This window comes from Rhopalosiphum padi, chromosome 3 (assembly GCF_020882245.1).
Source record: "Rhopalosiphum padi isolate XX-2018 chromosome 3, ASM2088224v1, whole genome shotgun sequence".
In the NCBI taxonomy this organism is placed as follows: domain Eukaryota; kingdom Metazoa; phylum Arthropoda; class Insecta; order Hemiptera; family Aphididae; genus Rhopalosiphum; species Rhopalosiphum padi.
In genome coordinates, this window is record NC_083599.1 from 77,590,602 (window position 1) to 77,662,690 (window position 72,089).

The 72,089-nt window shown below is 32.5% G+C and overlaps 8 protein-coding genes and 1 pseudogene across 8 annotated transcripts; 6 read left to right on the forward strand and 3 right to left on the reverse strand.

The window, feature by feature from the left end:
* Positions 1-7,857: 7,857 nt before the first annotated feature.
* Positions 7,858-10,195, reverse strand: LOC132927973 (uncharacterized). The gene is made up of 2 exons (XM_060992528.1): positions 10,125-10,195; positions 7,858-10,091 (listed from the first exon to the last, which is right to left on the reverse strand). The coding sequence occupies exon 2, from the start codon at positions 9,555-9,557 to the stop codon at positions 8,196-8,198; it is 1,362 nt and encodes a 453-aa protein (XP_060848511.1). The 5' UTR covers positions 9,558-10,091; positions 10,125-10,195; the 3' UTR covers positions 7,858-8,195.
* A 5,344-nt stretch (positions 10,196-15,539) lies between these two features.
* Positions 15,540-16,196, forward strand: LOC132925781 (uncharacterized). Its single transcript, XM_060990146.1, has one exon. It carries the CDS (start codon positions 15,540-15,542, stop codon positions 16,194-16,196), a length of 657 nt encoding a protein of 218 aa, XP_060846129.1.
* Positions 16,197-17,986: 1,790 nt separating this feature from the next.
* On the forward strand, positions 17,987-18,733 carry LOC132924533 (uncharacterized). The gene has a single exon (XM_060988900.1). It carries the CDS (start codon positions 17,987-17,989, stop codon positions 18,731-18,733), a length of 747 nt encoding a protein of 248 aa, XP_060844883.1.
* A 36-nt stretch (positions 18,734-18,769) lies between these two features.
* Positions 18,770-19,513, forward strand: LOC132924093 (uncharacterized). Its single transcript, XM_060988187.1, has one exon. It carries the CDS (start codon positions 18,770-18,772, stop codon positions 19,511-19,513), a length of 744 nt encoding a protein of 247 aa, XP_060844170.1.
* Positions 19,514-22,584: 3,071 nt separating this feature from the next.
* On the forward strand, positions 22,585-23,651 carry LOC132925783 (uncharacterized; annotated as a pseudogene).
* Positions 23,652-39,672: 16,021 nt separating this feature from the next.
* Positions 39,673-41,686, forward strand: LOC132925784 (uncharacterized). Its single transcript, XM_060990147.1, has 7 exons — positions 39,673-39,723; positions 39,805-39,966; positions 40,040-40,126; positions 40,475-40,630; positions 40,719-40,851; positions 41,059-41,267; positions 41,321-41,686. The coding sequence occupies exons 1-7, from the start codon at positions 39,673-39,675 to the stop codon at positions 41,684-41,686; spliced, it is 1,164 nt and encodes a 387-aa protein (XP_060846130.1).
* Positions 41,687-43,436: 1,750 nt separating this feature from the next.
* On the reverse strand, positions 43,437-46,487 carry LOC132925785 (uncharacterized). The gene has a single exon (XM_060990149.1). The coding sequence runs from the start codon at positions 46,485-46,487 to the stop codon at positions 43,437-43,439; it is 3,051 nt and encodes a 1,016-aa protein (XP_060846132.1).
* An 8,494-nt stretch (positions 46,488-54,981) lies between these two features.
* LOC132925786 (uncharacterized) lies at positions 54,982-66,558 on the forward strand. The gene is made up of 3 exons (XM_060990150.1): positions 54,982-60,252; positions 66,317-66,429; positions 66,522-66,558. The coding sequence occupies exons 1-3, from the start codon at positions 54,982-54,984 to the stop codon at positions 66,556-66,558; spliced, it is 5,421 nt and encodes a 1,806-aa protein (XP_060846133.1).
* Positions 66,559-69,994: 3,436 nt separating this feature from the next.
* LOC132925787 (uncharacterized) lies at positions 69,995-71,236 on the reverse strand. The gene is made up of 2 exons (XM_060990151.1): positions 71,162-71,236; positions 69,995-70,990 (listed from the first exon to the last, which is right to left on the reverse strand). Exons 1-2 carry the CDS (start codon positions 71,234-71,236, stop codon positions 69,995-69,997), a joined length of 1,071 nt encoding a protein of 356 aa, XP_060846134.1.
* Between the last annotated feature and the right edge of the window lie 853 nt (positions 71,237-72,089).

Consider the following 72,089-nt stretch of genomic DNA (forward strand, 5'->3'; position numbering starts at 1 on the left):
TTTAGATTTTTCTAAAAATAATTTTACCTTATTATATGATATGTATACATCATTTCAAGAATCATACTACGAAAAAAATATTCGGAACCCAATATTAAGTCCTTCTACTTTTCTAACAAACGCCCCAATTGTAGTCATCGATACTTCGAAACAGAATGATTCAGCAACAGCTTCATCAGTAGATGTTCAACTAGAAATTGAATCATCAGAACCTCTTACAGGTGTAACTGCTTATTGTTTATTAATTCATGATCGTATTGTAGAATATGTACCTTTCACTAGAGAAGTAAGAAAACTAGTATAAATAATTTAGAATTAAGGATGTATAATATTTGATGAAAAAACATATTATTAAATTATTTTTTTTATTTTAATCAAACAGTGTTCTTATTCAATAAAAAAAACAATTATTTTTTTAAAAAAAAGTGTGTAAAAATCAATTTTAGATGTGTTTTTCGTGTTACAGGGAAAAAAAAATGGCTTGAGCGGGATAGTCCCCCTTAAACTTTTAAAATCTCCCTGCCCAAAAGTGCTCAGAACATACAAATACATACTACTGAGGAAGATTTCATAACACCAGAAGATACCGATCCGGATATGATGTACATGACGGAAATTGAAGCAAGAAATAGGCAGTTAGAATTGGAAAATATTTCAAGTTAGATATTTAATATACATTAAGCATATATACTTGTTTAGATATACATATTTGGATATCAGTATAATATGTATTCATAAATGTATAATCGATATCATTTAAAAAATATCTTATGAATATTCTATTGAAACAATTTTTGAAATATTTCAAGTTTTATATGTCAGGAATATAAAAAAATTATATTAAATTGAACATACATTTTGGTTTATCATATTAACAATCAAAGGATATATAAAATTGAATATCTTAGAATCTACATGATCTAGATATCAACCGAATATTAATATCGTATATTTGCTATGTGGGATTCAACCATTGCTAAAGCGTTCGATAAAGCCATGTTTACATTATGGCTTGAAGGAATAAAACATGATAATATCCTCATTTTTCACTGAAAATGATTTTTGTATCTGATGCTGCCCCATATATGGTGAATGGAGGAAGAGCCATTTGCACTCTGTATTAAAAAATGGTGCACGTAACCTGTATAGCGCATGCAATTCATATAATTGCGGAAGAAATAAGATCAAATTTTCTAAATGTCAATAAACTTAAAAGTTTCGTAAAAAATATTTTTAAAATCACCATATTGTTTACAAATTTTTAAAACTCTTGCTCTAGGAATTCCATTGCCACCCGAACCCGTAATCACGCGATGGGGAACCTGGCTAAATCCTGTAAATTACTATTGTGAGCATTTTTCTTATGTAAAAAAAGTTTTGCTTAAATTAAATCATGATGATTCGGCTAATATAAAAAAAGCATAAGAGCTTATATATAAATCAAGTTTAGATGGATCTAATTTATACAAAATCTAATTTTGGTTTCATTCCTTCAGAAATAAAAAAGCTGGAGGTTTAATATTTATTTTAAAAATAATCTTTTTTTGCTTATCCGAGTACATTTTTTAGGTCATTTTTGTATTTTTGTGTACGCGTTCACTTGTTTGTATATTAGTATATTACAGATAGCCGTTTTCACCTATTTTTTTAGTTTTTTATATTTTACATATTGTGAACATAAAAAAATTACTCACAATATGTCAATATATTATCAAGTCAAAATACGAGAAGAATGGACTTGTTAGACGGTGACGAACTGGAACTAAATTTATGTAAGTTACTAAAAACTATCAAGTTGTGCTGTTTGTTTGAAGTCATTGTAATTATTATTATTATTATAGTAGGATTGTCAATGAGTCACTGCAATGCTCGTACATTGTACTTGCTATAATTGCAGACCATGTCAAGCTGTTTCTTACAACTTTCAGCAATATTTGTCTGGAAATTCTTTTATTATTATTTAGACGATTATTATTTAAAAATAAAGAAACCAAAATTAGTTTATTTGTTGAATTTTTAATATTTTAATATTTAATATTCATTATTTTAGGTATTGACTTATAATGTTCTTTATAGACGGATGAAGGCTTAGGTGTTATCCATAAGCTTTTTCTTCTTAATATAGGCGATTCTACCAATATGATTCTATTACATAAATGTCTTTCTAAAGATTTAGGCATTTCGATAGATTTATTAGTTGGAGTTTGATCATCCTTATCTATTATTTGTATTTCAGTTAAAGCAGTCGGCATTTCTTCTGAAATTTCTTGTTCAGGAACCTTTAGAGTCTCCTGAGGCGGTTTGATTTTAGTAATTTCTAGATCTGACGACTGTATTTTAGGTAACTGACAGTTTTTTGTTTTTATATCTTGATACATAGGTCTTGTATTTACTGCACAAAATTCTTTTTCTGTGGAATCTTGATATTTTGGTTCTTTGATCAAAAAAGAAGTTACTGACTTTGTAAATTGTCGATAAATTTTTATTATTGTCAAGTTTGTTAACATTTTAAAAAGTGTAATATTTTTTCTTTTTCTATATTTATTTAATTGATTATTTTTGCTTTAACAAAATATGATATACGAATCTGATTTAATTTAATTTGTTTCTAGGTGAATGTATTTTAGGTATTATATTAATAGCCAACTATTATAATTTAAGAGTTTATAATTTAAAAAATTCAGAAATTTGTGTTATAGTGTAAGAGTGTGACTTTTCGGCCAGGTTAGACCGATAATGTTATTGACACATGGGCAAATGCAAAATATCTCAAATAATATATAAAATTTTGGAAGATTATCAGGATAAATTTTGATATAATTATAAGAAAAGGGAAAACCGTCCACACCCAGTGGCGGATCCAAGGGAGGGGTAAAAGGGTAAATACCCCCCTTGAGCTTATTATATTTAAATTTTATAAATTTATTAAAAAAAAAATGTTGGTTGAATTTTTTTGTTTTGATAAAAGAAATTGTAGGAAATGTTGATAAACATGTGATACGGGTTGTCAGAATCAAACCAAAACATAATATTTAGGTTATATTCAGCGTTACGTATCATTGCATATCGGTATGAACCGCTAGATTTTATTCCTCTGTTATCTATTTACATTGTTCCACTGTGTCTTACCTATACATTTATTAATAGCTTATAACGGTTATAACGATAATAACGTACCCGCTACTCAAATGAATTACGATAAACTGTCAATCGGGACTTGATATGACGGTTTACTACATGATAACTACACTTGTTAAAACAACAGGTACACTAATAAATAATAATAAAATGCTATCTTATCTTTTTATATGTATATCTACGATATAATAGCTTATGGACTGTCGTCTTTAGATTTCCAGATTAGTTGTGTCCTACGCATCAAAGTGTATAGTGCGTGATGTGTATTATTATATTTCCATTCCGTATTTTAAATTTAATTTTGTCACGTAAAAATGTCCAAACGAAAGTCTAATCCTACTCTAGAAATGTTTAATAAAAAATAAAAAATAAAGGAAAATGATATTGATCACCTTCTAGCCTCACACTCGCCTGTGAAATCAGTAATAGATCAAGGTATTAATGAATTACTAAATCCGTCAAAAAAATATATTGTTTATTAACTTATATTTGATATTAAAACTGTTAATAGAACTGCAATCATAAGAAATTATAATTGAGTGTAAATGTGATGAAGAAGAATTAAATGTAAGTCATTTATTACAACTTCATTCTGACAGTCCTGACTCCTGAGAGTGTGAATAATGAATGTAATGATGTAGGTGTTTAGTTGGAGACAAAAACTATTTTCACTGATACCATATAAAAACACTTGCTTACAAATCCATTTATTCCCCATCAAAATTATCCGCTACCATATCTGTGCGTTTAAAAAAAGGAAATACTGTAAAATATTATTTAAGATTTTATCATTTTCAAAGATTTTCACCATTTAAAAAAGGAATTTATTGTAAATATTGCACCATATTTTCTTTAAATAAACAAGTAGGATCTTATAAATGTAACAGCGATGCAGGCTATTTAGTAAAATATCCTCTTATTTCCTTTTCTATACTGATTGGTAAAGATGGAGCACTTATAAAACATGAAAATGCTATATATCATAAAAATTAAGTTGAAGCTTCAAAAGACTTTTTTTTAAATGTACGATCGGCCAGAACTAGAAATAATTAATAGATTAAAACAAATCAAGGAAAATCGTTCAAGATTATTACCAATCGTTGATACTATTATTACTATGGGTAAACAAAACATACCATTTAAAGGTCATAGAGATGACGGATATTTGCTTGATAAATCTGTAAACTCTAGTATAACGAATGAAGGGAATTTTCGTGCTATTTTGAGAATGCGTGTTAGAGCTGGAGATAACGAGTTAAAAAATCATTTAGGAAACAGTTCACAAACGGCCACTTATATTTCTAAAACCAAATAAAATGAGTTGATTGATATTTGTGGGAAAATCATTTCAAATAAAATATTAAAACAAATTTCTGTTAATAAATTGTATTCAATAATGTTTGATGAAACCACCGACATATCCCACATTTCCCAATTAAGTTTAGTATTAAGATATTTCAACAAAGATTCAGTCAGAGAAGATTTCATTTTCTTTGTTAATGTCCATCAAGTTAATTTTGAAAATAATGATGCTGAACCGAAAATAACTGTCACTTTGTTGGGAAAAACTGTTGTTAAAATAATGAACCAAAATGGATTGAACTTAGATTACTGTATTGGTATTTGTACTGATACTTATAGTGTCATGGCTTCAGAACAAAACAAGCTGGTGCTGTTTCTGAAATAATGAAGCATACAAAGAATGCAGTTAGGGCTCTTTGCCGTATTCATGCATAAAATTTGGTATTATCTAAGTCAGCAAATATTTCAAGTGTTAGAAACTGCTTTGGTGCAAAAGAAATAATTGCTTTTTTCCATAGTTCAGCCAAAAGAAATTTTGTTCTCAAGCAAAAATTAGGTTCTGAGTTGAGTGGCTTATGTGATACAAGATGGGTAGAACGACACGAATCTTTAATGTTTTTTAATGATAATTTATTACAAATACTACAGGCTTTAGAATATATAAGTACATGGGATGATGTGACTTCTTCAAAATCACATTGCTTTATTCGTTGCTTAACATCTACTGACTTTATCGTCTCTGTAAAAATTATTAATTTAATTTTTACAATAACACATTCCCTAAGTAAAACACTCCAAAAACAAAGTTTGAATGTTATTCATTTAAATTAAATCTGTTTTGGATATGATCCATTTTCTTCAGTTTTAGACAAAAGTATATTGAAATGTATGGTGTTTCATTAAATTATATTGTCCTTATTGATATTGTAACCTTTGGTGGTACATTTTTATTTTCATAAAAAATGATAAAATTCAGTGAATTTTAGCACCTAAATATTTAGATTTGTTAATGTGTTTAACATTATTTTACTTATTTTACTTTAATTTCTTGCTCATGAGTAATAATTACATAGAATTCATAAATTTACTTAATAAATTTTATTATATTGTATGGTTTTTTGTAGGTTTGTGTTAATAAAATTTTAGAATTTATAACTTTTATAGTCTTGCAGTTATATTTTATAAGGTTATTCAAACAAAATGTATTATTTTTAGCTTATCATTATTTTCTATTTATTTGTTTAAGCATTGTCGTAATATATATAGCAAAATAGTAAATACCTATATTATGATTTATTATTCGATTGAATGACATGAAACCGCTGGCATGAACCAAAATTCTGTAAGTTAAATTAGTCAATCATGTTAAACATAAATAAACATATAATAAGTAATATTACTTGTAGTTTAATTTAAATATTGCGAGTGTTGTAAATAATTAGTACCTATAAATACATAACTTTTTAAAGACTAACACTTATATTTTATAATGTTATTTACACAGAAGCAACTATTTTTAACTAATTAATTCATATAAATACTTGAACATAATATTTAAAAATTGGTTATTATCACATTTAATAGTGTAATAAATGTAGCTAATTAGTAATTTTAGTTTTGTAAATTTAGTTTACCATACACAGTAGTATGATACATATCTTAATGGGTCGCAGGGTCACTTATTTTATAGTAAAATTTACCTACCTACTTAATGACAACAATAATTTGTCTAGATTACAAAATTGTACATATTTCAAATATCTTCACATCCATTAAAATTAAATTATGAATTTTAAAATTAATAGTCTTTTAAAAATTATCAATTTGCTTTTAAATTTAGTTTACAATACATATCTTAGTCTTAGTGGCTAGATTATTTTAATATATTAAAATCAACCAAATGACAACAATAATTCACTACTCAGAATACAGGGTGATTTTTTTTATCGTGAACCAGTAAATATCTCGGTAAATATTAGAAATTTTAAAATAATTTTTTTTAAACTTTCTAGGTTTTACTATTTTACACTGTGTTACAATTCTGATATAAAAATAAAAACAGTGCAGCATCAAGACCAACTACTTCTAAATTTGTAAAAATTGTTGATGATCACATTAATAGTTAATTGTATGTTTAAATAATTAGGTTAAGTTATTGGTACATAACATAAGTAGGGCTATGGAGTTTTTATTAACCTAAATTGGTAAATTAAAATTTTTTTTTACATCTGAGTGTCATTTTCATGCATTATATTAAAAGATTTTTATATCATAAAATATTAATTAAAAATTAACATAATTTCAAAAATAAGTGTAAAAATGAATAATTTTTTAAAACATCCATAGCCCTAAAAATATGTTGTACTCTATGTATAGAGTAGATAATGTAAAGTATGTTCAACGTTCATTTAATTTGTATTAATTTATCTAGGGTAGTGGACATGTTAAGTGTTAATATTTTTTATTAGGTATGACCTTACCCAAATCCTGCAAAAATTTGCACTACGGAAATTTGTTCATGTTCTAGTAAAATTATTAATAACTAATGTGTTTATTGCCTTTGGTAATTTAGTATTGAATTAATGTCCATTATTTGGTCTATTCACATACAAGATAGTTTTAATATAAAATGCAAATCATACATTATACGAAAAATATATACCAGAATACCTTAAAATTATAAATGGAAAATCGGGTAGGCACGATGTACAACGAGCTCTAGGCCTATAACCTTGTATCAGATTAACAACCCAGGACTCATTTTCTCGATGCACGAACCATTGTAATATCAGTCTGATGTAGGTTATTTGTCATGTCACTTAATTTGTGTAATCAAAATAATTTACCTATTCTATTATTTTTTTTAGTATACATAGATTGATTTGTAATTATTTTTATTTTTAATGAAAAGAAAACCTTTAATGGAAGGGGCATTGTAAAAATGTATAATTAAAAAAAAAGAAGAAATGTGTGAATAGACCTTTAACTACTTTAGTCTTAGCTCTATACCCTGAATCCAAGTACACATGGCAGCCATATACATTTATATCTGCACATTTATGAATTATTTTTCTAAATACATAGAAATTGTTGATTTACTTTGTTTTAAAATGAAAAAATGTTATCTGTTTAATATAATCATTTACTATAGTAATTAAGATACACCAAATTGTTTTTTAAAAAATATTTATTTTGTAATTTACTAGTTATAACTCATCAATCTAATATATAAATATAAATTATATTAAATAAATACATATGTATTTGTATGATTAACAACTAATAAATGATTAAATAAATTAACAAATTACACAACATATCTTCTTAAATATAAAGCATTGGATTTTCTAAATTTATATATTTTTTGTTATCTTTATTACATACCTATTGTATGTTCATACAACCGGGATTGGTAAATTGGGTCCCAAATGACCTTATCTCGGTAAATTGGGTCCCGGAAAATAAAAGGTTGTAGGTAAGTTGAGTCCCAGATAAAAAAAGGTTGTAGGTAAGTTGAGTCCCGGATAAAAAAAATATAAATTATTAAAATATATGTGGTTTTTATAATATTATGTTCTAAATAAATAATAGTGTAAATGATTAATTTAAAAATGTTAATAAGCTAAATAATAAAAGTATGTAAAATTTTACAATATATGGTATAAATAATTAAAAAATTGTGTCTCGGGAAAAAATGTTAATACACTAAATATTATAGTACGTCAAATTTTACAATATATGATATAAAATACATATTATGCTTTAGGTAAAAACTTAAATGATAAACATTTAACAAATTCTAATCGAGTTATTATATTATTAGTATATTTCATCATTTGTTCTCTTAAGTATTTTTCTTTACCGAGCGTGATTTTCTTTTTTTGTATTGTACTTCGTAGTTTAATATGTGTCTCAGACTGTATTTGTAATAGTTCGTCCACAAAATTGAAAATATTAGGATGGGGACTATAAAATCTTCGGTTTAGTACAGCATGATAGGATTCACAACTATTTGTTGTACGCACAGTGGTGGCTGCAAATTCAGACCAAATATATGGGGGAAATGTAGCATCAGGTGAAATGTAGTTATCTAGTACATAATCGCAAAATGTTTTTATTTGTTTGTCATTTGGTTGTATTGCCATTAAATCTTGTGCAAAACATTCGCCAACTTCTTCAGGTCTTAAAAATGGCAAACCAAAAAAACATTTAAAAAAATCGCTTTTTTCTGTGTTTAAAGAGTTGTATGTGTTTACTAAACCAAGAGTTTGAATTTTTTTCCACCAATTTTGTCCTAAATGAAAACGACATCCTTTTATATTGATTTTAGGCCAAACAAGCTTTGCAGCCGTATGTATAGCAATCTCAAAGTCTATAAATACTACATCAGGAGAAAATATTAATTGATATTGTGCACAACTATTTACAGTATGTTCAAATAAACGTACGTATGTTTCTGTTTCTTTATTAGGTAATAAAAAAAATACTAGTGGAATATATGATTCGCCAACAAGGCCGTGAATGGTAAAAAATTGGTAAAAATATTTTGGACAACTTCTAAAAGTGCCATCGACAAGTATTGTACTAATTTCGCATAACACTTCTAAATTACTTTTTGTTGAAAACCCAATTATACCATTATTGAAATCATTAACTAATAAAAATGATTCATTTTTATTAGTAACTAATGTCATTTCATTCATAGCAGTATGCGTTTCTGTTATGTTTTTTGGTATGTTGGGATGAACAGATAAACGTGCATTTCTTATATTTCTTTTTATTAAAGAAGTATCATTTAAAGATAAACTATTTATATCACAGTTTTTTAACTCTCTGCAAATAAGTTTCGATGGCAACACCGATATCTCTTCTACCGCTTTTCTCTTGAGATTATTATTTAATTTTTGCCGGTTGATGTCTTGTTCGCTAGGTTTATTGTGATTGTGATCATTAAAAATCTCAGTATCAACACCATTATAAGTTTTAAAAAAACACTTACATGTACTTTTACAGCAGGTCCATCTCTGTACTTCATTTTTCAACATTTTGTGAAACCTAAACTTATGACCATATTTTATAATAACAGTTTTGTTTTTTTCGCTAGCCATTATTTCCATTTTTAAAATGTATAAAAAAAACAATAACTGTAAAATTGTGTAACTGTATAGCTGTAAGACACGATATAGTCACAAGTTGACGTTCAGCAGGCTACTAAATATATAATGAAATATCCCAGATATCGTACGTATATCTGTATGTAATCATCATAAAAATCGATGATAACTACTAACTAATACAAAAAAAGATAGACGAATAATACTAACACTTGTATACGCTCGTATTTCGTATACTCGTATATATATCTTAATTAGATTTAATCAAAGATACGACATTTCGGTATCTCATTTTTGGATAAAAGTGGCTACGGCCAGTGTAATAAAATCCGCGATAAGAATACCTGTCTATACACACATAAACATCAAAGTAGAATTAATTGATGTCCAGGCGGTGTACCCCTGTATGAAATATGACGTAGTATTGTAACAGAATTATTCAAAAGTATATTATATAAATATGAAATATTAAAGTTTTAAGTTTTTAATATTTTAGACATCATTGGCGCAATGATTTATAGCCGGGACCCAACTTACCTATTACCTTTTCATAGCCGGGACCCAACTTACCTATTACCTTTTCATACCCGGGACTCAACTTACCGCTTTCAAAACGGACCCAAATTATCGCGGACCCAATTCACCTAGCTCCCATACAACATAATTGATTGGAAGATGAACACTATATGTTTCACATAGGTAAAAAAGATAAAGGTATCTATTTCTTACATTTATAGCTATATTTATAGTATTATTGGTTTTTCATATTTGATGAGTTCTCCGCTGAGTTAGCGTCTCTCAGAGTAGTTACTGAAATAAATATTTTATTACAATTTTTAAAAGTTCATAGTAAAAGTTTTGCGGATGTGTCAGAATCACAATTTTATAAAGAGGGCTATTTATCCATCGTCGTACTGTTGGAATCATCGATGCAAGTAAGTTTTATCATTTAAATTTAAAAACAAATTTAATTAGTAGGTCTTATACTAAGAACATTTAAAAAAAATTTAATATACTTAAACATAATTGTGAAAATATTTTATCAGAAGCTACATACATTTGAGTCCAAAAACCAATGTTTGATAGACGAAAATCAAAAGCTGGAGCAAGAAATGGAAACATACATAGAGGATATAGGAAATGCAGAAATAAAATTAGTAAATCATTTTTAAGTTTATTAATATATTTTGTAAGAGCAATTTTTATGTAGTTCAATTAGGATCATGTACCTATTTTAACACGTGAACCACCAAAAAACTGACTGCTGTCATCTATGATTCTAAAATTTTCTATGTTTTTGACCGCTGGTGTCCATTGTTGAATTACATGGGAAAATATATTGCATAGGTGGTCATATGGCGGTTAACATATTAAATATGCATTTAATATTAACTATAAATATGCGTTAAAATCAGTGCCGGTTCTGGTATTAAATTTTGGAGGAGGCAACATGTTGTAATACAGGCTAACTGTACACCCCCCTTACAACAAATATGTAAAATAATTGACTTTTTTTAATTTCAAAATATGTTAATAATAAAAAACATAATATACATTATAATTAAATTATCTACTAAATACTTTAGAACCTATTTTGTTAGTGGACAAACATGTAAGATTAGGAGTTAATTTACCTTGCCTAAGTAAATCATTTTTATCTACCGTATTCCACGCCTATATGGAGTATCGTGTAATAAAACAACTGGATCGTACAAGGGATTCATTTTACCAAGAATACAAATGTTTTTATTTAAAATCCTAAACTCATTCACATATAACTTGATAAGATATAGGTAACTACTACATCGGTACACAACTAAAGAGTATAGAATATAGATAATAGATACAAAATATTTAGTGATAAAAGTAGCATATTATCATTTGATAAATACTAATTATTAACTGATAATAGCAATTAGGAATGATCACTGACTAAAATATAATATTTTTCTAATATTAACTTCAACGGCGATGGATGTCGAGTGACGAGCGCTGCAGTGGAGATTAATAGAATCATTGCCTCCGTTCGAGTGTTGCGCCTGCGCAGCTTCTATTATTTTATGTTTGTGTTATATAATATATATATTTATATGTGTTTGTGTATAAGTATACACGACTGTATTGTCTATATATTCCAGGAGGCAGCGATATTCAATTGTCTCCGTTACAGCGCTAACAGTTACTATTTAATCTATTCTGTGCTTTATTAATTATTATGAATCTTGTACGCGTATGTGTAATCGGTTTGCTGATCAGTTGCCCGTTCGCGTGCGCCGTGCGGCGGGCGACAACGAAAACCAATAAAACAAACCACTATTTTGCCGATGCACTATGCAGCGTTGTTATTTATGTAGTGAATCATTTTTTTTTTATAAAATTTTCAGAATTCAAATTTTTTTTTAAATTAATCTTAATCTAGATTGAATTTAAAATTAATTAGGAACAATAAGTCTACATTTTTTCCCTCAATTTTCACTGCCTCCCTTGCCTCCCCCCCAAAACGTCCAAATTATATTATATTTTAATAGGGCAGTGTTTTTGAAATTATAGAGGCTATACTATAATAATATGTAAATATTTTTATTTACTTTAGAAAGAAATGAAAAAGAAAAATGAGATACTAAGATCTAAATTAGATAATACAGTGTCAGATAATGAGTGTTTAATGCGCAAAATTACTACATTGGTAAGACAAATTTAATATGAGACTATAGTCTATAGGTACCTAGTGTAATAATAAATAATATTACCTACCTACAGGAAGAGGAACATTAAAAAATGATTACCATACAACAAATTGACCAGTTATTAGAAACCAAACTTGCTAAGTTTGAAAATAGAATTGTTAAGAGCTTAACAAATTTTATTGATGACACTGTCGAGCCACAGTCGCCGTAGATAAATACAAATATAAATAGGCCGATTCACGGTCATCACCGACCGACCTGTTACACACACACGCACACAACATATTATTTGTTTTTATTAGTATTAAGTTTATACTTATTGTTTTTATTTTTATATAATTATATAATTGAGTTATATAATATTATAGTACGTAAATTACGACGCCGTGTTATCTGCCGCCGTACCGGTTCTCCGATGCGCGCAGTTTAACACGGCCGCCGTAAATTTTCGCCAGTCTCATCGTACCGTACCTCATTGTATGTTCCGCAACTTTAATTATTAGTTTTGTTGAATAAACGTTATTTTTTATTATATTTATTGGCTAGGCGCGAATCGCCATTTGTTGTTAAAATTATATTTGTGTGCACGAATTGGCACAGTTTTTAGTAGCCTTATACTGTATGCGTGCGCTAATCGCCTTATTTTTCTTTATTATATTATTTTATATTTTATAGGCGCGAATCGCCGTATAATTTATATTGTTTTATTACGTGTTGTAATTTTTATTTATTGTGTTGTGTGTGTAATTATTATATAGCGATACAGGTTGCAGCTGGCCAGCAGTGCACCGACAAAATTGTGAGTTTTTTTATTATTATTTTACGTTAAATATTATTTTACAATATACTTTATTATTAGCTGTATAATATTATCTTAGATAATATTATTATATTATATTTTATATCATATTTACATTGGAGTTACCATTATTTATTATAAGGTTACCTATTCGTTCTAGATTTAAGTATACACACTACATATATACACACTTACACACCACTACACCACATAGCTCACTAGTAATATATATATATATATATATTTGCGCGGCGAACCCAACCAACTCTAAACTCTATCCCAAAAGAGAATAATCAGTCGGCCGACCGGTTTTCGTCCATTTCCGCGCATCTCCCACCAGCTACCCGTAATATTGGTCGTTTTGTACTGTAACTGTGCGCGTGCGTCGTGCGTCAGGCACCGCGCGTAATTTTAAAAAAACGTTAAAAATCAAAGGAAAAAAATCCCTATCCCCCCTCACTCATTTTTTACGCCATGATTTTTTGTTTGTTTTTTTGGCGTGATACGTACAGAGCACATGGCAATTGCTCACTTTTGCTCTGTGTAACCTAGAAGCACTATCCCCGTGTTTGTTATTTTCATCGCGCTTATTATTTTTTTGTGATTACAATTTTTTTTTAAATTTTTTGAACATGGATAACGTTACATCTCCTCGAGTGCTACGGAATCCTAAAGGAAAGTTAAATATACTTCATTTTATTATTATATTATATTATTAAGAAATAAGGACAGTATGAAAAAAAAAATAAAGAAAAAACGTGAATTTTTTATGCAATACACTGATACCAACGATATTGTTTTAGTTTGGCAAATCTCAAAAATAGAAAACCGTAAATACTTGCAAATTTTAACGCGTACATATTTTAGCAATTACTTTATGTTATAAAAATATTTTGATCATTTTTGTACTCCTTAAAGGCTTCTACTCCTTTAATTTTAATTTATTTATTTTTTGAATTATTATCGTTAGCAAATTATTTTCTGTATATGCATTCGTATTGTTGTGAGCGGTTAATGTTAAAATTTTCGAATCTAGGAAAAAAACGACAAGGGTAAAAAACGACATTATAAATAAATATACATTTAAATAAATGCTTTATAATAAATATTACACGACAAAAAACGTTTAATGCAGTTAACTTTAAAATTTCACGTCGAACGATCAAGACGTAACTGACGCCTAATGTTTTACAAAATATAGTAGAGCCTATAGTTTATATCCACAATCTTATCATAACATTCAAAGTTATAATTTAAACTTTTATTATATTTAATAAGAAATAGGTATCTGTTCTCTATATTAAAATTATTATCGTTGCGACTTGCGACTTCACTCATCAAATCTACTTAGGTATACCTAGGTATAAAATACGATTACATTTTTAACCATAAAATTTGGTTTATCGTAACTCATGTATATCATTGTGTAGGTTAGGTTAGGTATACAAATATAACTTTAGGCTAATGGCCTGTGATGTTGAAAAATTATTACTTCTAATATAAATATATATATATATCATACATATTAAAAAAAATAATATAGATGTAAAGTTTATTGCAACAAGCGTGCTTTCGAATTTCTAAGTTATTTAAAAATAATTTTATTCGTGACAATTATTTTAATAACTTTTAACCAAAATTAACGTTTTGTCGTTTTTTTCCGTGTCGTAATTTTCTAAATATTATGACTTTTTTTGAGCTGTTTGCGGAAAATTCAAAATTTCAATTTTTAAAATTTTATTTGGTTGGACAAAAATCTTGAAAATATATATGCACAATTTTTTTATAAGAATTTTAAGTTCGATTTTTTTTATCAAATTCGGACGAAATTACATATTTACCAAGAAATACGATTTAAGTTATTTTGTTGTTATTTTATAATATTAATTCAACTTATCAGCTAACGTACATTAATATTAAGTAATAACAATAGTAATCGATAACATAATGTCTCTGAAAAAAAAATGTTAAATTATACTTTCTAGAATTCTGTAAAAATTAAACTTTTTAATACATTTTCAACAATATCATAAAAAAATCTGATCGTTTAGTTATAAAATTGATTTTACAATGTTTTTTATTATTTTAGTTTGTGTCATCTTCCCAAAGGAAAATGATTATAAACACTTACAAAACCAAAATTGCTCAAAATCCAGAAATTAAAATGCTTCATCTTAAAAAAATTATATCAACTGAACTCGGTATTGGAATGTCTACAATATACCAAACAATTTTAGAGTACAAACGGACGAAAACCATCTCATCACCAAATAAAACAAAAATATTTAAAAGCATAAAAGATAAAGTTGACGAATTCGATAAATATGCTATCAGGCGAAAAATACATCAATTTTGGTTTAGACGTGAGTTACCGACTCTAGATAAAATTTTGTGTGTCATAAATGAAGATGTCGATTTGCCTAATTTTTCACGCTCCTCGCTCCATAGATTATTAGGATTTATGGATTTCGAATTTGTTAAACGTGGTCGAATTGCGCAATGATTGAACGTAATGATATTGTTGTTTGGCGGAGAAAATATTTATTGGATATTCGGAGATATCGTGAGGAGGGTCGGCCAATATACTATTTAGATGAAACTTGGGTAAATGCTGGTGACGTACCGAGTAAAGTTTGGTGCGATAAATCGATCAAATCTGCGAGAGATGCAACAAATAAAGGTCTTTCAACGGGAGCAGTAAATCCTAGTGGAAAGGGGAAACGCCTGATAGTTTGCCATATCGGGTCGGAAGATGGATTTGTTTCTGACAGTCTTCTGTGCTTTGAGTCTAAGAAAAACACCCAAGACTATCACGATGAAATGAACGGTGATTGTTTCCGTGATTGGTTGGAAAGTGTTTTACCTAGACTCAAAGATAACGCAGTAATTGTCATGGACAACGCTCCGTACCATTCGGTGAAACAGGAAAAATGCCCAACGAGAAACACCAGTAAACCTAAAATTATTGAATGGCTCGAGAGCAAAGGAGAGGTTATTAGTAGACCAATGGTTATTCCAGAGCTTCTTTTGATTGTGGACAGGCTGAGACCTTTGTATAATAAATATGTAATTGATGAACTAGTCAAAAAACAAAACAAAACGATTCTTCGACTGCCACCTTACCACTGCGAGTTCAATCCTATTGAGCTCGCATAGTCAAGTGTAAAAAACCATGTGAGGATGAACAACAAAACCTTTAAGCTAAACGACGTAAAACAATTACTAATAGAAGGCGTAGAAAGAGTTAATGCCGACATGTGGAAAAACTTCATTAAGCATACTATAGAAGAGGAGGAAAAGTTTTTGAAAATGGACTTTGTGGTGGATGAATTGATGGCTGAAAAAGAACCATGTGTTTTAAATGTTGAAACTGATGACTCGGACGATTTTGACGACGTTAGACCTTTATCAGAAACTGATGAATAAATGTATAATATTACATTTGTAAATAATGTTATATTTGTATTTTGTATTTGTATATTATAATTTTTTTGTATATAAAATTATAATTTTGTTCATTATTACGAGTGTTATATTCGTATTTTGTATTTGTATATATTAATTTTTTTGTATATAATATTATAATTTTGTTCATTATTATGTTATATTTGTATTTTGTATGTAATATTATGTTTATATTTTTATTTCCTGTACAATATCATACTTTTATTTTGCATATAATATTATAGATTTTTTCGTAAATAATAATTGTTCGTTGTATTTGAATAATAATTAATTTTATTTAAAAAATAGAGTCACATTTTACGAAAAAAAAGAACGTGTACCCCTCTCCATTGTCAATGCATTACTGCGGTCGCACACTCGCTCGTAATAATAATTGTAAATATTAATCGTAAACGGTCGTCAATTGTCTTCGGAATCCGTCGGCTGCTTTAGGTGGGAGAAAGTTGGCCTCGGCGCTACCATAGCGCTCAGTCTACATGCGCGAAAAGTGATTATTCTCTTTTGGGATAGAGTTTAGATAATGCGTTCAACACGTAAGTGGGAATCAGATAAGACTGGCAAAGGTTTCGTAAATTTCCTTATAAATAGTCTCCCGTTTGAAGCCCATGTTCCAAAATATCAGTATTGTGGACCTAGTACGAAATTAAAAAAGAGGTTAGATCGTGGCGATAAAGGAATAAACCCATTGGATACTGCATGTCGTGATCACGATATTGTGTATGAAACTAGCAAAAATTTAGAAGATAGACATAACGCTGATAAGGTATTAGAACTCCGTGCTTGGGAAAGATTTAAAGCAAAAGATACACCTAGAAAAGAGAAAATTGTAGCGTACGCAGTAGCTAACACAATGAAAGCTAAAAGAAAAATAGGTATGGGCTGTAAAGGTAAACGGGGGCGTGTTAATAAAATAAAAAATGGGACACGAGCTGCGATAAAAAAAAAAAAGGTTAAGAAAAATTATAGAGGTGAAAGACTGATTCTAGCACCGGGTCAGACAGGTGGTGCAATTCCCTTAATACCTATTTTCGCAGGATTATCAGCACTTGGTAGTTAAATGTCTGGAAGTGCTAGTGTATATAATGCAATCCAAAATTCAAAAAGAAAAAAAGGTAACGGATTAAAAAATAAAGGATCAAGAAAAAAAAACTGATGAAAACGTTACCTAACAGACCACTTACATCTAGAGATATTATAAAATATGTTACAAAGTTTAATATCAATCAAGATGACTTGCCTAAAAAACCTCATCAGATTGAATGTGGTATATTAAACTTGGACGTATCTTCAGGTGATGGAAGTCATTGGGTAGCGTTTTATAAAAATAAAGATAAAGTTATTTATTTTGATAGCTTCGGTGATTTACCTCCACCAATTGAATTACAAAAATACTTTAAGGGAAACAAAATTATATATAACTATTCAAATTATCAAGATTATAACACATTTAATTGCGGACATTTATGTCTTGATTTTTTACAATGTATGAATCAATCACATTAAGTTTGACAGGTAATGATACTATATTATCTGCAAATTATTTTCCATCTCTAAACGTCAACGAGGACTCGGAAATAGCTTTGATATGTTTACAAACGTTTAATTCATTTCCGAACATAAATTCAACTAATAACAGATTGGAAATAGAAGTTATCGGAGACACAGATAATAGATTTATTGAAGATGCGAAATTTGTATATGAATTTGAAGAAGGTTATTATGACATTGATGATATTAACAATAAAATTGCTAAAGAGTTATTAACCTATAATAAACTAAACAGAACATATTTATCATTCAGTATGATTATGGATCATATAGATTTTAGAACACATATAAGATGTGATGGAAGGCTATATTTTGATATTCCAAACAGTATAGGCTCTGTATTAGGGTTTGAAAAAAAAAAATATTTTTCACGCGATGATCTTCACCGATCAGAAAAAGCTGTAAATTTGAACACAATTAATTGTATAAAAGTATTGTGTAATGTTTCACAAGGTTCATTCAACAATCATCTTCAAAGTCATTCAATTTATGAGTTTTTTCTGACCGGTAGAACAGGAACAAAAGTGACTCAATCACCACTAAACCTTATATATTATAAACTTAACAAAATAAATATCGATTCAATAACTATTCAATTAGTTGATCAGAACAATAAACCGATTGATAATTTCAAGGAGACATTAACAGTTGTTCTACATATTAAACGTCACGGATCTTAAAACTAATTTAAATTTAAAGTTTTTCTAGAAATAAATATGTATGAATCAATCACATTAAGTTTAACTGGGAATGAAACCACACTATCTTCAAATTATTTCCCGTCTCTAAACGTGTACGAAGACTCTGAAATAGCTTTGTTATGTTTACAAACGTTCAATTCGTTTCCAAACATAAATTCTTCTAATAACAAATTTGCGATACAAGTAATAGACGAGTATAATAATAATAATAATGAAAATATATGTTATATTGCATTAAAAACGGGATGTTACGAAATTGCAGATATTAACCGTCAAATTAAGAAGCAAATAAATTCTTACAATGAAGAAAATGGTACAAAAATAACATTCGATATTTCAGTTGACCATAATGATTTTAGATCATACATAAAATGTAATGGTATAATTATGTTTAATATGATTAATGGGATAGCACCCATATTAGGATTTGAAAAACGAGACTATCCTCCGGAGTATGTAACTCATCGATCGGAAAAAGCTGTAAATTTAAACACAATTAATTCTATAAAAGTGATGTGTAATATAGCTCAAGGATCATTCAACAATCACCTTCAAAGTCATACGATTTACGAGTTTTTTCCGAGTGAAAAGACTGGGACAAAAGTTGTTCAATCACCGCCAAATTTAATATATTATAAATTAAATAAAATAAATATTGATTCAATAACTGTACAATTAGTTGATCAGGATTTTAATCAAATCGAAAATTTTGGTGAGACATTAACAGTTGTGTTACATATTAAACGTTACGGTTCTTAAGATGGGATTAAAATTCAATATAAACCCATTACTTCATGTTAATCAAGCTAGTCACACAACTAAAGTGTTACCGATAACATCGACTAAAGTAAAAAAATTAACGGTGAAAAATAAAAAAATTCTAAAGGCTCTTGGTTATAAACTAAATCATAATGCCTGAAAGTGATATTTTAGATATAAGTTCACGGTTCGAAACGGATTCTAAAATTACGAAAATTGAATATCATTCATATACACCGTATACAACTTCATTTAATAATAATGATGAAATACGTATATCAATCCAGCAAACAGATGTTTATCCGTATCTGCATGAAAGTTTTATATTTATAGAAGGTTCAATATCAGATGCTACAAAAGTAAAACTTTCTAATAATGGTTTTTCCTATCTTTTTGAACAAATACGACTTGAAATCAATGGGATAGAAGTAGATAGCACACGTGCACTTGGTATTACAAGCTCATTGAAAGGTTATCTATCAGGTACGCCAGATAACTTTAATTGTTATGAAAATGCGGGTTGGATTTTTAAAAATAATACAAACCCTGTAAATGTTAATGGTGAATTTAGTGCCTGCATTCCGCTGAAATATTGGTTAGGTATATAATATTAGTTAATTCTAGATTAGAACTAATATTAACTCGAAGTCATAGTGATTTAAATGTGCTAAACGTAAAAACTAGTGGAAGTGCTACTTCTGGAAAAGTTGTTTTGAATAAAATTGTTTGGAAGGTACCACATATCACTGTTGATGATGAAGAAAGGTTGAAATTATTAAAACTTATAGAAAAAGAAAAAAGTTTGTTTATCCCGTTCAGATCTTTTGAAACCTTTGAATATCCTGAACTCGGGACCACTAAAAAAGTTGTATGGAACCTGAAAACTGCTTCGAAATTAGAAAAACCTCGTTTCATAATAATTGGGTTACAAAAGTGCTCAGAACATACATTATGGTTTTTGAAAAACAGTGTTTTTTCGTGTTACAGGGAAAAAAAATGGCTTGAGGAGGATAGTCCCCCTTAAACTTTTAAAATCTCCCTGCCCAAAAGTGCTCAGAACATACAAATACATACTACTTAAATCCATGATGATATTAATTGATCTTCTTTAAAATAATTCATTAATTTAATTTTGATTTTTTTCTGATGTTGAATTTTTGAAAAACCATTTTCGAAAATATATAGAGCGCGATCAATGATGCTATTAAAAAATTCAGTATCCGATAATGAATCATTCGTACTTTCAGTTATCGTTACATCATTATCATTATACATTACGTTAGTGTCATCAACAGCATTTTCTTCTTCACAGTTCGTCCCTTTTGATTGACATAACGAAAATATACACGTACTTCTAAAGGAAGTTCTTAATGTTTTCAACGTAGGGTTCTTGTTATAACCTCCTTTCTGACGGATTATTGAAAATAAATTTTCAATTACATCCTGGTTTAAACGGTTTCTTAGTAAAAATATTATATTATTATTCTTTTCTTCCTCAAAACTCAGTACTCCATTTATAGTTTGAATAAATCCATTGAAACACGGCGGCCGAGTTACTTTTCCATTTTTTAATTTAACTAGATTTTTAAAATAATCAGAAGCCTTTGATAAAAAATCTATAACTATACTATTATCTGTTAATGATGACTATTATATGGATTACTGCTATACAAAGTTCTACTGTTAAGACAATCAAAAAGTTTATCTACAAATTCGACGAAATCTGCAGTGTTATTTGCAGTTTCGTTTTTTAATTCTTTTGTAGAAATACAAGTTCGTATAGTTGACGACATTGTATGACTAAATACTTGTGCAGCTAACTTCACGCGCATTTTTTGAAAGGAATTTGGTCTTATATGCGCATCTGTATTTTTTAATAATGCTCTACTTTTATTATTTTTTTTGTCTATATTATAGGTTTGCACAATGTCATTAAATGATATAACAATGTCACCTTTTTTAAAATTACTTTCAATAAAATTATTACGTATGCTTTTTAACAGATGAGGTGTATCAAATAAAGCAAATACTTTATGTTCATTCACGTAAAAAAAGGGTCTATCTACCGAAACATTTAACAATCTCAAAGCACTTTGATTATTTGTTCCTTGGTCACATACTATAATTTTTGGAAATAAATCAATATTTAATAATTCTTGTAAAACATCAATGATAAGTGTTTTTAATATATCGTGTTTAACTGCTGAATGAGCTAAAAAATAGGCAATTGGAATCTTCCATGAAGTATAAACGCCCCTGGCCATAAATAATAAAGTAGTATTAGCAGTTTTACTTGATCTTCCAAGCCTCCCTAAATCTTCAAACCCTTCTATAAAATCAAAATCTTTAGAATATTCAAGAAGTTCTTTAATTGAAATTTCGTCAAAACAAACACTACAGACTTTATCTTTATATGTTTTAAACTCAAAACTTCTTTTTAAATGACCCAAAAATAATTTATTAAAACCTGTTAAGTACTTAGACTGGCCAATCCAACGTCAAACTGTGCTTGGACTTGGAGGAAATGGAAAAGACTTGCTATCTGTCACATCACGCGGTAGTAAATGAAAATAGTTCGACAACTAAGGTGCGGGTGGTATTTGACGCGTCCTGTAAGACGGAATCCGGTAACAGCTTAAATGATACACTATTAAAAGGGCCCGTTTTGCAGGACGAATTGTTACATACTATCTCGTTTCCGTACCTATAAGTACGTACTATCCACTGACATTGCGAAAATTTACCAGCAAATAAAAGTAGCGAAAGAGGATTGTGACTATCAGCGAATATTGTGGCGAGCTGACACAACAATGCCAATACAAATTTATCGTATCACCACATTAACCTACGGTACTGTACCCGCGTCGTTCATAGCCACGGCATGTTTAGAAAAATTAGCCGATACCGGAAATGATTACTTACGTGCACGTGAGTCCATAAAAGCGATTTTTATATGGACAACTATTTAAGCGGCGCGTCAACAAAGGAAGAAGCGATAACGTTAAAACACGAAGTTTTATCAGTGTTAAGGTACGGTTTCCCTACAGCGTCTAACGCCGAGGCCCTAGATTATGCATTTTGTGTATGACTGGTTTCCCTACTCGCGTTTGGTGTCAATTAAAAAATTTTCATTTTCCCCAACAGAGGATGACATTTTGTTATCACTCGTGGAAAATAATAAAATTATTTTTGATAGTGCTCATAAAAAGCACAAAGATAATTTTTTAAAGATAATATTTGGAAAAATATATCTGAAGAAGTAGAAAGATAAAGTATGTATTAAAATTATAATTCTCTAGTATTTATAATTTTTAGTAGTAATTTAAATACAAACTTTATGTTAATATTAATAATATTTATTATTTGTCCTGACTACATCTATTGTGGTCACCTATAGGTGATGATTGTAAAAAACGCTGGAAGAATATTCGAGACACATACATGAAGCAGAAGAAGAAACTTTCGACAGGATCAGTAGCTCCATATAAAAAAAATCATTGTACAATGAATTTATCATTTTTAGACACTGTTGAATACGAAAGAAGGCATGTTCATACTTATATTATATTCTAAAGTTGATTCATAATAATATAGTATATGTATAGCTACCCAAAAAAACTAATTAGTAACAAAAAATAATACACATTTATTATCATACAATTATTGAATTATAAATACATTTTAATTATTTTTACTTTAGTGCAATACAAATATGGACATAACTGATGCCGATACTTCAAATGCATCTACAACGGACGATATTGGACCTGAAGACGAATAAAACATGCAAAAAAATGAAGTGCAAGAACAAACAGAAAATATCATGTTCGATTTGCCACCAAGTTCATACGGAGCGAAGCGGATTCGGTCAAAAGAAGATAAAATTTCTGTTAATTTGGCCAAACGATCAAAGGATACGAAAGATACCATATTAAGCATCCAAGAATAAAATAAATTATTGGCTATAAGTATGAAAAACATGTGTGAAGAGGATGATGTTGATATATTTTTTTAAAGTATTGCAATGACGGTTAAAAAAATGCCACCGCAAGCGATCAAAGAAGCTAAACTTAGGACACTTACTTTGATTACTGAAATAGATGACAAATATTCAACTCGTCAAACACAACCTTATTAAGTACCATCAGATTATAACAATATGTACCACTGTCAACTGAGTTCACCAGCTAATTCACACGGCACCTCAACATAATCACAAGGGTTTTTGCCGTACAATTATGATGACACGTCTAATATTTAAATTCTGTATTTTTTTTTAATTTCAAATTTTTGGTTCTTAACACTATGTATAGGTACCAAGGTTACATGACCAATACTATTAGATATTTAAAATATTAAGACTTATGTTATATTAATTAATTCATTTTAATTCAATTGATTGTTGATTTTATTTAAAAATAATAAATTAACCATAAGACTGGTTTAAATTAAAATATATTTTGTTGTTATTTTCAACAAGTTATATTAATATTAATAGGTATCTATTTATATTGTATAGCTTCTTTTGATAGTTTATTCGTGATCATAATAATATTATTTGAAATAATCAAATATAAATACGTCTAAATATAAAAATGAGAATTAATTTCAAACAAAATAGTATATTTAGACATTTAGTTTATAGTATAATATTATATTACGGTTCTTTTGAACAAAAATAGATACAGAATATATGTTAATAATTAGAATCGTCTTCAATAATAAAACAAATTTTTCGTGGGCAAACACAAAAATATTTATTTTAAGTTTGTAATATAAATTACGTAATATAAGTAATATTACTGTCAAACTATGAAATGATGGAACAAAATATTCTTTAAAAATCTCTCTAACTGGCTTATTCTCAAATCAATCGAAATTGGTTGTCGAAATAATTGATTCGATTGTTATTTTGCGATCTACACTATTCTCAAAAGGTGATTGAAAATTAAAATATCAAACATGTGATTTTCTATCTAGTTTTCTACTATCGAAATGCTATCACTTAGTTGCTTATTATTCCACGAGAAAACGGTGTACGCAACAGCTGATCACGATAAATTGTTTATTAATTACGAGTGACGTTCTTTGTTCCGACGTCCGTATTCACTATACACTAGCTGCAACTGTGTAACAAAAAAATTGTTGTCCACGCTTAAAATTAAATTCCAACTATATTAATTATTCAAAGTATAAGTCTATTTAACATAATATTTAAAAATGTCGAAAAAATTCGAAGGTAAGTTGGTTTCATTTGCTAAGAAGGAAGCATTAATTTCCTTCATGCAATCTCATCTGGAACTTCAAAAAGGAAAAATTAGTTCTACATTCATAAATAAAAATTCCAAATAACTGTGGCAACAAATAAGCGATGAACAGAATTCGATTGTAGGAGCCACTAAAAATCCATCAAAATGGAAAAAAGTAATTAATCCTACTTCTCAATACCTATTCTGCAGGACCGTATTTAAAAATATCCCCTAAACATGGACCTGTCTATTCACTATTGTTATATGTGCTCATTGTACTCTAATGCAAGAGTGCAAGACAGTTTTCTAAACGCATGATGTGATCAATGTAAAAATTTGAATTTTATACTCATAATTAGGAAACGCATTTATATGCTCTAAAAAACAAGAAAAATGTTTTAATACACTCATTTTTAAAAAAAAATACTCATATAATTATTTTTAACATTGGAAAAATTTGTTTTATTATATAAATTTTTATGCTTAGGTACCTATTAATTATTATTCTTATAATTTTCATCATCTACTAGTTCTATGCACATCTGAAATACTTGATACGCCAAAACGTAATAGAATAAATAATAAAATAAACATGCCAAGTCCTGTTTCAAAAAGAAATATTTTCGCTGATACAATTATTGAAACTTCAAGAAAAAAAAATTAAACAAAATAATAAAACAGCAAAAAAAAATATTACACAATAAAATTACACATATTTCTAAATTAAAAAATAATATAAATAAATTCAAGAACCAAAACACTTTAAAAAATTTGATAAACACCCATAAATTTCCATCTCATAATTTGAGAGCGATTGGACCATCGATTGGTAAATTTTTTACCCATTCCATATTCTTGCATAAACTATATGTATGCTTCGCGTAGATGGCTATTATTACGGAGTCTATTCTCGGTCGCCGTTCATCGGCGTCTTGCGATCTGATACGATTTTACTATTGTGGACGCGTTAATTGTATTTTTGAACGGCGAACGGATAATAAAACTCCGTTTTCGTCTGGTTGGACTGTTTCGTCAAAATACTTTTTACACATTTTTTCTTTTAATGTTAGCGATGGGCTCGCCTCCATTTTTTCCAACCGCCAAAGCATTGATATTATCCTTTCCAAATGTGTGTCGTTATCCGTGCATGTCGTGTGCATTATGCTAATTGCACCTTTAGTTTTATTACTGTTTCTTTTTGAGACCGGTCCAGCTACCACCCAGCCGCCAAAACGTGTTTCCCGAAATATTGGTCCGGTAATAATCGGTCTAATCTGGCCCGGACATTATATTTCAAAGAAGTGTTTGTTCCCCAATAACAAATCTATTTTTTGTGTACGTCTAAACTCACTCTAAACGATGGGTCCGCGAGATTTATATCATTGTGAATTATGAAATTTCCTACCTCTTTAGGAGGCATACAATGTGTGATTTTTTGTATGACTAGGCAGGTCAATGTTAAATTAAAACTATTATCTCGCGACGCAATTGAAACATTTACGGTGCGCGAAACCGGTTGTGTTACGCCACCGACACACATTATCGTGTGTTGCACACTGTGCTTTTTTAATGTTACATTTAGTACCATATTTTCCGTAATTGAATTACATTGTGAGCCGGAATCTAACAACATTCGACGTTTTCACCGCGGGTATTCTGTATATGCACCACCGCTGTCGATAACAACACTTGCTTGTTAGTTTGCATGTGCACTTATTGATGACGATACCGTAGACGTATACTCTTCTTTATTTTCAATTGATTGTTTGGTATCTTGTTCTTCTTTTTTATTTAGCGCTAAATGCAACAATGTATTATGCGGCTTCGAACACTTGAAACAATATTTCCCAAAACATTTTTTTATTTTAATATTGGTAAACAAATTTTACACACTGAAAAAAAAGTATTGTTAGAAGAACCGAAATATAATATAAATAACTGTGAAATTTAGTTGCCTCAGTGACAACATTACGTTTAGTTAAGTATACAAATTGATTTTTGTTGATAATATATTGTTGAAGGAATAACATATTAAGCACTTGCAACTAAATACATTAGATTATATGTACAAAATAATTAGTTGTAGTAACATAATTAAATATTTAGCATGACACGCTATTTTGTATTAATTATAGAACATGTTTGTATTGATTCAAGGAATTTTTGTTATACTTACAAATTTACTCTTAATTCACAACTAATAATTTTGTTAATAATACTTAAATTTGTAATTGTTGGTATACAATTTTCAGTTACCGTTACAATATTTATTTTGTTAATATTACTCCCTTAACCGGTTACATATACAGAATATTTTGTTAGTTAAAATTAACTTTTGTTTGTTATAGTTACAACAATTTTAGTTAATTAAATAATCAAAATGCAGATAAATATACTAGAAAAATAATTGTATTTACATATTCATACTTGTCATATATTATATAAAAACTAATATATCAAAATAAGCAAGTACAGCAATATATATATACATAGTATGTTATGTGTTTAAAAATAAAATTCAATTTAATTAAACAAATTTTGTAATACAAATATAAATATTTTATAATTATAATTTATTATACAGATTCCTATTTCAAGTTTAACTTAATAAACCATGATATATAATATATATTAGACTAGACTTAGACATTAGTACAATGTCATAGTTTACAAATTAAAAAACAAACTACAATTTTTTTTTATCATAGAAAATAATATTAATGATAATAATTTATTTTGTAATTTGATATATTTTACGAAATTTATAAGGGATCACGAGCTGTCACATATCTTGTTCCATTTGAAACGACATTTAAAGTGTTTGGTATAGGAGATATTAACGAGTCTTGGAAAATAAAACAATTATTAAATTCATGGATTTTGACTTCATATGCATAAAATCAGTCTTGGCATGTCAGCCGTCCGTGCTACAATCCGTCTATATTCATAGTTAAACTCTATAGTTTTTTTTCATATAAAAACCAAAAAAATTGTCTCTACAAAAGCCAAACAGCAATTAACACCTCAACATAATCCAAAGGAGAAAACCGCTACAAACAAGGAATTGGTAACAATTTTAATTACATATAAATCGGGCGGCGGAACACTTAGTAGTGCCGCCTCCCATCCGCAGCAAACTTATCTAGGTACAAAGTCTACCAAATAAACGAATTTCTCTATCACAATGTCTAAAACGCCAAAAGTATCTCCAATGATAATTACCAAAACACGTATACAGAGCGTGCCAAATAGCAATAACAATTTTCCAACCGATAAAAATAATTCTACTAGTGAAACATGGACAACACAAAAAAATCAAAGGTCACCATTACTCCAATCTCCCGCAACCAAATATCAAAAAACATTCACTACGCCAAACCATTATGCTATATTTAGCACTCAAACCGTTTAAACTGATAATATGGAACATGAACCATCTGAATCACCAGAAAATAATAAGCCATCTGAATCATCAGAAAATAACTACGCCGCCCAAAAATCACCACCCTCTCATCTTCCGCCACCAATATTTATTAAATCTGTAATAAACTTCGACCAACTATGCATCAATATCAAAGAAATAATTAACCCCGAAGATCAATTTATATGTAAAAGCTCCATAAACGGTATTAAACTAACCACCAACACACCAAATGCATACAGAGCAATCATAAAAATCTTACAGGAAAGTAAAGCCGAATTCCATATTTACCAAATTAAACAAGAAAGAGCATTTAGAGTTGTAATAAGAAACCTACACCACTCTACAGATATAAATAACTTTAAAAATGAACTAGAGGATTTGGGCTTCAGAACAAGAAACATAAACAATGTAATACAAAAACAAACGAAACAAAAATTACCACTCTTCTTTATAGACCTTGAACCTACGCCTAACAATCGTGATATATTTAATATCAACTCTATCTGTTACACAAAAATAAAAATAGAAGAACCTCATGTCCGAAAAGATCTGGTGCAATGTCAAAATGTCAAGATTTAGGCCATACCAGAAAATATTGCAACCACACTCCCAAATGTGTTAAATGTGGAAATAACCACTTAAGTGAAAACTGTACAAAGTCTCAAGATCAACCACCAATATGCGCTCTCTGCGGAGGAGAACACACGGCCAACTACAGAGGATTCCCTAAGTACAAAGAACTCCAGCGATCAAACACGCAATACATCAACAAAAAAACTAATCAATCAACAACCAACCACAACAATTCTACAACATCTGTGAACAACACATCTGTGCACAATGTCACCAAGCAAAATCTTAATTCAAGTAATATAAACCATTCATATAAATCTTATGCCCAAATCACAAAAAATTGTCTCTTTCTTAGACGAACTTAAATCCCTAATTAACCCCTTAATCGCCCTACTAACTACGGTTATTAACAAGTTAATCCTTACCAAATGAATAATATTTCCAACCTATCCCAACCACTTTGTATACTCTTCTGGAATGCAAATGGTCTGATTAAACATAAAAATGAACTACAAATATCATTAGATGAAAAAAATATAAGTATCGCACTCATAACTGAAACACAACTAACTAATAATAAAATCTTCACCATCCCTGGGTATACTACCTACGTAACTAACCATCCTGATGGAACAGCTCACGCAGGTACAGGTATACTAATAAAATCAATTATTACTCACTCTATCCTTCCACAACACCAATTTGATTGCCTTCAATCAACTAATATCTCTATAATCATGAACCATATTCCTGTTACAATAGCCTCAGTTTATTCACAACCCAACAAGAAGTTAACCTACCAGGAATTCTCAACATTAATCGAATCGTTTACAAATACATACATAATGGGTGGTGATTTCAATGCCAAACACCCTTTATGGGGGTCAATTACAACTAATAATAGAGGTAGAACCTTACATAAAATAATTATTGACAAAAAATTAAATGGGTATCCCCCCTATCTCCAACCTACTGGCCAACAGATCCAAACAAAAATCGGGATTTACTGGACTTTTTTATTACCAACTTACCTAACCATATCCAATCCCATATTGAAAACTCAAATATTCTCGCATCTGACCACTCTCCAATACTTCTAACAATAAACTCTAAATCAATCTCATTGAAAAAAATTCCCACTCTAACACCTGGCCCAACAAACTGGATTGAAGTCCAACATACACTGGAAATAAAAATTAACCTATCTATATCTCTCAAATCCAGCATAGAAATTGATAATGCAATTGAATCATTCACAAAATTAATCCAAAAAGCGGCATTAGACTCATCTCCAGAACTTTCCACCACTAAGCCATATAAAATTAACCTCCCCCACCACATTCAACAACTCCTCTCGGAAAAAATACAAGTCCGTAACCGATGGCAAAGAACTAGAATGCCGAGTAACAAAAAAACACTTAATCAATTATCTAATTCCCTCAAAAACATTCTAAAAAAATACAACTCAGACAAATATCAGTCATATATTGAGTCTCTCTCAAACAATAAAAACTATCTGGAAAAGTACTAAAAAAATATTAAATCACCGTCAAATTATGCCTCCATTAAGAAATAGTGATAATTCTCTAGCCATAAACAATATTGCTAAGCCAACCTGATAAGTACATATCTAGAGGACAATTTCAAACCACACAACGATATAAACGATAACGAACACTCCCTAACTATAGAAAATATACTAAACCAACCGCTACCGACGTCCTTTCCAGCCAAACACACAACTCCATCAGAGATAACTTTTATTATTAATAAACTACCTTCCAAAAATGCTCCTGGCCATAACCTCATAACCAATCGTATCCTGAAAAACCTATCCAAAAAAGCTATACTATTCTTAACTCATATCTACAACGCTTCACTGAGACTCTCATATTTCCCCTCTTATTGGAAAAAATCAAATATAATCCCAATTCTAAAACCAAACAAACGCACTACATGCTGCACATCATATCGCCCTATTAGCCTTCTACCAACCTTCTCCAAAATACTGGAAAAAATCATCCTTAAACGAATATACCCGATTTTAATTCAAAATAATATTATTCCAAATACTCAATTTGGGTTCGAATACAAACACTCGACCACGCACCAACTACACCGATTCGTCGATGTCATAGCATCAGCCTTAGAAAAAAAACATTACTGTTCAGGGGTATTTCTTGACGTGGCTCAAGCATTTGACCGTGTCTGGCACCCCGGATTACTCTACAAACTCAGATTCTTACCAACCCCTTACTACCTAATCATTCAATCCTTCTTATACAATAGGCATTTCAGAGTCTCATGCGACGATGCTTTTTCTGAATTCCATACAATTATCGCTGGAGTTCCCCAAGGAAGCATCTTTGCTCCAACCCTCTACAATATATACACCTCAGACATCCCACACAACATTAACACTACTTTTGGAACCTTCGCAGATGATACTGGTATTATCGCCTCTGATACAAACCCTGAAACCGCATCATTCCTACTACAAACCCACCTTAACCAACTCCAAGGGTGGTTTCTAAAGTGGAGAATTAAAATAAACGAATCAAAATCATCTCACATAACTTTTGCTTTACGCCCCCGTGACTGCCCCCCCAATCTACATCAATGACAGACAAATACCGACTGAACAAACAGTAAAATATCTAGGGATGCATCTGGATAGACGTCTCACATGGACAACTCACATCAAAACAAAAAGAAAACTATTAAATCACAGACTACATCAACTGCGTCCCCTACTAAAATCCAACTTACCAATTCAGAAAAAAATACTAATATATAATATATAAATAATTTGCCCTTATTAAATACTTAATTTAACTGTTATTGGTGCTTTATAGCCAAACTCATGCAAATGTTACGTCTGTTAAAAGAGGATCTTGCAGAAATTTAGGAAATTCTATGTTTTTTTTCGTAACGCATTGACCATAAGTGAACAACAGGACCATGTTTTTTTTATCATAATGGGATAATGAATAAGAAAATGAAATTTTGGTTCAAGCACATTTTTACTGAACTTTAAATAAAGTTCATTCGTTTCTCCTATTTTCCGGTCCATAATCAAAAGCAAATATCCTGTTATTTAATACTTTTAAAGAAAAAAGTTTCAAATCTTTTATGTAGTTTGTTAAAATAAAACTCATAATGTATTTACCACAGCCTTCTAACAAATCATGCATAATATCTATACCCACTTGATCAAATAAACTTAAATCTGTAACATTGAACCAAATACATTCTTCTTTTAATCCTGTTGCAGACAAATCATTTTTTTTAAATCATTAAAATACTGTTCGTTACTTCTCAAAAAAGATTTGTCTTCATAACATTTAACTTTCATATCTGATTTTCCCATGGTACAAATTCTACAACAAAAATAAGAGGAAAAGCTTTCCATAACCAGTGATTGAATGTATCCCAAGATTATCCCCCAAAATAAGTCCCAACTCAAAATATAAATTGCCTGTGAAAGATGGAATATCTATATAAACACAATTTTCCATTAGAAAATTAAATTCATCAATTATAGGTTTTAATTATTTTATTTCTAAATTGAACTCTATCAGAGGAATGAAAAAGTAAGACCAAGAAAATGTTTGACAAAGATGTTGAACGATAAGGTTGTATGCACGGAATTAATGCATATACTGCGCCTAATTTATGAATACCCGAATGGCTACCAAGAACATTTCCACTTTTATAATCATCAAAGAACATGAAAAGTGGGAGCACGAATCGTCCTTCATGTTTCTTCATTCTGCTTTTCCAGTAGGTGCCATGTATAAAATTACTTAAAATCCCACTTTCATTTTTTAAACTACACATAATATAATCTAGTGTTTCAGTTAACATGTTTTCAAGCGAAAACATTTTTTTAACACAATTCTAAGTGGAATAAATTGTTCAGTGCAATTGGAAGGTTTTGAAACTGAGATACCACTTTTCATAACAGTGTTTAACCTTTGACCGACTACCTTTTCTTCGGGTTTGATAAATGAACCTTGTTCAGCATAATAAGAGAAACGTTTGTGTTCAGTTTTAAAATTAGTAAATGAATTTTCAATCATATCGAAAATGTTGGTAAAAATACTAAGACATTCCTCAGAAATTTTTTAAATATCATTTGTTGAACATATGTTTTTAAACAAACAACAATACCCTCGGTGAAAACTGTTTCCATACCATCAACCACAATTTGAACAACATTTCTTGATATAATATAATTAGCATATAAAATTGAATGAAAATTACTTATTGTTTTATTCAAAATTTCACTTGGTTCAACAAATTGTTTGTTATTCAAATCTTCAGCCAGCAGAATCAAAAACGAATTAAATATAGGTGTAGATTCAAAATTCGAAATAGATTGATTTTCAAATAATGGTTGAAAAGCGGAAAGCTGTACGAAATCATTTGAGTGTTTTGCTAAATGCTTACGAATAGAATTTTATAAGTAAAATGACCTTGTACATTCCATTTCATTACATTAATAAAAGTTAAATTCATGATTGAAGTGTTGAATATAAAAATGTTTAAAACGATTTTTGATGTTATTAAAATCTTTTTTACATAAAAAACACTTGGGCATTTTTGTATAATGTGATAAGACTATTTAATTACAGTTTTAATATTGATAAATTATTTTTTTAACAAATAAAGATAAGAATTATATTGAAATACAATTTTAAATAATAATAAGTACAATATTACATAGATATTCTTACGTCGGAAAGAAAAGCATTAACAGCTGTTAAGTTTTTGTCAAATTGAGTTTCTAATTTGAATAAAGTGCCAAATCGCTTCACACTCAACTGGATATTCTGCATTAAAAGTTATCATTATTTTAAAGCAACAATCTACTGAATCAGTTATGGAATTTAGTTGATAAAATTTATCATCAACAATAACAAAATAGTTTAAAATATTGTTTAGAGAAGGACCAACTATTATAATGAATGGTTGCAAAGTATGACCCAAACCGATAAATTTATTTCTTCTACCGGTTGTTTCCTGAACTTCAGCGTTGCTTTTAACATATGTAATAAATCCATCTCTCACTTCCAGCAGCAAAAAAGTTTATGGAAATATGATCAATATTGGAAAAAAGATAAATGATGTATTTGAAATTAATATACCAATGACTACATTGACTGAAAAGGAAATGCCTTTGTCTTAAATGTAATTTTGTAATACCTAATCCATCATTTGTTCCAATTTTTTTTCATAACTTAACATACGATAGTCACTTTATAATTCGAGAACTTGGTTGTGATAATAATGATATCCATGTTATTCAGAATTCATCGGAAAAATATATATCCTTAAGCAAAGAAATTGCTCCCAGATTTAGTATAAAGTTTGTTGACACATTCCGTTTTATGGCCTCCTCATTAAGCGAACTTCCAAAAAATTTGTCTAAAGATAAATCAAGGTTTAGAGAAACTCTAAAAATATTTTCTAATAAAAAATTAGATTTAGTCACACGAAAAGGGGTTTTTTCTTATAAATATATTGATAGTTGGAGTAAATTAAATGAAACTCGTTTGCCTCCGAAATCTGTACTTTATAACTCTTTAAAAGATGAAGAAATTAATGATGATGATTATTCTCATGCTAAAAAAATATGGAGAGTATTTGATTTAAAAACTTTGAGTGAATATAGCGACCTTTACTTGAAAACTGATGTATTTGAAAATTTTAGAGATTTATGTTTATCTACTCTTAAACTAGATCCTGCTCATTATATGACTGCTCCAGGATTTGCTTTTGATTGTATGCTTAAATATACTAAGGTTAAATTAGAAAGATTAAAAGACTTTAACATGCTTTTGTATTTCGAAAATTCGATCCGAGGTGGAATAACTCAATCAACTAAAAGATATGCTAAAGCGAACATACCAAACATTAAAGGTTTGAACTATAATCCGAATAAACCAATTACATGGTTAACGTATCTCGATTGCGTGAATTTATATGGAAAGTCGATGTTAACTGAACTACCTTTTAAAGATTTTGAATGGGTTGATGACTTGGATATAGATGTTACAAAAATTCCAAACGATTCAAAAGTTGGTTATACATTAGAAGTCGATATTGATTACCCTAAATATTTACATAAAAAACATAACGATTTTCCATTTTTACCTTTAAACGAATGTCCTCCAAATTCAAAAGTTAAAAAATTAATTACTACGTTATCACCGAAAAAAAATTATATTATACACTATAAAAATTTAAAACAAGCAATTGCTAATGGACTTAAATTAAAAAAAATTCATCGAGCTATCCGATTTTCACAAAGTAAATGGATGGCCCCATATATTGAACTCTGTACAAATATGAGAGTAAAAGCTAAAAACAACTTTGAAAAAAATTTTTGGAAGTTATTAATTAATAGTGTTTTTGGTAAATGTATGGAAAATGTGCGTGCTAGAATTTCTTTAAAGTTGGTTTCGTCAACTAGAAAAGCAAGTAAATTAATGATGAAAACTAACTTTAAAGATAGAACTATATACTCTGAAAATCTTATGGCTATTCATCAACATAAGGAAACTATTAAATTTGATAAAGCAATTTATGTAGGATTCGCAATTTTAGATGTTTCAAAAACATTTATGTATGATTTTCATTATAATGTAATGAAAAAAAAATATGGTAACAAAATAAATTCTTTATACTCGGATACAGATTCTATGGTATATGCTATTCGAACACACAATTTTTTTAATGATATAAGATGTGATTTATCACCGTTTTTTGATACATCAAATTATCCTATCGATCATTATTGTTTTAGTGAAATTTATAAAAATCAGCCTGGTTATTTCAAAGATGAAATGGGTGGAAAAATTTTAAAAGAATTTGTTTCATTAAGACCGAAATTATACGCTTACAGAACTGTGGACGACATTGAGGTAAAAAAAGCTAAAGGTGTGAAAAAATATGTAATTGAAAAACATATGCAATTTAGACATTATAAAGAAATATTAAATGCATATATAAACCATAAAAATGTTGATGATAAACAAACATGTAGAAACATGAATTTTATTCAATCGAATAAACATATCGTCCATTCTAAAACAATGAATAAACTTGTATTAAGTGCTAACGATGATAAACGTTATATAATGAATGATGGGATTAAGACACTAGCGTATGGACATTACAAAATTAAAAAATAATAATAATAATAAATAAAAAAATAAATTACATACATTAAAAAAAATCTTTATTTTAAAATATCTGCTGACGATATCCACGAATTATGACTTGAATCGAAACCCATCCATTTAACAAGCATTTTATCTTTAACTTTTTTTATAATACGCTCAATTAAAAAGGTGTTCGGGAAATCAGTTAATTTAATTTCTTGTTCATAAAAACCTCCTAGAATTATATTATTTGATTCATCCTTTAGTTGATAAGTTATCGGGTTTGTATGTAAAACTTTTGTTATTGTAAAAATTTCCGTTGTCCAATTCGGTGTATATCCTTTACTAAATATATGTTTGTACTTTGATATTTTTACTTTATCATTAATTTTAAGTTTTGGTTTATGAAATGTTTTATTATCTATTTGTACATTTGATTTAATTCTACTTGTATTCATTCGAGCTTCATACGGTATACGAAAAAACGTGTACGAAGACTCTGAAATAGCTTTGTTATGTTTACAAACGTTCAATTCGTTTCCAAACATAAATTCTTCTAATAACAAATTTGCGATACAAGTAATAGACGAGTATAATAATAATAATAATGAAAATATATGTTATATTGCATTAAAAACGGGATGTTACGAAATTGCAGATATTGACCGTCAAATTAAGAAGCAAATAAATTCTTACAATGAAGAAAATGGTACAAAAATAACATTCGATATTTCAGTTAACCATAATGATTTTAGATCATACATAAGATGTAATGGTATAATTATGTTTAATATGGTTAATGGGGTAGCACCTATATTAGGATTTGAAAAACGAGACTATCCTCTGGAGTATGCATCGATCGGAAAAAGCTGTAATAACATAATAAGTACCAATAAGAACTTTAATTTTTAAACTAAATTTACATGACATTTTTTTTCTCAAATAAGTAAACTGTTTAATATGCAAAATACATAGTTGCATACCATATTTATACATATAAATTTATTATGTATAGTTTTATATAATTATAAATATAACAATATGAGTTTTTAATTTAATTATAACAACATCCAAGTCCAAATCATGACTTCAAACAAAATAAATATTTTAAGTATGTCTTATTGCATCAGTAAAAAAATGTCCATAATATATTCTGAGTGGAGAATTATTGTTGTCATTTAGTTGATTTTAGTATATTAAAATAATCTAGCCACTAAGACTAAGATATATGTATGGTAAACTAAATTTAAAATCAATGTATGTGAAGATTTTTGAAATGTGTATAATTTTGTTATCAAGACAAATTATTGTTGTCATTTAGTAGGTAGGTAGGTACATTTTAGTATAAAATAAGCGACCCTGCGACCCATTGAGATATGCATCATACTAGTATGGAAGGCGTTCAAAATCCCGACAATGATAATCCCGAATGTCAAAAACCCGACAGTTCAAAATACCGACCATTTGAAATATCGACAAAATAAAATAATTTTATCTTATCTTATAAAAGTTTAATTTAGTACCTATATTATCTAAAACGCTCAATTATTTGTCCCGAGTCTCAGTGAATGATTGAACATTTCAAATGAACAAACGTATTTTTGCGTGTTAATTGTATAGTACCTTTGTTTTAAATATAAATTAGGAGTTTTTTTATTATGAGTGAAATATGTCAAATTATCCCATCTCAAAAAGGAAATGCCAAAATATGTGTCAAGGGATATTTAATGACAAAAGACAAGAACCGAGAGGACATATATTATTGGTGCTGTGAAAAAAGAAAATGAATGGCCTGCACAGGTAAGTTATTTCATTAACCGGAAAGACAAATTAATTGTTTATAGATTTTATAACGATTTTAGATAATTTGTTGTAATTTAAAAATATTATTCGTGGGTAAAATAAACTAGCAACTAAGGTGTATATGGTAAACTAAATTTAAATCAAATTCATTATTTTTGAAAGACTATCAATTTTAAAACTCATAATTTAATTTTAATGAATGTGAAGATATTTGAAATATGTACAATTTTGATATCAAGACACATTATTATCGTCATTTAGTACATTTTAGTATAAAATAAATGACCCATCAAGATATGTATGGCAAACTAAATTATTAGTTTGCTATATTTATTACACTATTAAATGTGACCAATATTTAAACAAATTACTTAAAAATTATGTTTAAGTATCCATATAAACAAATTAGTTAAAAATAGTTACTTCTGTGTGAATAACATTATAAAATATAAGTGCTAGTCTTTAAAAGTTATATCAATATAGGTACTAATTGTTTACAACACTCGCAATATTTTAATTTATTAGCTACAAGTAATATTACCTATGTGTATATTTATATTAAACTTGATTGATAAATTAACTTACAGAATTTTGGTTCATGCCAGAGGTTATCTAGTTCAATCAAATAATAAATCATAATATAGGTATTTACTATTTTGCTACATTTATTACAACATTATAAATGCGATCTATGTTTGGACAAATTAGTAAAAAAATAATGATAAGGCTCATAATATGCTCAAAATCGTGGCCTTTGTATGAATAACCTTATAAAATGAAATTGCAAGACTTTAAAAATTTATAAATTCTATAATTTTATTAACACAGACCAACAAAAAAACCATACATGCAAATATTTATTAGTATAATTAAACTTTGCTTTATTATAATTAGTTACCATACATTTCAATAAAATTTTGTCTTAAAATGATTGAAGAAAATGGATTATATCCAATAATATTTTAAATTTAAATCAATGGGCTAAATACAAATTAAAAAACACAGAATACACATTGAATTGTGATGAAAAAACTAATTTAAAATTTGAAGTCTTAGATAGGTACAAACGACCTGTAAATATGTATAAAAAATTAACTAATGATGGTGATGAACAAAAATATAATTTCCTTATGACCCAAGCAAGAAATATAAATTACCTTCAAAGTATAAATAGATAAATTAAACAAATTATCGAAATTACGTTCTCCGATGTCAGTTTAAAACAAATGCAAATAATTCCAGATAATAACAATCAGATGACAAAAATTCCCACATTTTTCATAAAAATAAAAATGTACCATCAAAGATTGCAATATCAATAAGGACAATATAATTTAATGAAAAAAATATGTGACATTTACAGTCTTAGGTACCTACCTACAATGACTTTTAGAGTAGTTAAACATTTAATAACATTAAATTATAATGAAAAGGCTAATTTCAAATTTGAAGTCTTAGATAGGTACAAATGTACTATGAATTATATATGAATATTAACTAATGATGGTGATGAACAAAAATATAATTTTTAATTTTTCAATGATCCAAAAAAGAGATATAAAGTACCTTTAGGGTGGGTTGCATAAAGACTAGTCTGTAAATGTTTTAACGGATCTATAACTTATTCATTCGTTAACGTTTTAATGGCTCGTTAAAAAAAATGAGTTGCATAAAAGATTTGTATTTTATTGATAACCATGGTTACCAAATAAATTATACCACATTTAATTTAATTACAATGATTACTGATTATATTATCAAATGTAAATTAATAATTATTTTAAAAAGATATTCAAAATTTCAAATTAATCTTTTTTCGTCCTAATTGTATGCTAATATTTATCGTTGTACAATATTATATTAAACGGCACATTGGTTTAATCGTTGATGATGGCTACCAAACGTTTGAGAAATAAAAACTCCACTGAAAGAGAAAAGGCAATGTTAATGGAATTAATAATTCCCCATAAGAATGTCATCGAAAATATTAAGGTATGTGTTTGACAGGCAACCTTAATAGTTAATTATAAATTACAATATGTTAGGCATAGTAAAAATTAATATGCATTTTAGACTGATTCAATTAACATAAGAAGAAAAACCGAGTCGTGGGAGTATATAACTAATCAGTACAATAATAATGATCCAGAAACTGGAAATAGAACAGTTGCACAATTAGAAAATGTGTATGATATGGCAAAAAGACGAGCTAAAAAGGAACTGAGTTATGATAAAGTAAATTGTTGTTTTATAAAAATCATTGAATTTTAAATTATACTTAAGATAACCACAATTGTTTTAATCTTAGGTTTCAATGTATAAAAGTATGAAAGGCATCACTGATGATGAACAATCAGTTATTTTAGACTTAGTACAATCATACCATTCAGAAATAGTAAGCTTGATTATATAAATTATTGTCATTTATTAGTAATAGATACAGTTGGGTGGTCACCATTTAAAGAATAAATACATTATGTAAATAAAAAAAAATAAGTTATAAATATCTACTAAACACTTTGGTAATTTATAAAAAAAACTTTAATCCAGTTATAAATATATAAATAAATTGAGCTACTTTTTAACAATATTATGAAAATAATAATCAACACTTGGTAATATTTAGGAGATAATAAAATAACTACTTACATAAAAAAATATTATTCTGGATCCATCATTACTCTTAAATAAGCTTTAAAATAATGTAAAGCAGATTGTTTATAATGTTTCATTGTTTACTTAGTTGAATAGTCGTCCGTATCAACTAGATGAAGCATGGTTAAATATTACAGAAACGTACAATGTTCATCAGACATCTGGCATTAAAACAATCGATGAAATTAAGCAAATTTTTGAACATTTAAACAAAACAGCGAAAAAAGAAAATAAAAACGATAAAGTATTACTTAATTACTTAATTACTTAATTTGGTTAGCAAATAGTAATATTTAAAATAAAATTATAATTATGGTGTTTAATAAATGCAGGTTGAAAGATATAAAACTGGGGGTGGAAAGTACTCAAAAACTTTGTCAGATGTGAGTGAACAGGTTTTGGGATTTATAGGTGACCGAATAGAACCTCTCGTGAATCCATATGACGATGATTTTAGCTATACAGGTTTAGTATTAGCTATTATTTTAATTTAAAAATAAATATTAATATTAATATTTTTTTTATAATATTTTTTTTTTTTTTTATTTTTTATTTTTTTTATTTTTATTTTTTATTTTTATTTTTTTTTATTTTTATTTTTATTTAATTTTTTTTTTTATTTTTATTTATTTTAAATATAACTTTTGTGTTTTGTTAAACAATTAATTCTAGACCTAATGGAAAACCATAAAAATAATGCCAAAAATATTCTGGAGGATAGTGCTAATATGGATAATGTAGAAATTGTTACTTTCGACAATGAAATGGAAGAGTTTAATGTTTCTTTTGACGATTTAACGTATGCTGGTACTAAAAAAATCAACTGGGGTAAGAAATCATATGATAGTTATAATATAAACATAGATATTAGATTTGTCTATGTTAATTTATAAATTATCCTTGAGATAAGATTTAATCAAATGAAAAATGTGAGACAGTAACATCAAATGCAAATGCTATGCCAAAATCACAACCATCATACACAATTATTTCAGATCCAACTTATAGTACCTCATCAGCAAAAAAAAATAGCAAAAATGTAACTATTCCTAAAGGACATTCTCAAAAAACTGTTTGTGAAGGATTACAAGAATTAACAAAAAAAAGAACTAATAAAGTCGAAGCTAAAAATGAGTTTTTGTCTGAGTTGCAAGATATAAAAATAAAAAAAGCAAAATTAGAACTTCAAGCAGCCGAAATAACAATTAATATATTAAATACCGAACTTGAAACTAAAAAAATGGAAATGGATTCAAAAAAAAAAAACAACTACAACTCTAAGAAGATATTTTGCATCTAGAAAAACAAAAATTTGCAAACAACTAATTATTTTATAATATATATTAAGAAATGTAATAATATGTGTTTCAAGGGTTAACATTTTAAACAGGAAGTTTATTATGTATATTTATATATTTTATAAAATTACCATCTCTAATGAGAAAATTAAGACTGGTATTACATATTAGGGTTCATTAATTATTATAATTTTATATATTTTTTATGTTTTAAAGTTTAGAAATAATTTTTTTTTGTTATATTGTCTTTAAATATAAAAAAAAAGATTATTGTTATAACAAGGAAATGTTGTAATTCAGTTATTAATTAATAAAAAAAAATACATAAATATTATTTATATTACTTTCTTGATTTTTGATCAAGTAAATATCGTAATTGAAATGAATTTGATAAGAATTTGTGTTAAATAGAAAAATGATAAAAATATAACTCAGTTGTAATGAGTAGGTGTATAAAGGTGGATAATTAAGCTAGCTTTAACATCAAATATTAATTAGAGAGATCCGATATCACACATAAGCAGTATAACAATATGAATCCACAAAAACGTCAGCGTGAACAGTCCCAAAATTTCTATTTTTTAACTTTTCTCCAAAACTATTATAGCTAAAAAGTAGGTTGATAGCTCATTAAAAAGGGATTATCAAGTAGAAACAAAATGTGAGATTAAAAATTTTCAAAAAAATTATTTAATATTTCACGGTTAAAAGTGTTTTTTAATATTCTTTTTATTCATGAAAATACAGTATCAATTTATTGTTCTGCGTTTTATGTTGCCAGTTTGAGGAACAAGAATGACAGGAACTTGTTGACGCAAATCATCAATTAAAAGAGTTTCATCTACAGGTAGATGGTCATTTGATTTGATAAGCATATTATCTAATTCAATTTTTTGTAAAAATGCGGGACCGATCGGATCCGGACTCAGTGGTACCGACGGCCGTGACACTCCACTCCGCCTTAAAGTGACACGTTGCCGACAAGCTTGTACGAAGCGTCGCATGTACGTAACCACACGTAACATGCGGTCAAAATTAGAAAATCGTGTGAACCACTCCTCTACCCTGTCATCGACAAGCGCAGCACACGACACGACCCGTAACTCGGATACTTCACACACAGGCAACAGTAGACTACAGTTATCCCACTCCGACGGCTCGCTGTATGCGGTCGGAGGGCCGCGCCAATATAAATCCAGCTGTGCGAGCGCCATCGGCGTTACGCCACGAGAAGCGCTATCCGCGGGATTTTCTGCCGACACAATGTGTTGCCAGGGACAATTAGGTAATAATAGATGGATTTGATGTATCCGATTTGATACATATACTTTAAATGATTCGTGGGGGACTGTTAACCACGACAGCACGATGGTCGAATCTGACCAGGCCCGTAAACCGACGATGTCAAGTTGTGGTGCTAATATATTTTTAATACGGTTTAACCAACGTGCTAATAATAGCGCGGCGTTCAGCTCTAGACGTGGGACGGTCAATGATTTCGTCGGAGCTAATTTGGTCTTAGTACCAATTAAAAAGACGGACCGATCGGTCTCAGCGTTTAGCATGCGTATATATACAACGGCCGCATAACCGGTTTGCGATGCGTCGCAAAATCCTAGTAGATAGCACGGCGCGCCTTGGTGTGCGTTGATATGTCGCGGTACACGGATATTTTATAGGGACGGTAATTCCGAAACAAACGCAGTCCAATCGGCATGAATATCGGCCGGTAGTGGATCGTCCCACGCGATGTTATTTCGCCACGTCCGCTGCATTATGGATTGCCAGAAACACTACGGGACCAAAAACACCTAACGGGTCGAAAATGCGTGCGACAAGAGATAAGATTCCGCGTTTTGTAAAAACGGGTGACGGTTCGAGACTTAGGGCACAACAGAAATAATCACTGTCAGGGTGCCAAGCTAGGCCTAAAACTTTAGTGCCGTAACCGTCGTCATCCCCGAACGTCATAGGTGCGCCCACGCAATCGGCGGCTGGTACAGCCTGCAACACGGCCCGCGTGTTTGACGCCCACTTTTTAAGTTCTAGCCCCGACTTACCCAAAACTGAAATTAAATCCGACTGAAGTTTCAGTACGTCGGGTATCGTATCGGCCCCGTCACAAATATCGTCGACGTAAGTTTGATATTCGAGCGCGTTACGTACCCGGTCAAACCCGTCGCAGTCGGTAGACGCAATTACTTTAAGAACGCGTAATGCGAGATACGGGGCACAGTTAACGCCGTACGTGACGGTGTGTAGCTCATACTCACGCAATTCATCGTGAGGCGATGCGCGCCACAACACATGTTGGAACTTTCGATACTTGGGTAGAATTAAGATTTGTCGGTACATCTTACAGATGCCCGTGGTAAAGGTGTACTTATGTACGCGAAAACGTGTCAAGACGTCCACAATGTCCTGCTGCAATTTAGGACCAGACCACAAACATTCATTTAACGACTTTCCGCGGAAGCCCCGGGCTGACGCGTCAAACACAACTCGAATTTTATTAAGATCAACTTCCGGGCGATAGACAGCATGATGAGGGATTATATATCGCCCCGGAGATGTTGTCACCGACATATGTCCTAACGCGATATACTCGGACATAAACTTTACATACAATGATTTCAACAATGGATTCGCGGACAATTTGCGCTCAAGCGCTTCGAAACGCCGCACGGCTACCTCGCGAGACCCCACGTATGTGTCTGCCGGTCCACGAAATGGTAATGGGACCGCAAAGCGACCCGATGGCATGCGCGTCATTTCATCGCGAAATATTTGTTCACAACACCCTTCATTTGTGAACGTGACGGGCGCTATTTCGGGTTCCTCGACGTGCCAAAAGCGCTCCATTATCCCCTCAATAGACGCGGTCATACAGATAGGTAACGACTGATAAGAATAGCTAACCGGGTCAACGACCGGACCGATAAGTATCCAGCCAAACACCGAACTAAATGCTGTCGGTAATGTGTCGTCGATCGACACTTTCCGCCCGTCCATTATAGACCCGTATACGTCCCCTCCTAATAATAAGTCAATGGGCGAAGTTAAATAAAATGATGGATCCGCGAGTGCTAGGTTAGAATACCGGTCTTTCACACACGCGGCTAACGATTTTTGCGGTAAGTCGCTTGTTATGGTAGGCAACACCCAAGCCTGAACAGGCAGCACCGGATCGGACGCAAACCTAGGTTGCACTATACATTCTACACGCCCTTGAACTTCGGCGACAGTTGTTCCAGACAAACCGCTTATCGGTGCCGTCCAACGCGCCGGTTTCAATCCTAATCGCTTAACACACGCGGCAGTGATTATGCTAACTTGCGACGCGCTATCAACCAGCGCCCGCATTGTTTGCACCGCGCCGGACCTATCCCGTATATGCACGAGCGTGGTACCCAAAATAATGGCATTAGATGTATGGGGGGACGGGGGCCTCACCACAGACGCACACACAGACGAATCGACCCGTACCGGCGGTTCCTCCTCACCCTCTCGCTCGTCGGACGGTAAATGTAGAAGTGTGTGATGTTTACGCGAACATTCTTGGCAATTAGGTTTTACCTTGCATTTCGGGACCCAGTGACCAACGCTCAAACAATTAAAACAAACGCGATTCTCTCGCGCCCACCGCGTTCGGTTTCCGGCCGCCCATGACTTAAATCTCATACACGCGGTTAACGAATGTGCACCGGCACAACACGGACAATTTCCGTCTTCTTTCGCTGTCACAAATGAAACCGGACGGGACCCTTTTGATTTCCCGTAGTGATCCCCATTCTTACGGAACGTACTTGGTGGCTTTTCCACCTTAACATGCGCGGCCATGTTACGAATTGTTCCCGCGTTAGCGACGTTCTCCAATATAGACACGCGTGCGCGAACGAATTTTAATAAATCAACTATAGACGGATAATCTGTCGAGCTACCTGACTCGAATAATTTGCGTGTAGCAACAGGTAAACATCTAAAAACAATTGTAAATAAAATGAAGGACCCCAAATTCGGTACTTTTAGTGCTTCCAATAGCGAAATACTTTCGTTAACTGTACCTACAAAATTATTAAGATCCTGCAACGACTCCTGCGACATGGTCGGCGCGCTTAGCAATCGATCAAGTAACGACGTGGTGACTAGTCGTGGTCGATAAAATCGCTCGGACAGGAGGGACAATGCAAGAACATAATTGTCCCCGGATACCGGAACACCACGTATTGCGTCAGCTGCTTCACCCGTAAGACACCTGATTAAATAATACATCTTATCAATGTTGGAAAGCTCGAGTCGCGCGTCTACTTGTTCTTTAAATCTATCGCGGAAAGTGGGCCACAAACGGAAATCCCCGTCGAACTCGGGGAGCGGAATTGCCGGTAGTCGTGATAACGGATTTTGGTCACTTTCCTGAGGAGAATTGGACGATCCTAACTTAGCATGAAGGTACGACATGTCGATAGCCTCAACACCCTTAGGAACTAATTTCGCCGCCGCGACCTTGCAATCACTAATACATTTACGGATTTCAGCTGTCAAACCGATATCATACTCGGACAATCTATCTAACTCGGTTAAGCCGTCTAACACCGCATCATCTTCAAGCCTAAACTGCGTCCACAAAGAATCTAAATCGGCGGTTAAATGTGTAAATGTCGGACCTAGGTCGGGTTCATCTACAACTCGTAACGCTAGCTCATGCACGGCCTTAATCTGTGCTATTACATTCGAACGCCTGAGTTTAACGCGCTCTAAACGCCGAGCGCCGCGCACGCTGTCATTATCCGTCCCGCTAGCCATGATAAAAATAAAAGCAATAACCACACTATTTTCGGTAAGGATAATAAATATAAAATAACTAACCTTTTAACCAAAGCACTATGCGCCCACGTGAGCCACGCAAGACCACGGCAACCAACACCACCGAACCAACACAAAACGCTGCTGAACCTCCCTATAAGGTCAGAACCACGCTCTGCTACCAAATGTATTCGCCGATGCCGATCCTACGATTACGGCGGTTGTCGGCAACGACTTGCGAATTATGTTGAGGACGGGAGCGGGAGGGGTTACCCACACAAGTGTACAAAAGTATAAGATTGTAATTTTTAAGATATTACGATCGGTGACCGTTTGGTATAATATATATATATAAATTATTATAATATGCGGGCGCCCAAAACATTAACAAAATGTGAAATATAAATATAATTTAATCAAGAGTACAACGACCTCACTTGCCGTAACGTATAAAAAAAAATATATAATAATAAAGTTTGAAATATTTGAATACAAAGGTCGCAACAACAATTACAACTAAGATTGACGGTTGCCAATTATTTGGCCACTGACAACGAGTGGGCAAAATATAAAAAAATGTATGAAATAACCTGAAGGCGACAGCAATGATGGCCAAGGTGACAATGTGGAAGGACAGCCGCGGGTAATGTAGATCCTCTTGAATATGTCAAGGTTTAGTAGATGAGTCAACCCGATCACGGTGACATCAATCACACCTCGTGTTCACACGAGGGTTTTTTTTGCAACACGCAAAGACGGTGAACGAGCACGACGTTGTGCTCAGTTCGACCATTGGCAAAAGACAAAATAGAATCGTGGAAGCCTGGCTGGCCGTCGGCTGGCGAAAAATGTCACCGGATAGTGGAGAGGGTAGCTTTGTCGGACACTTTATCTCCTTGCCGGACATCTTATCTCTACCACATCTGTGCTAACCCGAGCATATAAAAATAGGTGACCAGAAAAACCGTTCCGCGATCGAACACCCCGTTTCGATTAAATACTAACATCAGCCAATACACTCGTTAATATTATATATTATTATTAAATATAATACACGTGATTAAATTTGCAACGTATCGTGTTAAAAAAATTAAATATTACATACAATCCCATGTATTTTATTAGGTAGATATTATATAAAACATTAGAAATATAATTTATTTAATTATTTAATGTTTATTACATAATCGGTGTAACAATAATTTGTGTACAGATGAGGAGAGTATGAGTTTTACACATATAATACACTTATAACAATCATGTTTGTAACGTTTAAGTCCACCAGAACATTGTCGACGTACAATTATTATGATAAAAAAAAAAAAAATATAAGTAATATCATTTATGTTTAAAATTATTTTACCATTATTGTAATGTATTCGATTCTTTTTTTTTTAATAATTTTAATTATATTTGATACCTACTCACATTTTTTTCATAGTACATACACAAACACACGCACAAATATATTTATACGATTTCCTACTTATATATTGTGGACGTATATTAAATTATATGTATATAGTTAAACCTATTAATATCGTTAAACGTGACGTGTTTTTAAATATTTTATTATTATGTATGTATAACAGACTTAACTATAACGTACAAAAAACGAAATATGTGTGATATATAATAAAGTCGTAGGAAATTTACCGACGAATAAACCTTCCGTTATATCAGTACACCGCTATCGACAGATCACTGGACTCTCGACGACGGCAATGAGTACACGCGTAAAATAAAATCGTACGTAAAACCAATACAATGAGGTTATTTATTATTAAGTCATAATAATTCAACGATCTATGACGGAAAAAATAAAATGTCGAAATTTTAAAATATAAAATCGCGTAATAAAAAAAATCGAAAAAAAGCGCAAAAAATGTGGGCGGCCGTGTCAATCAAAGCGCCGCAGGAAATACCGCCGGAGCGGGATTCGTTCTCGTAACACCTGCCTAATCCTACGTCCTATCCTAACGCCTAAACCTATCGACTACAGTCCGAGTTGAAGACCGACGTCGAATCTCGAGCACTTGAGCCGTTTCCGAGCCGCGACGAATCGGGCGTCTAGCACCGTTTTTTACCCACGAAATCCGTACGATTCGACTCTAAACGCGTTTTTTTATTTGTTCGCGACATCGTAATGTTTTCAATCACATTTAGCATAACATATATATTTTATTTTATCCAAAGAATTAATTCCAACGTCATATTAAAAAAAAAAAATTATATATAAATCATACAACGTATTACAATACGTGATATGCGTATTAGCACGCAAAAATCGTAATCGAGAGATCGGTCAACGCGATCGCGACCCCGAGAAAACGAACTAAAACGACGCGGTAAAAACATCGCGGGACGGCGGTGTGATAAGAGCGGGCTTCGAGATAACGGCGGAAGGGCGATAAGAATTGTAATTTTCCGATTGGCTCTCCGCTAAAGTACCGGCAGCGCTCAAGAGGACAAAAGAAGAACTCGTTCACGTTTTATTATATTAGATTATATTTTATAGTATTTAAATAACATATGTAATATACACCATGCAGTGTATATACATTGATATATTGAATATGTAACACTTGACACTTCACCGGAGAAAATACGAGTAAATATTTTTAAATCGTCTGCAAAAAACAGAATTTGGCATTTTTTAAGAACAAGTGATAGTCCGTTTATAAATAAATTGAATAGTATGGGCGATAAGTGACCACCTTGGGGAATACCAGATGGGACCAGGACCGTCTCTGAGTAGAAGCCATGCACTTGGGTGAACTGAGACCTGTTTGTGAGATAAGATTTAAACCAGGATAACAATGGATGACTAAACCCTAATTTACCCAATATAATAATCAATAATTCATGATCGACACGGTCGAAAGCTTTCGCAAAATCGGTATAAATTACATCAACTTGACAATTATGATTAAAAGCGTTGAGTATGAAATTTTGCAGCGATAAGTTACAAGTTAAGGTGGATCTCCCCGGTCTAAAACCATGCTGGCTATTGTCTAAAATGTTATTGATCAAGGATCATTTGAGCTAGAACCAATTTTTCTAACAATTTACCAATTTGTACTAGACCAGAGATGGGGCGATAATTTTTGACGTTAGATTTATTGCCTTTCTTGAAAACGGGTGAAGTGTTATATACAGAGGAGAAATAATCTGAGAATAAATTAGCAATAGCCGCACCATTATTAGCAATAGTATCACCTAAGAATACAGAATTGGGTATACCATGAGACTTAGTATTAAAGTTAACCCAGTTCCAAAAATATTTCGGGTTACTTATAATTTCACTTTCTGACCGGTGTATAAAATCATGAAAAACAATTTTAGACTGCGATTTATATTGAGAACGCAACAAGGAGAATTTTTCATAATTTGATTTACTTTTATTTTTGATATAAATTGAATGAGCTTTATTTTTCTTCCAAACAAGGGTTTTGAGTTCTTTGTTGAACCAGTAAGGGAAATTATGGGAAGTGCTTCTGGTTTTTTGAGGGACAAAAGAGTGTAAAGCTTCTAAAAGTGCGTGTTGGAGTACAAGCGCCGCTGCCTCAGTATTGAGGTGTCTAAAAGTATTCAACCAATTAAAAGAATTAAAATATAGGTTCGCATTAATATAATCACCTTTCACATAATTGTAGATTGTTCTGTCGTTGTTAAGAATAGGCTGAGAGATAGGTAAACGAACATTAATTTGAATTGGAGGGTGGCATGGGTCAATAAAGGACAAACGGGTCGTCGTAAAGATTTATGGAGCTCTCTAGGAGATTAGAAAACACCAAATCTAGAATATTTCCATGAGCATTAATGATAGAATTAAACTGGTATAGATTTAACACAGAACAACTCTCAATAAGAGAACTTCCTACTTGGGAAGAAAGGAAGTTGACACACTTAAGCCCGTGCTTATCACTTTCCCAGGATAGGGAGGGAATATTATAATCACCACAAATGATAAACTTACAATTCGGAAAAGAAGAGTCAATAGACTCTAAGACTGAGAGGTGATTTAAGTATAACTGTAAATCACTATTAGGTGGAAAGTATACGGCACAAAAAATAATCAAAAGATCACCAACTATAACATTGACAAAGACTTGTTCAACGTTTAAAGTATCAATATTAAGCAATTTGGAATTAAAAGTCTTCTTAATAGCGACGAGAACTCCTCCACCACGGTTATGAGGACTAGTTTTTTCGGTTCTGTCACGTCGAAATACGTTATGCTGGGTAAAACCTAACTCATTGTCAAAGAAAGTGTTATTTAACCATGTATCAGTAAATATTATAAAATCATGAGTAGATGAAGGTATTGAACATTTTAATAAATTTAATTTGGTCCTTAGACCACGGATATTTTGGTAGTAACCAGAGAGAAGAGAATTGATACAAACAGAAGGCTTATTAAAAAACACATTTGATTTATAATTATTGAACATTGATTTTAACTTACTAGTATAACTATTGGGCTTAGCCCTATCATTTAGTTTTTTTTAATATTTATAATTTTAGGAATTCCATTGAAATATCGAACTTTTATATCCTTTTCTCCTGCCTCGGATCTGTTCTTGAAATCTATGTATACTTCCTTTATGTGACGGCGTTCTGCCTGAGTGCGGTCTTTGACGAGGGAGTTATTTTGCACAGTGGTTGGAGATTCGCGTTTTACTTTGATAAGGGACGTTAAAATTTTATCAGCATCACAAGGATTCCGTAAAATCAATTTAATTGCCCGTTGATTTGATGAAGATGGATGACCCAATCTTGAAATGTTAGCTATTACATCCGAATTGATAGATAGTAGGGTAAAAAGCTCGTTAATTTTATTGTTGTCGTGTATTATACGCTCTTTAGCAACCATTTCAATAGATTCCTTAACACCATGTAAGATAACATTAAGAGAGCTTTTGGACATTAAGAACCTCATTCCTGACAACCAGGGAAAAGTCTGTAGTATTAAAATCCAAAACTGATTTTTGGGTTTCTAATGCTTTAACCCTGTCTTCGAGACGCTGTGTTTTATTTTGACACTCAGCTAGAGCCGAGTCTAATTTGTTTAAATGCGTTGATAAATCATCAATACGAGAATTAATTAATTTAAAGCTTTTGTCCTGATTAGAAGACAACGTGCTAATCATTTTAGCTAAGTCGCTTAATGTAAGAGTGTTATTCGATTTAACAGCATCTACGGTTATTTTTGGTGTAATAGGCATAGTTATAGAGTGTATAGGACAGATCCAATTACTATTTGGTTTTTTGTAGAGTGTGAGAGACTTAGGTGGTATATCCAGACAAGATGAATGGTAAAGGGTAAAACAAATCGAACAACCAATTGATGATGAATGACGTGGAACAGCTATGTTGCATACAGGACAATTGGTTGGTATTAATCAATTATAAATATTCCGAGTTCCGTATAAGACGTGGAATGAAACTTGAAACCGTTAAAACGATGTATAACAGGTAAAGTGTGCTATCAACGGTGGGCAATTAAAGCGTATTGCGATATGTAAGAGTATAATAAAAATAATATTTATAATAAAATCATGACCTTGACGAGTAGAACGTTGTATCGGCGATAACACCATGACGGAACAGCGGAAACGACGCGTATTATATACTTATATGGCACAACTCACAAAGCAAAGATGATAATATGAAATAAATATAAACGGATTTTAAACAGCGTAATATTATCGAGAAAGAACTAATGACTGCGATAATAAGTACGGAGAGAACAAACATACGTCTTGTCTCAACCGTGGTCAAAACTGTACTGTACTATCGATTCATTTAGGGTTAAATCACGACAAAATCATGATGGAAAAATCGTTGTAAAATTTAATTCAAAATCAATTAAAGATTCAATTATAACAAATATGAAATCCCGTTACAAAGACAAAAACCCGCTAATGGCAAAAGATATACATATAAATTTCGGTAACTCTAAGGTCATTAACGACCAACTTACTCAAAACAATAAAAAACTGTTATGGCAGTCAAATTAAATTCCGGAGTAAGTGCCCCGATCGGATCTCCGGGGGGCGCAACTACAGGCCGCGTTATGATCAACGAACCCCAGTATATTGGATCCTGGAATATCAGAGGATTACTTCAGCAAGGAAAATTATGTCAGATTGAAAGAGAAATGGAAAGGTGTAACATCAAAATTCTAGGCTTATCCGAAACACACCAGAGAGATAAAGGACATTTTAAATCATCCGGCGAAAACCAGATCATGTGCTCAGGAAATGGTACCAACTCTAGGAATGGTGTGGCTGTGATTGTGGACAAAAGATGGTCCCATTCAATAATAGAATATATAGCAGTCAACGATAGAATAATCGTGGTAAAACTCCAAACACCAATTTGGAAAGATAATCATATCTCCAGGAACAGCAAATTGCGACTACTTAAGGCACTTACCTTCTCAGTGATGCTCTACGGATCCGAAACATGGACACTTAAAGTAGAAGATGTAAAACGCATAAACGCCTTTGAGATGTGGGCCTACAGGAGGATGTTGAGAATTTCTTGGATGGAGAGGAGAACCAACTCCTCAATTTTGGCCGTGCTAATGTGGAAACAAGACTGGCAGTGGTGTGCAAACAGAGAATTCTAAGGTTTTTTGGCCACATCATAAGAAGGGATGGATCGAGTCTGGAGAAGCTGATAATCGAAGGAAAAATAGAAGGGAAAAGAAGCCGTGGAAGAACACCCATGCGTTGGATAGACCAGATCAAAACCATCACTGGCTATCCCCTGGAAGAGGCCATTCGATCGGCAGAAAACCGTGAACTTTGGAAAGAGATTGTTGCCAAAGTCAATTGATGGGTCACCAAACTTCCGCTTTTGGAAGATGGACTTAAGAAAAAAAAAATAGTATGATTAATTTCCAAAATTTCGATTTTAAATTTTTAAATGTAAATAGTAATTTAGAATATAATACACAGAATATAAATAGCTTAAATGAAATTGTCAAAAATAAAAATGACTGCTTTGTTCTTAGCATGAATATTCGAAGTATTCACAAACACTTTAATGAACTTATTATTTTTTTAAGTACTACTGATATTAAATTTGATATAATATGCTTGTTTGAAACATGGTTGGAAAAGGATACTTTTGATTTTCATATTGATGGTTTTTCAAGTTATAATTATTATAGTAAATTGAATAAATCAGATGATATAATAGTATTCGTTAAAAACTCAATAAAAATTTGTTCAAGATATAATATTATTATTATCTATCGCGTTATTCCGAGACTAAGTTCGACGACCTTTGTATAGATTAAGCTCGGCAAGTTCAACAGTCGTCCCCTCCTCTCTTGCCTATAAGACAACCGTGGACATCCACCTACGCTCAGTTCGTACTGTTCTTCCGCGACCGTCGTACGAGACGTCGCCTTTGTCGCGTGTGCGGCGTTTTTTCATTGTGGGCCATTTTGTGCCATTTTTTGTGTCATTCGCGGTATCGTTGACGTAGTTTTATTAAAAACCATTTGCGGACCGTTTCTTTAATTATACCTCTTTTTTATATCCTGTCGTGCGGGATATCGCCACTGTTGTGCGTTGTGCGTGGGCGCATTTAGTCGTATTTTGGCCGTGTGAGCCGTTGATGCATGATACCGCGTATTAATACTTATTTATTAATTGCAAGATCGCTGCATCGTCTAAGGTATTATTATTGTGTCGTTGTGCGGGACGTCGTCATTAATTTTCGTCTCGTCCCTTGCTCCATTACGAGTACGTGAAGTACGTAATAAAAATATCTCGCAAATTAGTGTGTCAATGACCTGGCGCCTGTCACCTAAAATAGAGTGATATCGGATCCAGTAATTAAACGCAGCAAGTCTGGTGGTCACACTGCGAGGGTATCAGCCGTCGGCGGAGATTAGCAGATTATTGGTATCGTTAATTTTGTTTATATACTATCCGTGATAACAGTGATATCGATCACGTTCATTATTATTATTTATTATTGATTGTCAATTCTATTATTTTTCTATTCATTTTATTTGGGCGCCCGTATTTTTATTATAATATTGTGTCTGTGTATTTTATATGACGAGTGTTTCAATATATTTTTATAGCACGACGGTGCACATAAATTAATAGTTTATTTGTTATAATATTGGTCACCCACTCCATGTACGATAGCTTATTATATAATCTGGGTTTTTATTAGCTTGCCATCCTAGGCTAACCGCCTTACGTAGGAGCCTGGTGGTACATTTCTGGTAGCAGAGCGTGGTTGCTTTTACGGTATTTTATTTGTTTTTTGTATATCAACGTTCGTACATCGGTGTGACGTGTTCCAGCTATTATTTTGCGTGGTATATTGATATATTATATAGATATATTTAGGTACGCGTTTCTATTAGTTTATACTTATACGTCACAAAATACGCAATTTTATATTATTTTACGTATATTTAATTAATTAGTTTTATTGTGTTATTAATTTATTTTGCGCCATGGACGTACAAGAGATAGCACGTATTAACCGCGTATTGAAAAGAGCGACTATGAGACGCGATGAATGTATTAGGCGTATTAACGCAATGCACGAGCTCGCGGTGCGATGTGAAACTGAGTTAAGTTTGATCACTCAGCTATCATTTCTTGTCGACGAAGTCGACGTTATATGGTCAGAATTTACCGCTGAGAGTAATACAGTGATTGATTGCTTAATAGATTTAGGTAGAGAATCAGAGTATTCCATTGGTCAGGTCGCGGATCTTCGTAACTTGATTTCTATTTCCCGTGCAACAGTCAATCGTCACACTCAAAGTGACCAAATTAACGTGTCTGTCCGTAGAGAATCCCTAATATCTGTTCCGGAGCCGGTATCGGTGCATAATTTAAATATAAACGACGACAGGGAAAGTCAGGTAGGTTCGGTTAAGAGCGGGGCGGCGCGTAGCTCTACAGCATTTGGTGTAAATGTCCCGGGAGGTAGCGTCCGCAGCGGACATACAATTACGCGTACTACATCTCATGTAAAACCGGCCCGGTTGCCGGAGATACCACTACCCACATTTAATGGTGATATTTTTAAGTGGCTTATGTTCCGAGATCGTTTCATGTCCATGGTTGATCAACATTCTACCATCGCGGACATCGACAAATTTTATTATTTAACGGGTTGCTTGCGAGATAGGGCGTTAGAGGCAATCGCTGGCATACCGGTAAGTGGCGACAATTATTCACTCGCTTGGGCCACGTTAACAGCGCGCTTTGACAAGCCGCGCTTAGTTGCGTCTTCATTGTTAGACAAATTATTAACAGCACCGAAATCGTCGAACGAAAATCTAACAGAATTGAATAAATTTTTATTGGTTTTTGATGAGGGGGTCTCCGTACTAGATTCAATGAACCTCCCGAATCTTGGTGATTTTATTTTATTTTCGGTCGCGTCGCGTTGCTTGCCGTCGTATACGGTTAAGCTTTTTGAAGCGCAATTGTCAAATAGCTTTCCAACAGTTAGGGAACTTTTGACGTTCGTAAAATCACGTGTTAACGTTCTAGAATGCATACCGAATGATGCGGTCCATAAAATAGTAAAGCAGCCATTGCAAAAGTCATCTCACACTTCGAAAGGTTATACATCTGCCCCTAGTAACTATAAACGGCAACAACCAACTTCGTTAGTGTCTAGTACCGTATCGTCGAAATCAAAAGGGCCGTGCCCTATTTGTAAAGGGTCTCATGCAATTTCGTCATGCCAAAAATTTACCGGGTGGTCCGCCGGCACTCGCGAAACGTGGGTCCGTGAAAACAGGCGATGTTTTCGTTGCTTGCGCGCTGGTCATTGGGCCCCAGAGTGCAAGTCACCGGTACAATGTGATAAGTGCTCGTATAAACATCATCCGTTATTACACTCGCGCGATAGAAATAACGGTTCAACATCTGACAATCAGGTACCGTGCGATGAACCGCCGTCTCAATCGTCCCTTCTTGGTAGTGACTGTCAGCAATCGTCATCGGTTATTTTAGGGACCGTTTTAGTCCACATTCGTGACTGTGGTGGTGTGTTGCACACTGTACGCGCTCTAGTCGACTCCGCTTCGCAAATAAGCGCGATCACCGCAGATTGCTCCGCTCAATTGGGCTTGAAAGTTACCCGTTGGACCGCCCCTGTATCTGGGTTATCAGGTGCGTCGGTACCCAACGTTAAGGGATTGGTAACTTGTGATATTCAACCTCGATTTTCGAACGAACCATTTATAAATTTTACCGCATGGGTGTTCCCCACAATTACCGTTAATATGCCTAGCCAGTCAATATCCAATCAGGTAGCAGATAAGTATAAAAATTTAGCCCTAGCAGATCCCTCGTTCACAATACCAAGTAAGGTTGATTTACTACTCGGCGCAGACATATTTGCGCGTATTCTGAACGGTAAACGTGTGTCAGTGGGTGACTCATATCCTGTAGCATTCGGTTCAATATTTGGTTGGATAATAATCGGGCCCGTCCCCTCTTCAAATAGTTATGTTTCCACTTCACATCACATCTCTTTGGTTTCTTCAATCGAATCCTTAATGGATAAGTTCTGGCAGGTTGAGGAACCAGAAACAGCTCCAGAGACTTTTACTTGTGACGGAAAATGTGAAGAGATGTTCCGTGATAAATGTTCACGTGACGACTCCGGGCGTTTTGTCGTACCCTTGTTGTTCCGCCAAACGGTCGCGGACAATACCTTTTCTGGCTCGCGCGCTGTCGCGGTCAAACGTTTCGAGTCCCTTGAGCGAAAGCTCACATCAGACAGCCGACTTCGCGAGGCGTATTGTAAATTTATGGCTGAATACTTGTCTTTAGGACACATGTCCCCAGCTTCGTCTACAGGTTCATATTTTATCCCTCACCATGCTGTGTTCAAATCTTCCGACCCACAAGATAAAATCCGTGTCGTATTTGACGCGTCCGCCCAATCGTTTTCTAGTACATCATTAAACCAATGTTTATTCGCGGGTCCAAAATTACAACAGGACGTTATTGATGTACTAATGCGGTTTCGTCTACCGCGTTACGCATTCACCGCGGACATTAATAAAATGTACCGACAGATTTTATTAGTTCCCGAACATCGTTGTTATCAACACATCCTATGGCGTGCGTCCCCGCAAGATGAACTTAAAGCATACGAACTAAATACTGTAACGTATGGGGTAAATTGTGCCCCGTTTTTAGCTATACGAGTGCTTCGAAAAATTGCCGAGTCCGATTGTGCGGACGTTCCCGCTGTCCGTGACGCTTTAATGTTCAATACTTATGTAGATGATATCTGCGTTGGGGGAGACACAATAGACGAAGTAATCGCACTCCAAACCGATTTAATTAACGTACTACAAAGGGCAGGAATGAGCTTAAAAAAGTGGTCAAGCAATACCGTCGCGGTGTTAGATAGGGTACTCCCTGAAGATAGGGCCGGCGGGATGTTGTCTTTTGACGATGACACTCGGAGCGGTTCCAAGGTACTAGGGCTTCAGTGGTCACAACGCGATGACACATTTTTATATATTGTTCAACCTGAACGTTTAGTTTCAACTAAGCGGGGTATGCTGTCGCTAATTGCCCGCATATTCGACCCGCTTGGTCTATTAGCGCCCGTGATATTTTTTGCAAAACAATTAATGCAACGAGTATGGCAACTTGGTATTTCATGGGATGATCCGTTGCCCCCTGAAATAGTCGACGTGTGGAATAGGTTCGTTACAGATCTCCCCGTGTTACAACAAGTAACTATTCCCCGTTTCATTGGTACTCAGCTTGGCGTACAAGGTGTTCTATGTGGTTTCTGTGACGCGTCCGAGAAGGGCTATTCTGCGGTCGTTTATTTAAGGTTATCTAACCAATCCGGACCACCATTAGTGTCATTGTTAGGTGCTAAAACCAAAACAGCTCCCCTCAAGGCGTCGACAATTCCACGGTTGGAACTATGTGCGGCGGTCTTACTCGCTCGGTGGATGGTTCGAATTAAGACCGCGTTAAACAACAAAGTTAAAATAGTTAACTTATATGCATGGTCAGACTCGACTACTGTACTTAGTTGGCTGAAGGTACCACATGAAAAATTTAAGGTTTTTGTTTCAAACCGTATACACAAAGTGATAACGTTACTACCCGACTGTCACTGGGATTATATATCGTCGCTTAATAACCCGGCAGATTGCGCGTCGCGAGGCATTTTCCCTACGGACTTAGTCCATCATAAATTATATTGGTATGGGCCCGAAATTCTATATCGTGATGTGCTCGATGGGCCGGCGTTAAGTCAGGACATCAATCTCAACAATTTACCGGAATTAAAAACCGTGTCGCCAGCGACGTTAGTGACTAAGACAAGTGATCCCCCCGAACCGGAATGGTACTCACGTTTTTCCTCATATCCTCGTATGATACGTGTTGTAGCTTATGTGTACCGTTTTATTCAAATTTGTAAGCGTCGTCAGATAATCTTAGCTCCATTTTTAACTCGCGTCGAATTGGACCACGCCGCCGTGGTCATCGCTAAATGCTCACAACGCGTTACGTTAGGTAAACTACTTCACGACCTGTTACACAACCGTCCGATTAGCGTTGGACCTGTAGCTCGTCTCCGCCCGTTCATAGATCAACGCGGTCTCATTTGTGTTGGCGGCCGCCTGTCAAATGCAGATGTGCCGGAGACACAAAAACACCCAATCTTACTAGGCAAGACGTCGCATTTATCCATTTTATTGATTCGTCATTGGCACGAAGTTACCGGTCACGGTGGACCGAGAATATTAACATCTCTTATTAACCAGTCCTACTGGATTCTATCACTTAATACGCTTATTAGGTCTGTCCTTTGTAAATGTGTCACTTGCGTCCGCCTAGCGTCAGTTAATCCGCAACCCATCATGTCCGACTTACCTACGTCTCGGGTGTCCGAATGTCATCCGTTTTCGCGTGTCGGAATTGACTTCGCCGGTCCTATTGTAATGACTGAACACCGTTTACGCAAGGCCCGTCAGTTCAAGGTATATATTGCCGTATTTGTATGCTTCACGGTAAAGGCTGTACACCTTGAATATGTGTCTGATTTGTCGACGGATGCGTTCTTAGCATCGTTACAACGATTCGTCGCACGTCGCGGACTCCCTACGGACATTTACACCGATTGTGGTACAAACTTTGTCGGGGCATCAAATCAACTACGTACGCTTGTCAATAATTCCGGTTTTAAGGACCATCTCATTTCCCATTTCCACTGCACTTGGCATTTTAATCCCCCCGGTGCACCCCATTTCGGAGGGTTATGGGAAGCGGCTGTGCGTTCGGCAAAACGTTTAATGACACGCATTATGGGAGAACATACTTTCTCCGTTGAGGAATTGAGCACAATGTTGTGCCGCATAGAGGCTATTTTAAACTCTCGCCCTTTGGTTCAACTTTCGTCCGACCCGACGGAATACGATTGTCTTACCCCAGGGCATTTTTTAATAGGCCGCCCGCTACTCTCGATCCCTGAAGTGAATATAGTTGATACGGCGCTCCCTTTAGCTCAACGCTGGAAATTGATAAATCAATGCGCACAGCCTTTCTGGCACCGCTGGCGCAATGAATATTTAAATACTCTCCAAATGCGGAATCGTTGGACGACCGATGTGCCCAACATTTCTATCAACGATATGGTTATTGTTAAAGAACCTAACGTTCCCCCGTTACGATGGCGTATGGCGCGAGTCCAAGAGGTGTTTCCCGGGGCGGACGGAGTAGTGCGTGTAGTTCGTTTGCGTACCGCAACGGGAACTATCAAGCGCCCAGTCGTTAAAATTGTAAAATTACCAAGCGCTTAAAATTTATAACCACCTTATATAATATTATATCATTATAGACTGCAATACAACATGTCTTATTTACTACCTAGCTGTCTATTACTATCGTATCACCACGTGTAAATTTGCTCGAACCATGAAATTACTGCGGGCTCCACTGGGATGGCAACTTGTGTAAGGGGCGTACGGAGTTTTATATTGATATAAACTACTAATTATTTATTATTACCATTTTTGTGTATAAAAAAAAAAAAAATGTATATAACTTATTTATTCATGAATTTATCACAAATCATGACAATTGTATTTGTGTATTATTATTGCCTTTTGTAATTTTTTGACTATTATTATTTTTTAAACTATGCGCCCTTTGCCAGAGTTACATGGGTGACCATTTAAATATATTTTTAAAATTTTTATTTCACATTATGATTTATTATGTTATTTTACTAAATTTATTTTTATTTATTTTTTCCTTATTTGTATTGAATAGATTTGTCATATTTGGCAACATATTGTTTATGTATTTATTTATTTATTTATTTATTTTTTGGATTATGTACTTTTCAATTATGTATAAATAGGATTGTCATCTCTTCAATCAACTTATCATACAGCCACCTTGATCAATCGATACATGCTTCACCATCTCTATACACTACAGTTTGGAAGCCGCCCTTACGTCTTCCAAGGGGGGAGGATGTTCAAGATATAATATTATTATTATCTATCGCGTTATTCCGAGACTAAGTTCGACGACCTTTGTATAGATTAAGCTCGGCAAGTTCAACAGTCGTCCCCTCCTCTCTTGCCTATAAGACAACCGTGGACATCCACCTACGCTCAGTTCGTACTGTTCTTCCGCGACCGTCGTACGAGACGTCGCCTTTGTCGCGTGTGCGGCGTTTTTTCATTGTGGGCCATTTTGTGCCATTTTTTGTGTCATTCGCGGTATCGTTGACGTAGTTTTATTAAAAACCATTTGCGGACCGTTTCTTTAATTATACCTCTTTTTTATATCCTGTCGTGCGGGATATCGCCACTGTTGTGCGTTGTGCGTGGGCGCATTTAGTCGTATTTTGGCCGTGTGAGCCGTTGATGCATGATACCGCGTATTAATACTTATTTATTAATTGCAAGATCGCTGCATCGTCTAAGGTATTATTATTGTGTCGTTGTGCGGGACGTCGTCATTAATTTTCGTCTCGTCCCTTGCTCCATTACGAGTACGTGAAGTACGTAATAAAAATATCTCGCAAATTAGTGTGTCAATGACCTGGCGCCTGTCACCTAAAATAGAGTGATATCGGATCCAGTAATTAAACGCAGCAAGTCTGGTGGTCACACTGCGAGGGTATCAGCCGTCGGCGGAGATTAGCAGATTATTGGTATCGTTAATTTTGTTTATATACTATCCGTGATAACAGTGATATCGATCACGTTCATTATTATTATTTATTATTGATTGTCAATTCTATTATTTTTCTATTCATTTTATTTGGGCGCCCGTATTTTTATTATAATATTGTGTCTGTGTATTTTATATGACGAGTGTTTCAATATATTTTTATAGCACGACGGTGCACATAAATTAATAGTTTATTTGTTATAATATTGGTCACCCACTCCATGTACGATAGCTTATTATATAATCTGGGTTTTTATTAGCTTGCCATCCTAGGCTAACCGCCTTACGTAGGAGCCTGGTGGTACAAAATTAATTCGATAAATTTTAGTGTGATTAATTTCTATAGCTCTCTGAATTTTAACATTATATTGAATGAGTCTGCTCTTAATTTAATTTGTATTTATCGGTCTCCAAGTTTACTTCAAGAAAGTTTTTTAGATAGTTTAGAAATTTTTTTGTACTTGATAATAATATTTCGTGTATATTATGTGGTGATATAAATATTGATTTAAATAAAATAAATGCAGTTTCAGTTAGATACCTAAATATTCTTAGTTTTTATGGATTTAAATCTTGCATAAATAAAGACACTAGAGTAAATATTACGAGTGGTTCTTCAACTTGTATTGATCATATTTTTTTAAAGAATGTTAATGATTTTGATAATATAATTGGGTATGTATGTCAAAATAATATAACTGACCATTATAGTACAATTCTATCTTTAAATAAAATCGGTTTAGTTATACAAAATAATAATATTTCTAGTGTAAAAAAAAATCGACTATATACTTTTTGATAAACTAAAGTTTTTTCTGAGCAGCGAAAATTGGGATAACGTGTTAAACTCGACGAATGTAGATACTGCAGTCGAACTTTTCTTTTCTAAGATAGAAAATTATATAAAAATATGTAAATCAACAAAATGTATATGTTTATCTAAATCTAAAATTAAAATTAAAAAATGGATTACACCCGGTATAGTAATCTCAATAAGACGTAGAGACAAGCTTTTTCATAAATTAAAAAAACAACCATTCAATTTTAAACTTAAAATTAAATATAAAACATATCAAAACCTATTAACTAAAGTTATTAAATGTGCTAGAGATATGTACTTCACAAAAATATTATTATGTCAAAAGGCGATTCCAAACAACTTTGGAATTTAATAAATGAAGCTATGTATAATAAAGCGAACAATAATAAAAATGTAAACATTTCTTTGGTAACTGATTCCAAAAATAAAATAATAACTGATGATGCTGATATTGCTAATGAATTTAATACATTTTTTGCTACAGTTGGTGCATAAATATAAAATATTATTATAATTATAAAATTAAAACCCATATCCCTGCTATTAATTATAAATCCAAAATTAAAGTTAACACAAATTCAATTTTTCTTAGCAATATTACTAAGGATGAAATTAAAAAACATATTCTCAACTGCAAAGATAGCAGAATCCTTTTATTGTTGTAACTTGGCAAACTATATATTGAAACAAATAGTAGGCTATATTTTAGATCCATTAGAGTATATTTTTAATTTATCTCTTTCTTTAGGAATTTTCCCAAATTTATTTAAATATATTCTAATTATACCACTTTTTAAACTAGGTGATAAAAAAAATTGATCAAATTATCGTCCAATTTCCTTAACATATACGTTACCAAAAGTTTTGGAGAAATGTCTTAAAATACGTTTATATAATTTACTTGAGAAATCTAATGTTTTTTCTAAAAACCAATTTGGTTTTAGGCAAAATAAAGGTAAATCAATTGCTTTACAAACACTCGTCAGTTGTATACATAATAATTTAGATGAGGGTAATTTAACACTTGGCATATTTCTTGATGTCACAAAAGCATTTGATTCCGTTGACCATAAAATATTATTAAATAAGTTAGATAAATATGATATTAGAGGGATCATTGTCTCATGCAAGTCTCATGCAAAAGAAATACTAACAAATCTATATTTTTATAAATTTAAAAGTGTCAGTTTTAACCATAATTATTCTACTCGTCAAAATAGATAAAATGTTTTTAAATTAAAAATATATAATACAGAATTTGGGAAAAAAGATCCCTTTAATAAAGGTATATATTTATGTATGAAGTACGATATACCTATTAAACAATTTTTATTTTATAATGATTATGAACATTATAAAAAGTATATTAAGCATAAAATTAAAACTTGTTTATAAAACCTACACTTGTGCTGAGTTTAAATATTGTTCCTGTCTTATAATTTATTGTTTAATTATTACTTTATTTGTATAAACTTAAGTTATAAATTTTGATAAGAATTAGTAGTTGTCTTAAAATTGTAAACACACCTTAAAATTAGAACTGTTGTCTCCTCCACAAGCCTAGGCTTTGGAGACAATCATTTAAATTTTTTTTACTTGTATAATGTATTTTAATTTTTTTCTTAACCCTACACTGCACGATGTTCCACATTTGGAACAATTTATAAACCGTTAATATTGGCTCTTGTTTTGTTGATATTATTTCAATGTGTAGTTTTAATGAATCTGTATAGATGTGTTGTAATGTTGTATATATAACGGAATATACGAGGCGGGAGTCAACAAATACCGATTCGACAAAAATTAATTATTAAATTGTCAACGGCGATGACGGAAACGGAGCGATCGGGCAGTCGTGGTGTGTTACGGCTGACAACTGTTTTATTAATTTTTCTAATATCTTTAAATTATTTCGTTGTGTTATTATATGTTTATTTTATTTCAATTAATATAACTTTGTTTTTTTTCTCATATCAAGGTACGCACCCAAGCGTTTGTGGCGAGGAAACACTTTAGTAGAAAATAGCAAGACACTATAATACCTTATTTCTCTTCCAGTACTCGTTATCGTGGTCAGTTGAGAAATAGTACGATTTTGTCCAGGTTAAAGAGATCTCACTCTCAAACATCCAGTACTCGTTATCGTGGTCAGTTGTTTGAGAGTGAAGCAACCTTAGAGTTGTAACGTATAAACCCTGCGAGGTCTTATTAAATTGTCCTTTGCGTAGTACTCGTTATCGTGGTCACCAAAGGATTGTTGAGTAAGCGCTCACCGCAGGTGTCGATACTACTTGTTTGACGGTATGGGAATCGGATACCGAGATACCTATTTTATACGTAAACCATCGCGTGACGTATACGACAGTTCCCAACAATAAATTTTGGCAGAAACAGGAATCATACCTTTTTCGCGGCTGTAGCCCATTTGCGCCCAAGAGCAGCCCGTTTGCGCCCCGAGGGTTATGGACATTTGCGCCCAAAATAAAAAACTTAACACCCCGATTTATAGTCTAAATGCGCCCATTTTGCATGCAACGTTGCCGTTGTCTTTTTAAAATTTAAAAACCCTACGTAAAATCAAAATTAATAAAAAGTAATAATTTTAAAAATAATGTTAAATACTACACAGTATGCATGTTATAGGTACCTATATAAATATTATTTATATTGCATTAAATTATAAATTTCAAATAGAAATATTTTTACGTAAAATCAAAATAATTCGCTTTTGGCGAAAAAGGGCTATGCGGAAATCAGGGAACCGGGTTTTTAGCTGAAACAGGACATGCCCATTTACACGGTGCTTATTACTTGTCATTACTCATTAGGGTTTGTTACTCGTGTCTTGCACTAATTCCACACTTAATAAAAAAGTAGGTACCTAGTGCTTAGTAACCACGAGTGCGAGTGAAAAGAAACCCGTTGTTCGATCCTTTTGTCCAAAATTGATTACCGCCGGTCTTGGACAGGGGTATGATAAGTGACCGCGCTCGGTCACCCGTGAAGTTGGCATCACTGACGTGTACGTCGCCCTGGTTCGGGCACGACGCATACGCCGCCGCCAACGGTCTTTTGTCTTGTTTTTACGTTCGTTCCGTTCCGTTCGCCGTTGCGTATAATTCACTTGCTCTCGTGTCACCGGCCATCTTGTTGCAGAAAGTGTGCTCACACCACAAGATTGGTCTTTTGCTATTGCTATCAGCATATTATAAATCCGTTCCGATCAACTATATTACGCTCAGATCGCGCTCCCGATCGAATGCGTAATAATTACGTCGCACTGTGTTCCGTTCCGTTCGCCGTTGCGTATAAATCACGTGCTCTCGTGTCAACGGCCATCTTGTTGCAGAAAGTGTGCTCACACCACAAGATTGGTCTTTTGCTATTGCTATCAGCATATTATAAATCTGATCCGATTTACTGTATGATCCATACATCGAATTCGTCATAATTACGTGTGTGTCGAAACGATAATAGGTATACATCGCGTGTGCGTATTAACGGTGTTCTCCGTCACCCACGTGTTCCAGCCAGATTCAGATCCGACACATAGCAGCTCCGCCTTGAATCAAGATCGATTGCAGCTCAGTACAGTCCAGGCAGTTCCGCCCATCATCCGAGTGTTCCCTCAGAGCGGTGTTCCCCGCCCCCTTATTTCACTACACGCTCGTAGTCGCGTACAGTTAATATTTATATGTAAAATATATACACTCGTGTTACTTATACCATTGGTTATATTCATTTTTACAAACAAGTGTTACCTATTACTCCCAAAGCTCCGGAGGACCGTGTGTCCGACGACAACCTTGTTAAAAGGCTCGTTGGTACAAACATTTGGTAGCAGAGCGTGGTTTGATTGTTCCATCAGACTTTGGTACTCAGGATCCGGGTGAGTGATGCATTATTGTTTGTAGTTGTGGCGTTTGGTTATAAGATGTATTGTCATTTATCCCTATTATCTTATTTATATGTCATATCTAGTGTCAGTGGCGTTGAACTGTCATTAGGTCTGCGTTAGCAGTGACATATACTAGTTTTTATATTATTATATATTACCATTGTGCTCCCAATGTTAATATATTCAGTATAAGTGCTATTTGTCAATATATTTATTTAATTCAATGACTGCTCAGTCATTATAGTGTTATTGACATAGTAAATTAGTAAAATTAATATTTTATTTTGGCTGATTGTTAAATTATATTCACAATAGCTGCTCGAGTGAGTGATATAGTATCAGTTTTTAATTATTAAAATTTAATTATTACAATTTAAATTAATTATACACATTTATGTGGTGTTAACAGTGCTCCCTGTATTAAATTGACATGCACCTATTTTAATATTTATATATTAGGTATAGGTATTGCTCGCTAGCTGCTGGTCTAGTTATTACATATTACATTGATGATATTTTAAGCAAATTGCTCATTTGTTTATTACTTATTTTATTATTATTTTTTATTTTATTACATGCTGGTTAATAATTTATTTTTAATATTAATATAATTAATGTGTATGTTATGAGCCTATACTAGTGTATGGTAATTTACTATATTATATATTATCTGGGTTTAATTATTTAATTTGATCAAAGTTATTATAATTATTTTGTTGTTATTTTGTATGAATGGTCACCCGGTTACACTTTAACATTATTTAGAATTACAGAAGGTGCTCTCCTCTCGTTGTTGATTATTCTTTATTGTTGATTTTGTCCTAGTGCATACTGTTAAGTGGTGTCGTTAACTTTAACAAGTGAGTTAGTACTGCTCTGTACTATTTTCGTTAACCTATTATATTGTTATCTACCAAGTTTTGGGCAATATGGCTGGTGCTGAACGTGACGTTAGAGCTAAGGAGCGAGTGATCCTACGTAGGGATCAATTGATAGCTCGGATTCGCCAAATCCATGCGTTGGCTACTAGCTCTGCCTCGGATCAGTCCAAACAAGCTCAGCTAGCTATAGCTATTGTTGATCTTGACGCTCTATGGAGTAATTTTGAAGTAGAAAACAATAATTTATTAGAAATACTTTCCAATTTAGATCAATTGGGGGAGTATTCATTAGATATTGAAACTAATACTCGGTGACTGGTGATTGAAGCTAAGGCCTTGTGTAATGTCCAGTCTACTCCGGTCGTTGGCGTGATAAGTGATAACTGATTCACTGATATATTTAATTTTCGTAACAGTTTATTTTAGTACTTTACCGATATTTTAATATTTATTCTAATTTCAAATATTAAAATTCATTGTGGAATCTATAGCTATAATACAAATTAATAATCAAATATTTTTAGTGTTAATACTTACGAACAATTACCTATGTAGTTATGCACCTATATTTAATAACAGAACAATATTGTTAATTGTAAACTTTTTAATTAGTGGACTGTAGGTTAATTAATAGAATTTAGTTTACGGTAGTACATTGATTTATTTGTGTGGCGATGGACAGTCGAACGCGTACTGACAGTGGTACGATTAGATATAATAATATAATATAAGATAATATGCTTTTAGCAAGCGATAATAGGCGACAAAATCCGATTGACAATATATACATATCTATAACAAAAATGTACGCTTCAACAAATATTTAATTATATACAAAAGAAAACAAAGAAATAGGTTTTTTGTAATGCGTAAAGGACATAACATTACATTTATTTTTGATAAATCTTGATTTTTTTTTTTAAAATTCTGCGCATTCGCAACAAAATAATTTTTTTTTAAATGGCACCCCCCATTTTTGAGTTCAGATTTGAATTATGTGCATTTTTTCAATCAACTTTGACCTTTAAAGTTTTGCTCTATCTTCAAAGTTGGCCACTGAATTGATTAAGCTGAATGGTAATACCTTAAACTAGTAGTTTCTACCTCTGTGTAAGAAAGCAGTGATCTCACGACAGTCCTCTCTCAATGGGCACTGCCAGTACCCAGCCGTTAAGTCAATGGAACTGAGGTACTTCATGCCTTGGAAATTCATAAGTGTTTCTTCCATATTTGTCGGGCATTCCCGATCAGGTATTATTACTGTATTGATTTTACGTGCATCCAAGCATAACCTGATGTCGCCGTTTTTCTTTTCTGTACAAACTATGGGTGATAACCATGGTGAAGTAGATCTTTCGATTATTCCCAACTTCAGCATGCGTTGTATTTCCGCATCAACCTTAGGGATTCGAGCTACTGGTATTCGGTATTGCCGTTGGTGTATAGGGTCTCCTGGTTTGACCCGTATCTGGCATTGAAACTTTTCAATTTTCCCCGGCTGGTCCGAAAATATCTCTTCGTATTTGTTGAGTAATGATACGAATATTTGTTTCTCCTTATTGGTGAGGGCTATTTGATTGTCTTCAGGATTCTCATTCACTTCGACGTTGAGTAGGTGCTCCTGAAAGTTGATTAATCGAGGTTTTTAGTTTGCGAACGGTACTTGTGTAATACTTTGTCGATTTTGAATTGGATCGTCTGTTCGCTGAACTTGATTTGGGCATCATATTTCTTTAAGATGTCGGCACCAATTATTCCTTTTTCTTTTAGGTTTGAATGAAACTTGAATGAAATTTGTTTGTATGTATTCATTCCCGATTTTACATTCACAGAAAATTTGTTTATACTCTATTCCAAATGAGACCAGGCTAAGGCGGCCAAGTTGTGCGCATGGGCGTGGCTTCACTACGAGCACGGACCTCGAACTGTGCCGCCGCGGAGCGACGTAATTAGTCTATCGTAAACCAGTGACCTGAACACATAACTTAAATTGCATTGTATACTCTGAAACAGATGGTGTGCGGAGCGGTACGGCGCAATGTATTTTTCCTTACCGTCACTCGCGCAGTCGCGCGCCACATAATCACATACGTACGTCAGTACACGCTATCAGTACAAAATCGATTTTCTTTTGCTTAATTTATAATTTTTATTACCTAATGTTGTAGGTACGTATAAACAAATTTCTATAATTTAATTATTTACACTTTATTATAATAAAAAACAAATTTCTATATTTTTTAATTATTTAATTTTGATTATAATAAAAAAAGATTAAAAACATAAAGCATGATAAAAAAAATAAAAATCATACAAAAATTTAAACATGATAGAAAAATATAAATTAGTTACTCCGAAGAATCTGATGAGGTTGTTTCTCCTGTTAACGTCATAATACAAGGTTCCAAAGAATCTATCATATCATCCATGATATCGTCCGCTTTCCATATTCGGCACTCTTCTTCAATGACGTGTTTTATGAAATTTTTCCAATTTTGAGGAGTAACCCTTTCAATAGCTGTATTTAGTAGTTGGCGAACATCGTTGATTTTGAAAGTGGTGTTGTTCTGCTTCACGTATCCTTTTACCATCGCCCATGCCAATTCAATTGGATTGAATTTACAATGGTACGGTGGTAATCGGAGTACGGTGTGTCCTTTGTCCTTGGCCAAGTTTTAGATTACATACGATTTGAATTGAGGTCGCATTTGTCTTGATATCGCCAGAAGTTCGGGCTTCAATAACGACGACAACGGTCGTTCGCAATCGACATTCTTGGAAATGAGCCACTCCAATATAACTGCTTTTTTCCAACTGGCATTTGGATATTTTTCCATTTTTACCGAATGGTACGGCGCATTGTCCATGACGATAATGGAATTTGGGTCGAGTACAGGGAGAATGTTTTCGAACCCCTCTTTGAAGTTATCTCCATTCATCTCGTCATGATAATCGCCGGTATTTTTTTTTGAAATGAAACACAGCAGGCCACCTGGAAGAAAACCATTCTCCGACCCAATATGTAGTATAATGAGCCGCTTACCTTTACCGGACGGGTTTTGTGGACCGGTCGTGAGGCCTTTGTTAAATACATCGTGTTTGGAGAGAACCGTATTGTTCTTCCAAACACGATCGACACAATCGCCGGCGTTCAACCAAGTCTCGTCCAGATAGTATATAGTTCGACCTTCTTCTCTGTATTTTCGAATGTCGTATAAATACTTACGACGCCAAACGATAAGGTCTTCCCTCTCGGTCAGAACACTGCATCTTTTTCTTTTTGTAAAAACAAAATCCAAGTTTTTGATGACACGATACAAAGATGTTCTTTTAAAATTTAGAAGCGACGGATCCGCGTTGACATCAAATAAAATTCGGTCTATGGTTGGTAGTTCACGCTTTAACCAAACAGAATGGATTGTCCGACGTAATCCTGTGCGGTCCAGATCATCAATTTTGTCAAACAGTGAAGCCTTTGCTCTTCTCCTGTTGGGAGAAGATACTGTTTTTGTGGTTTTGTACTGACTGATAGTATTCTTTACGTTGTCTCGTCCCAAACCAGTTAACTCTCTAATACGCTTAATAATATCCAAATATTTTATGCTTGGTGTATTAGAAATGATATCCTTGTAAATATTAACAATAATTATTTTTTGACGACTGGGCACAAACTGTAAAAAACATATAAATAATAATAAATAGGTAATAACATTTTAAATATCAAATAATTAAATATTTGAATATTATATTAATTGTTATGTGTTTTTATTTGGGTAAAAACTGTTAATATTATTACTTACTTTTCCAGTTTTATTTTTCGTTTTTGGAGAAATAGTAGTTACTTCTTCAGGCTGCAGAGGCATACAACCTTCGACTTCAGGGATATCACCCGTAATTATTTCTGTATTATCTTCCATTATATAATACGTAAAACACAAATTATAATCACAAAAAAATCGGTTTAAACGGACTGTCGCGTAATTCACCGGTAAGCATGTAAGCGTCGACGCGTTATGTTGCAGCACGGTATACACATACCGTCGGCGTCGAACGTACGCCGCCGCCGCCGCCGCCGGTAGAGCTACAGTCAAACAGGTGGTTGATGTAGTGGGGAGTAAAATAGGTGGAGCCTGACCGCCGCCCGACGAAATCTGGTCGCCGCCGTAGCCTGGTCTCATTTGGAATAGAGTATAGATACTTTGCAGATTTTTTTTCCTACTGCATTGCTTATTTGTATCCCCGTCACCGGAAGTTGTGGTATTTTTTGGTTCTTCTGTGTGACGATATCCACTACTTCTTTGGTAAGTACACTGATCGTTGCTTCTGTATCAATGAGTAACATGACATCCTCTCCTTCTATGGTACACTGAATATATGGGCTGACCGACTGGTTCGTGGTGTTTAATGAGTTGATAGCGTGTTGCTCAATATTACTTGTTCGTGCTTGCTCTTCATTATTTGTTACTACCTGATTGATTTTTTCGATCTGCTGTTGACCACTCGGTTGGGTGTCTCCGCGTTTGTCATTGTTGCGTTGTGTTTGGTTATTCCAGCGGTTGTTGCGTGGTGGCATATCACTCCATCCATTGCTCCGTGTATTATTCCAGTTGTTATTAGTCTGACCACTCTGGTTACTATTGATGTTGGAATCGTTTTGATTTGTTTTCTGCTGACTTGTTTTGTTTTCCGTGGGTTGATCGCCTTGTCCTTCTTCGCCTAATATTTTCATGGCTGTAATAATTGTGCACTCCGGCAACGACACCAATATTG

Excerpts from the sequence above, each read along its gene's own strand:
- LOC132927973 (XM_060992528.1), bottom strand. The coding sequence starts at position 9,557 with ATGGAAATAATGGCTAGCGAAAAAAACAAAACTGTTATTATAAAATAT.
- LOC132925781 (XM_060990146.1), top strand. The coding sequence starts at position 15,540 with ATGATTGAACGTAATGATATTGTTGTTTGGCGGAGAAAATATTTATTG.
- LOC132924533 (XM_060988900.1), top strand. The coding sequence starts at position 17,987 with ATGTATGAATCAATCACATTAAGTTTGACAGGTAATGATACTATATTA.
- LOC132924093 (XM_060988187.1), top strand. The coding sequence starts at position 18,770 with ATGTATGAATCAATCACATTAAGTTTAACTGGGAATGAAACCACACTA.
- LOC132925784 (XM_060990147.1), top strand. The coding sequence starts at position 39,673 with ATGTTAATGGAATTAATAATTCCCCATAAGAATGTCATCGAAAATATT. Across the intron at positions 39,967-40,039 it reads AGGAACTGAGTTATGATAAA|GTTTCAATGTATAAAAGTAT; the intron begins GTAAATTGTTGT and ends TTTTAATCTTAG. Across the intron at positions 40,127-40,474 it reads AATCATACCATTCAGAAATA|TTGAATAGTCGTCCGTATCA; the intron begins GTAAGCTTGATT and ends TTGTTTACTTAG.
- LOC132925785 (XM_060990149.1), bottom strand. The coding sequence starts at position 46,487 with ATGGCTAGCGGGACGGATAATGACAGCGTGCGCGGCGCTCGGCGTTTA.
- LOC132925786 (XM_060990150.1), top strand. The coding sequence starts at position 54,982 with ATGGACGTACAAGAGATAGCACGTATTAACCGCGTATTGAAAAGAGCG. Across the intron at positions 60,253-66,316 it reads TTCCCGGGGCGGACGGAGTA|CTCCGGAGGACCGTGTGTCC; the intron begins GTGCGTGTAGTT and ends TTACTCCCAAAG. Across the intron at positions 66,430-66,521 it reads CTTTGGTACTCAGGATCCGG|TGTCAGTGGCGTTGAACTGT; the intron begins GTGAGTGATGCA and ends TGTCATATCTAG.
- LOC132925787 (XM_060990151.1), bottom strand. The coding sequence starts at position 71,236 with ATGGAAGATAATACAGAAATAATTACGGGTGATATCCCTGAAGTCGAA. Across the intron at positions 70,991-71,161 it reads TGCCTCTGCAGCCTGAAGAA|TTTGTGCCCAGTCGTCAAAA; the intron begins GTAACTACTATT and ends TGTTTTTTACAG.